Genomic DNA, 72,089 nt, shown 5'->3' with positions numbered 1-72,089 from the left:
GATCTGAAGTTTCTTAGGTTTGGTCCGGCTACTATCGAAGATTCATTGAAAATTTCTCCCGAATAGCCGTTCCTCTAACCATGTTAACTCGTAAGAATATCAAATATGAATGGGGGGACCAAACTACAAGAGGCGTTTGATATACTCAAAAAAAACTCACCAATGCACCTATACTGGCTTTTCCATAAGGTACCAAGGACTTTGTTTTCTTTAGTGATGCGTCTCATTCCGGTTTGGGATGCGTACTGATGCAACGAAAGAAAGTAATCGCTTACGCCTCTCGTCAACTCAAAGTACACGAAAAGAACTACACAACTCACGATATAGAGTTAGGCACCATAATCTTTGCCCTAAAGATATGGAGGCACTATCTCTATGGAGTCAAATTCGTCGTGTATACCGACTACAAAAGTTTAAAACACATCTTCAAGCAAAAAGAACTCAATATGAGACAACGAAGATGGATGGAAACGTTGAACCACTACGACTGTGAAATCATCTATCACGAAGGCAAAGCCAACGTTGTGGCCGAAGCCTTGAGTCGTAAGGAACATGAGAAACCAAAAAGAGTTCGAGCTCTACGACCAGAAATCAAAGTATTTCTAGTCTAGCAAATCAAATCAGCCCAAATTCAAGAGATCAATGAAAACAAGATCTCCAACGAAAAACGTAACGAAACCATTGACTCGTTAGTCAAAGGTGACGATGTTATACTTAGACTCGGAAATAGGTTCTGGGTACCAATCTTTGGAGACTTGCGTGAAAAAATCATGAGCGAAGCTCACATGTCCAAGTATATGATGCACCCTGATAGTGACAAAATGTATCAAAATCTTAAGCCGAACTACTGGTGGAATGGAATGAAGAAAGATATCGCTTTGCATGTTGCAAAATGTCTGACGTGTTTGAAAGTCAAGGCTGAACATCAAAAGCCCTCGGGATTGCTTCAGAAACCCGAACTCCCCGTTTGGAAGTGGGAAATGATAACCATGGACTTCATCATGAAACTCCCAAAAACCACTCGACAGCATAATGCAATTTGGGTTATAGTTGATATGTTAACAAAATCCGCACATTTCATACCTATCAATGGCACCTACTCCATGGATAGACTAGCGCGAATCTATGTAAACAACATCATTGCATTGCATGGAGTGCCGTTGTCTATTATCTCAGATCTAGATAATCGTTTTACGTCTCACTTCTGGGAAACTTTTCAACAAGCGTTAGGAACCAACTTGAACCTTAGCAATGTCTATCATCCTTAAACCATTGGGCAAAGCGAAAGGAAAATTCAAACGCTTGAAGATATGCTTCGCGCTTGTGTGATTGATTCCGACGGAAGTTGGGATGACCATATTCCCCTAATGGAATTCTCGTATAACAATAGTTATCACACAAGTATTCAAGCCGCACCGTTCGAAGCGTTATACAGCCGAAAATATAGGAAGCCGGTATGCTGGTCTGAAACTGGAGATAATCAATTATCTAGACCCGAGATAGTCCAAGAAACCACTGGCAAGGTGTTACAAATTCATGAACAACTTAAGACGGCGCGAGACCGACAAATGAATTACGCTGTTGTTCGTCGTAAGCCGTTAGAGTTCAATGTAGGTGATAGAGTCTTATTGAAAGTTTCGCCTTGGAAGGGTGCCATTCGCTTCGGCAAGCAAGGAAAATTAAGTCCTCGATTCGTCGGGCCTTTTGAAATACTTGAGCAAATTGGTATTGTCGCTTACCGTCTGCGACTACCTGAGGAAATGAAAGGGATACACGATGTATTCCACGTCTCTAATCTGCGAAAATGTCTAGCCGATGAATCTTTGTCAATGCCTCTAAAAGATGTCGAAATAAATGAAAATCTTAAGCTCATAGAACAACCCTTAAATATTGAAGATTCTAAAACAAAGAAACTTAAGAGACGAACCCTGAAATTATTCAAAGTTAAATGGGACTCCCGAAGAGGCCCAGAGTATACTTGGGAACTAGAATCCGAAATGAAGAAAAAGTATCACCACTTGTTCTAAGAACCGAATCTCACGGACGAGATTCATTCCAAGGTGGGGAGTATGTAACATCACGAAACTATCGGATCAAAATTACTAAGTATCCAAAGTCCTAGGACCCAAAATGAAATTTTCGTTTATCTAACCGATCGCGATACGCAATCCCCTTAGAGCCAACGTCATCGCGAATCGCAATGACGTGGTCTGACAACAAGACACGTGTCCCGCCACGTGTCCGTAAAACAAGTTAAACTAAAGGTTTTAAACTTGTAAATTAAAGAAAACATGTTTTGAACTAAAGGTTCATAAAAGAAATATAATCGAGGTAAAGATTAAACAAAAGAGACTAAAGGTCTTAAGCTAGATTAAAGATCTAGTATTAACAAAAGGTTATACTCGTACTATAGGTCCGAGATAGCAAAGACTAACCGATAAATGAAGTGAAGATGATCCTTTAAAGGTGAATACCCCCAACTTTTTTAACTTGTATTATCAAGTCAAATAAATGAATTACATAAGATTACGTAATTCTAAAACATTATAAATAAAAGTAATCACTAGCCCTCAGGCTGTCGTTTATGTTTGTTTGGATCCTTACATAGGTGGTTACACGGTGGGCACACCGCGCCACACCTGATTATATGCCTCCGCCGCGATGGGCCGGACCTAAGTTACGTCAGAGAGAGGGTAATCATGTGTATACTAATTGTAGCTAAGTAATCTCGAACGTTGCGGTGTTTGCTGAGCGGTTTCAAGTATAGCTTAAGTTTGTAATTGTGTTTTTTATGTTTTTTACTTGATTATTCTTAAGCCATGATGGGCCGAGACCTAAGTTAAATCTTGAGGGGTAATTAAGAAAATAAAATATTTTTGCATCAGCTTATTCACCAGCATGTGTTGCTGACGTATTTTTAAACTATTTTTCAGGTAATGAAGATTAGCCGCTTGAACAATCGAAGTTGACATCTAGGCGATCCGATGGCTTAGATCATTTTTATAATCATTAAAATATGTAAATGGTGGTTTGTTAAACAAGTAATCTCTTGTAACATTAAAACGGGTATTTTTATAATCCCTTCTTTTGATATGTAAATAATAATATTTTAATCCACACAATTATATTTCTGCATTAAACCTATAACTCTGATTTAATTACAAAAATGGTACCAACTGCTGGTCGCACGCCTAGGCCCAAGACACTGGGGTGTGACAAGCTTTAATCTCAAATGTGAGTTTCTCACACCCCACTTTTAACGCTTTTACATATTTTGGGGGTAGAATATATATCGTATTCAAACCCATTTGCTTATTATTTCTTATTACAAACTACAATTCGCTACATAGACTTGTGTGTTTACTTGTTACTTGCTCAAAGATTACATGCATTGATTACTTCAACTTAGTATGATCAGATGCCCCCTTTGCGCTCAAGACATTTGTTGTTATGAGTGGAAAAGGGTCTCATTATCCGAGTATGTTGGCGCACAATCCCAACTGAAAAGGACCTTATTTGCACTTTTCTGAGTACGTTGGTGCGCATTCACTATAAAGGACTTTACTTGCTCATTTACACTTGTTCATGGACTTGTATAATTTTTATGTAGTTATATCAAACTTGTGTGAACTCACCAACTATTCATTTAGTGACATTATTGTATATATATGTTACAGGTACATCTATTCGAAGTTGACACAAGAAGAAGACATTAGAACTTAGGGTATTTCAATAAATTGACAAGTTGTTAAATTTTCCTTGTATTTTCCGTGTTTTTTCGTTAAACACTTGTGTACTTGATGTTTAAATTAATTAATGATAATATTGTCACTTAATAGTGTCACGTGTGTTTTGAGTAAACTGTACGTCACACTCAGGCGTTTCCGCTTTAGTCGGTGTGTTACAGCGGAAGAGAGGTGAATGATTGAGGAAGATGAGATTCTATAGTAATGTAAAATATGGACGGACCTGAAAGAATTTAACTAAAATATCGTCTACTTAGTACAAATTTAACAAATACGTGTCTTGAAAGAAAAAGTTGAAAGGAATATTTTTCCATGTGTTTAAAAGTTGTAGGGGTCAGGTAGGAAACCTTAATAAACCTTCTGGCAAGACAACTTTTAAGAATAAGATTTAGTAAAGAAATATGGACGGGTCCCTCAATAATTTCAAAATTATAGACCCCTTAGTACAAATTTACCAAATATGTGTCGTGAAATACAAAGTTGAAAGACACATTTTTTCATGTGTTTAAAACTTGTAGGGGTCAGGTAGGAAGCCTTAATAAACCATCTGGCAAGACAACTTTTGAGAATAAGATTTAGTATAGAAATATGGACGGGTCCCTCAATCTTTTCAAAATTATGATCTCCTTGGTACAAATTCACCACAAATGTGTCTTGAAAGATTGAGTTTAAGGGCACAACTTCCTAAGTTTTTGGAATTTGAAAGGATCTTTAGGATACATCCGTCGGACAACACTGTTTTAATAGAAGAAGATTTAGTGAAAAATATGGACTGGTTCCCAACATTTTCAAATAACTCGACGGATTTTCAGAAAATATTACCCTTGTCAAATTTCTATTGGTTTAAAGATCTCGTCGTATCTCGTCGCCACAGTCCAAAATTAGTGGGCTATTTTGGGAATATTTAGTGATTTGGGCTATTTTCTCATTTCTCTCTCCTCAAAAAGGTTATTTTGGGAATTTTCCCTTTAATAAAACTCGCTTACCATCTTACAAACCAAGTGGACTTTATGTAATTCGCTGAAAAAAAAACAAATATAAACCTTCTCTCCACCCCAACCTCATTTCCGATTATAAGCCGTACAAAACTACATGACCAAAGGACTGCAAATATTATGACACGTATAATTTAACGCCATACACATGTAACTTATTATTAACATCCAATTATGATTATGTAAAAAAAGGTAATACTTGTCTACAATTCATTACTTTGTTTTAGTTTATATTAGATATGTTTTTTAATTATCTTGTTTTTTGTTGGTGTTATATTGTTGGTCTTCTTTCGGAGTGGACTTGGGTCAAGTGTATTGGGCCTGAAGCTCCTTTAGAGATATGGTTCATTCTAGAAGATAAAGGCTGGTCCAAGTGTGGCCCATTAGTTTATTTGATTAATATTACAAAAGAGTTTCATGTACGTCATTGACGATTGATCTCTTTTTCCCTCTGTTTCGTTGTCTCAAGATTAGGGTTTACAAGTTGTTTCGTTTCTGTTTGGTTAAGAGAGATTTGGTACTGATTATAATTTGAGTTATCACTTAATAAAAATCCTTAGGTTGTTTTTCTAACATGGTATCAAAGCTTATACGATTCTGATTCATCATTTTTCCGCGATTCGTTTCTCTCTAGTTTTTTGAGTTAGGGTTTTCAAATATAAAACCCTAGGTTTTCGTGTGATGTCGTTTAGGGATTTCTATGGCGTTCTGGTTAATCGATTGGATCAAGAAGGATTGATTGCTTGCTTTAGTTGTGTGTTGAATAGTGGCTTCGTAACCCTAAGTGAAGGTTACGAGTCATCTGTGGAGATATCGTTGTGAGATTGTTCCTTTCCTTTTTACATATTGTTATTGCTTATTTGTATTGCATTGGGCATCACTTGGCTGGGTTAGGGGGACCAGCGTTGTTGAGCTTGTTATAGGTATTTATCACATTAGGCATCCTAAGGTTCTCTGTGAGTCGTTTGTGTGTTTGGTATAGTTGGTGTTTGATCGTGTTTGTCTCTTGACTGATTTGTGTGTATGCTTCATTTAAGTTTGTGTTAATATACTGGTCGATAAAATGGGTGATTCTAAGCGTGAAACTTTGATTAGTAAGTTAGAACCTAGTAATCCTCTATATATTCATGCTAGTGACTCGTGCACCTTATCAATTATTAATGTGAAACTTAAAGGAACTGAGAACTATCGTGTTTGGGCTAATGCTATGAAACTTGCTTCACAAGTAAAAAAAAGTTGGGTTTATTTATGGTAAGTGTTTAAAACCTGTTGATGATGAGGTGCTTGCTAGTCAGTGGGATACTTGTAATTCTATTGTGCTTACATGGATTTTAAATTATTTTTGTGATGAACTTTTTGAGGTTCAAATTTATTTTGAGCTTGCATTTTTTGTTTGGGAAGAACTAAAAGAAACGAATGATAAAGTATATGGGTCTTTTGTATTTGGTCTTTATCAAAACAAAAAATTACAAAGTCAAAATGGTGAAACAGTTTCTAAATACTATCATAAGTTGTCTTCCATGTGGAAGCAATTTGATGCTATGGTTCAATTGCCTTATTGTTCTTGTCAAGCCTCAAAGGGGTTTAATATTTTAGCAATTTGATTAAACTGATGCAATTTTTAATGGGATTGGATGATGTTTACCAATCTGTTAGGACTAATTTGTTGACTAGGGATCCATTTCCTTATGTGAAAGTTCCATTTTCGATTATTTCAAGGGAAGAATCTCACAAAAGCGTCAATGGTTCCAAAAGTCAATCTCAAATTCTTGGTTTTTCTACTAAGGCTAGTCAAACTTTTGATAATAGAAAGTGTGGCTTTAAAGGACCTAACCCGAATTTTAAATGTACTCATTATGGCAAAATTGGTCATACTATTGAGAGGTATTTTGAAATTGTGGGTTTTCCACAAGGATCAAAACCCAAAACTAATAAGCTTTCAAATCAAGTATCAAAAGGTTTTTCTAATAGTTCTAATAATAAGAAATCTGGTACATCATCCAACTCTAATATGACTACTCTTACTTCTGATCAGATTTCAAGATTGTTAGAATTGTTTGATAAAAGTGACCAGGGTACTTCTTCCTCTAATGTTGGAGGTAATTATGTGTGTAATTTTTCAAAAAGTTTATTTTGTTTTACAAGTGGTTAGTCCGCTTCTTTTGTGTCTACCTGGGTTGTTGATTCTGGAGCTAACCAATATATGATTATGAATGATAAAAATGTTTTTAACCAAGTGTATGTAACTAAGTTTAATATTAAAATTAAACATCCACATTGTCCAAGTGCCTTGGAACTAAAATTGGTAGTGTCAAATTAAGTAACAATGTCATTCTGAAATATGTGTTGTTGTTCAAGAATACAATGTTAACTTTATATATGTTTATAAGCTTGCATGTGATAACAAGTTATCGGTTACATTTAACAAACATCATTGTACATCCAGGACTCACACACAAAGAGAATCCCGGTGACTGGTAATCAATTAGATGGTTTATACTTTTGTGGTGATGCTACCTTGCCTATTAAGGTGTGTTACAGTAGTAGTGAACAAACTAATATTTGGCCTTCTAGGTTAGACATCCAGCTTTCCAAGTACTAGATGCTTTAAAAGATGAGCTGAAAATAACTGTTAAAAATAACAACTCTCCTTGTGAAATTTGTCACTTGGCTAAACAACATCGTGAACCCTTTCCACTAAGTGATCATAAATCTTTTGTGCTTGGAGAGCTGGTTCACTTAGTTGTGTGAGGTCCTTATAGGGTCAATAGTAAAGAAAGATATAGATACCTCTTGACTACCATTGATGATTATATTAGGGTTGTTTGGGTCTATTTCTTGAGGAGTAAGAGTGAGGTGTTTTATAAATATAGAAAGTTTTTTTTAATATGATTAAGAATCAATATGGAAAAATCGTTAAGATGTTTAGAAGTGATAACGGTACCGGAATTATTAATGCTCAAACTCAAGAATTTTTTAGAAATAACTGAATTTTACATCAAACTTCATGTACTCACACTCCTCAACAGAATGATATGTTTGAAAGAAAACATAGGCATTTGATTAATGTTGCTAGGGCCTTGTTGTTTGAAACTGGAGTCCCTTTGTCTTTTTGGTCTGAATGTATTCTAACTACCACATACTTAATTAACATGACTCCCTCCTCTCTTTTAGAATGTAAGTCTCCATATGAGTGGTTATTTGGTTTTCAGCCCTCTCTTAATCACTTGAGGAATTTTAGGTGTCTTTGTTTTTGTACAATTTTAAACAGTACAAATAAATTTTAAAAAGATCCAATAAATATGTTTTTAGGGTTATTATTTTCAATAAAAAAGGGATATAAATTGTGGAACCTAGATACTAAACAAATATTTTTTCTAAAGATGTTAAGTTTTATGAAACCGTTTATCCATTTAAAGCAGTGTTTTTCAAAATGATTTTGGAAGTACTACTGTTGTTTCTGTTAACTCTTTGAATTTTTGTTTATTTTTTTATGATAACGCTCATTCTTTATCAAGTGAAAATACACCCGATGATGAGGGGGCATCTAGTGGTACTTTACTAGTGAACAACCACCTAGGGCTAATCATCAGATTGATGGCAGGGTTGATACCATTGCGGATCAGCAGCCTCTTAATCATGGCGATATCCCTAGTGAGGTAGTTTTCAGTGAAACACAAATGTAGAAAATATCACTCCTAAGGGTAATCAAAATAATACTCAAAACAATAACCAAACAAATGTGAGGAGGTCTTCTAGGGTGTCCAAGATATAACATTCGTTACTTTTCAAACCCGAAAATCCAACCTATTTTCAAATTTTTCGGTTTATGCTTATATAAATATAGTTAGTTCTTATGTATTTACGTTCAATAACCGACACATTTTGACGTTTCGATTATACGTAACTTTCGTTTATAATTTATATAATATTCATGAAAATTCAAGTAATTAATCAATCGTTTTCTATTCAATTCATTTAATTTATAAAACTCCGGAATTTAACGTTGTACTTAAACAATTTTCACGAACTATCAAGTATAATACGAAAAATAGCTAAGTTTGTAAACTTTACGCCGTTCTTATAACATTCAAAAGTTCAAGGTTTAAGTTGTAATTATAGTTTAAATATTGTTTTAAAGTTATTAGAAACATGAGGGGCCAAAACTGAAAAATGTATTTAAAATATAATATTAAACAAGCCCAACCCATCCCTCCCTTCCATGCCACGTTTTTCCGGCAAGCCCTCCGGCGGCAGCGGCGCACCTTCTCCGGCGACCATTTAAACCCTTAAAACATGAGTTTTAACCCATTTAAAACTCGTAAGACTCGTAAACTATAATGGCAAATTCATAATATTCATTCATATCTCATTATAACGTTAAATATTGCGTCAAATAATCCGGGTAATCCGCCGGATAATATTCAAATTTCAATAACTAATATTTATGTCCTACGCTCCGATTAAACCTACAAATAAGACCCTAGACCTCGACTAAACCTGCCACAATCATCAAACCAAGCTAATACACTCTCAATAATCTGTAATCCGTCCGTCTAAACTAGTTCCAGCCAACCCGCCGTTAACCATCATTCCCGCATAGTTACAGGTAATAATTATATGTTTTTTAATCAATTAAACTCTTCTAACAAAACCCCTAACTCAATTTTAACAAACAAAGGATCCTATTAACAGTTTTAAATATCTAGGGTTATGAGGAAGATGATGAACTTTAACCTTTTATATATAAATAATTGTTTTCATACAATAAACAAATATCATTCTAGTCCAGTGGTTAACTCGCAAGTTTCTGGCTGAAAGGACCCGGGTTCGAACCCGGGTCATGCCGTTTTCTTTTTTTAGTGTTTATTTAAAAACAATAATATTTTTTTTATTGTTGTATAAACCAATAAATATATTAAAAATCTTTATAACTTTAATAAAATTAATTTAAGTTAAATAATATTAGTTATAAATCATATTTATCACTTTTTTGATCTAAAAACACGACCTTCGTTTCCATTAAGTTTTCATTAGAAACCCGATTAGTATTATTATTTCGTCAAACTTTATAACACTCTAAGGTAATTATTTTCAAACTAAAATTCCGTAAAGATCCATAATTCATAAGCATTATAAATCTCAAACCCGTCAAATTAGTTTTAAACTCATTCAAATTTATATATATATATATATATATATATATATATATATATATATATATATATATAGGGTTTGGATCAAATTCAAATGAAATTAACGTGCTAAACATGAGAATCAAGTAGAGTAATTATATACTATTATAATTATTCTACTTGATTCTCACGTTTAGCACGTTTCATTTGTACGTTAACCTTCCCCTATATATATATATATATATATATATATATATATATATATATATATATATAGGGTGAGGTTAAAATAAGAAGTGGAGTTTGTCTAAGAAGTGTAAGAAGTAATCTTGTGCTTTAGATATGTTGATCTGACGGTGGATATGGAAAGTGTGTTTTTTGTTCGGTGTGTTTTATTTTAGTTGTGGTGTGTTTTTTGTTCGGTGTTTTTAATAGATATAGTGGTGAAACACATTTTCTACACTTCTTAGGATAAATCTACTTCTTATTTTAACCTTGCTCTATATATATATATACACTTTCGTTCGTAAACTTTAAATTTTGTTAACATATTCGTTGTTCAAAATAAAATATACCGTTAACATCAAAATCCTATAAACGTTATAATATTCAAACTCGATATTAACCTCGTACTTTATTATTAAAATATTAATTCTTTAAAATTCGTTATCATATAAAATAATATTATAATATCCAACTCCATAATAGAATGTACATTCAACACTTCAAAATCCCGACAACCCGAGTTATCTACTTTTTATATGTCGTTAGTTAATATTAGTTATGTGCTTTTAATTCTAGTTCGTGACGTTCAATTGCTTCGGTTTCATTTACGCACTTCTGGTTTAATTTCAAGTTTGTCTTCAACTTCAAGGTGAGTTTCTCACACCCGCTTTTTAACGTTTTTACACATTTTGGGGGTAGCATTTATATCCTCTGAACATTACAGTTTCGTTTAATTATTATTTACAAACTACGATTCGTTACATGGACTTGTGTGTTTATTTGCTTACTTGCTCAAAGATTACGTGCTCATGGTTTCCTCATTAAGTATGATCATACACCCCCATGCACTAAGGACCTCGTTGTTATGAGTGGAATAGGGACCCCCGATCCGAGTACGTTGGTTGTTACCAACGGAAATGACACTTACTTGCGCTATTATCCGAGTACATAGGTGCACTATCCCAACTGGAAAGGACTTTACTTGCTCATTTACACTTGTTCATGGAATTGTAGATTTTTATGTACTTATATCAAACTTGTGTTAACTCACCAACTATTCATTTAGTTGACATTATTTTATATATATGCTACATGTACATCTATTTGAAGTTGACACAAGAAGAAGACATTAGAACTTAGGGTATTTCAATAAATGGACAAGTTGTTAAATTGTTCTTGTATTTTCCGTGTATTTCTTGTTATAAACTTTTGTACTTGATGTTTAAATTAATTAATGATAATATTAGCACTTAATAGTGTCACATGTGTTTTGAAAAATCTGTACATCACACTCAGGCATTTCCGCTCTAGCCTGGGTGTTACACAAGTTGCCTAAGTCCCTAAACAACTCTGTTGTTGAGGGTAGTAAGTATGGGTTAGAAAGAGTGTTAAATTACTCCAAACTGTCCAAAGTAAATTTTTGTTTTATTTCTATTTTAAACAAAACTCTATAACCTAGAATTTTTTTGGAAACATCATCTAATCAAAATTGGATTGATGCTATGAATGAAGAAACGAATACTCTTAATAGGAATAATACTTGAGAAATTGTAGATATTCCTAATGGTAGAAAACCCATTGGTTGCAAATGGGTTTATAAGCTAAAGTATAGGTCTAACGGTGAAGTAGAAAGATATAAGGCTAGGTTCATTGCAAAAGGTTTCAACCAAAGGGAAGGAATAGACTTAGGTGAAACTTTTTCACCAGTAATAAAAATGATTATTGTAAGGACAGTAAATTCTTTTGCTGTTAAAAATAGTTGGTGTTGGGCCAAAGTTTTGTGGTTTGTACTTAATATTGTAACGTTGGGCTTTGGGTTTTGGGTGTGTGTATGAACCGAGAACACTTATGTGTTCTCGGTGGGCTTTTAGTTGTTTGGTCCGGCCTAGTTAATTGATATCCCTATATATATGCATGTTATGTATAGTGTTAAAGGTTGTTCATTCCTAGTATTGTGATCAAGTATTGTAAGTTCTTAAGCACCCGAAGTATTCAATAATATACGTGTGTTTTGAAGCAATCGTGTGTTATTTACTTGTTCTTGTTTGTGTTCTTGAATCACCGAGTGTTGGTATTCCGCACCAATATTCGTTTGGTTGATATCATATTGTAGTGATCCAGATTCGGGACTTAAAATTGGTATCTGAGCCTTAGACCTTTTCAGGCTCGTTATTGTGATATCAACGGATTCAAGATATCAAGGTTTGGTGGTATTGGTGATTTTTCCGGCGAGGCAGTGTTCGGAGAAGAAGATTGGACTATTTTTAGATAAAGATTGGATTTGACTTGGAAACCAAATCAAATCCCACTTTATTTGGAAATCTGTTACAATTCAGTTGAAGATTTTTTTTTTTTCGGCCTCAGTGGTCCTCAAAAATCAGTAGTACTCGGCTAATCATTGTTCTCGGTGACTTCTAGTTCTCGGCTTCTCGTAGTTCTCGGCTGATTCGTGTTCTCGGTCAAAGAACTGTCAACATTCTAGTTCTCGGCTAATTCGTGTTCTCGGTAAAAAGATTGGTCAACACTCTAGTTCTCGGTCAAAAGATTGGTCAACACTCTAGTTCTCGGTCATCAACTGGTCAACGTTTGTGTTTTCGGTCAACGCTCTCGGCCCAGTCTGCTGTGTTGGGCCTGTTTGTTTTGGATTTGGACCATTAAACTGGCCTGATTTTTAAGTGGACCTAATTCTTTATTTGGACTTAAATTAAAATGGCACAATTAACTAATGGCAACAGTTCCATCAACTCATCTCTTCATCAAGAACTGGATTCCATCATGGGCACTGCTACTCGTATACCCCGTCTACTGTCTCATGAGGGATTCAGTGAATGGAAATTCCGTTTCGAACACTATGCCAAGATGAAAGATTCAAAAATTTGGAAAAGCATTGTGAGGGGACCTCAAAGGATTACCTATCAAAGAGATGGTTCAACCGAGGTTCTTGTGAAACCAGTTGCTTTATATGATGTGATGACTTTGCAAAAGTTGAGAAAGATGAGAAAGCTCTTTCAACTCTAACTATGGCACTCTCACCCGAGATTTCCCTTCAATTTAGAGAACTTCAATCAGCTAAGGAGTTGTGGGCCGCACTGATAGAAGTTTATGAAGGAAATGAGAATATGAAGAGAAGTCGTCAAGACCTGCTGCGACAAAAGTTTAATATGTTCAATCATGTTTTGGGAGAGACATTGGAATCCCAACTACAAAGGTTTATATCTCTCATAACTGAAATGATAACTGCATGAATCTTTCTGCAAACCTCAGAAATTAACAACAAGTTGGTGAACTCTCTGCCAAAAAATTGGGACATGAATGTTGCAGTTATCAAAAAGACTAAAGACCTTAACAGAATGAGCATGACTGAAATGATTGCCACTATTAAAGCCTGTGATATGGATGATAAGCAACGGGCAATAAATCATGCTAGTTCTTATAGTGTTGCTGGATATAACGTTGCATCTAACAGTGCCCTCATGTCTCAAGATAGCTTCTCACTGTTCAAGCCCACTCAACAACCACCACAGGGAAACTTCCAGATGTTTTCATCCACCCTCGATCAATCATCATCATCAAATTCACCTAATCCAGCACCTGTCTTTTTCACCAAATCTAGCCAGTCTACAAATGATTCTGGTAAAACCACTCCAACTGAGAACTTCAGCCAAATTCCCACTAATGGCGGGATTTATGAATTGTTATCATGCCTTTTTGGCCAGAGACCTGGTTCAACCTGTTGTCACTGCTGAACTATATTAGATTCATCCCGACGATGTTGATGAAATGGACATCTCGTGGCAAATTGCCATGGCAGTCTTCCGTACAAAGAAGTTTACCAAAAGGACGGGTAGAAACAATTGGAACATGCCTAATAACAAAAAGGTGGGTTTTAATAAAGAGACTCTAAGGTGCTATAACTGTCACGAGCCTGGTCACTTTGCTCGTGAATGTACTAACCCAGCCAAAGATGGAAATACGGAAAGAGCATTAGTTCCTGTTGGAAGTGCACGGGGTGAAGCTGGAGGTAGCTCGGGTAATGGTGAAAAGGGTATGGTTGCTCAAACATTCTCTTGGGAAGGTCAGATGGCTGCGCTAAACATTGGAAATCAGACTGCAAATTTCGCAACAGTTGAAGACTCTGAAGATGAAAACACTGCTGAGGAGAAGGTCAAGGAACTCAAGTTTGCATACATGGCGTTCACTTCTCCGGATTCAACTGAGCTACGTTTTCAACCATGTTCCTTAAATTGTGCTGAGAAAATAGAAATGTATAAACTTCATAATGACTGTCTGAGTAGAGATATGGAGAGAATAAAATCAGAAAAATTTAAAGTTAAGAAAAATGAAAAGGAATTTCTAGACAAAATAGAATCTCTTAACAAGGACATTAAAAAGCTTAGATCTGATTTTAGTATAAAGAGTTGTCATCACCTTGATGCCAAACAAGAAATCGTTGAATTAACCGCTAACCAGGAAGCCTCCAAGTTAGAAATCTTGAATCTAACTAGCAAGTTTGAAAAGGCTAAACTTGATTTTAAAAAATTTGAGGGTTCCAGTAAAGTAGTTGGTTCAATGATTGAAAATCAATTGTGGTGGAAAGAAAATGAAGGTGAGGGTATAGGATATAGTCAGGTTCCCCCTCCATATAATCACAATTATGTTCCTACTCCTGTCACCAAAGAACAGGAAGAAAAGATAAAGGGTATGAAGTATGTTAAACAAGACAAAGGAGATGGAACCAGCTCTGCTGATGCTGGTTCGTCTACTTTAAATATGAACGATTCTAATGTATCTACTTCATGTGCAGAGAGAATAATTGTGAAGGAATGGGCTGATGAGGATGACGACCCGTGTTTTGATTTTGATAATAATGTTGTTTCTGATATTTTCCTGTTTTGAATTCTGTTATTCCGACTATTTGTGTGGGCTCTGTCTCAAAGAGCAAGGATTCTTGTGTGGTTGATTTGGTTGAGATTTTAAACTCTAATAATGTGGTTCCTAATAAAACCAAAATTTCAAAAAATTCAGAAAAATATGTTGCACCAAAGTTTGTTAAGGAGGGATGCTCTAATGACAAACAAGGTGATAAGTTCAAAAGGGGGAATATGAATTCTCGCAAATCTAAGCAGACTGGTCCACACAACCAGTCCAGACAAGGAGCTACCCAGAATGAGTTTTTCATAAAACGTCAGACATGTTTTAACTGTGGCACTCCTGGTCATATTGCAAGAAACTGTCCACATCGTCTGTATATTCCCTATTATGGATTTTATCACAGGAATATGCCATATGTGCCTCGTAATGCGTACAGACAAGGATTCAGGCATTATCCAACTAGTTCCTTTGACGATGATTGGAATCGAAACAAATCTGGCAGGTTTAGTCCTCATCAGACCAAACCTAACAGGTCCAAAAGAATAGTCAGAAAAGATGTCTCAAATTCAAACTCTAATATAAATACTAAGACTAAGTCCAAACAGGAGAAAAGGGCGGATTCGTCTCCTCCCACGTCCAAATCACCGGAGGTTACGACAACCATTCGTACATATAACTCCAAGTCACACAGACATAGATGCTTGCCTAAATCTCCGGCAAAAGATTCAACAAAATCTATTTTTGATGATCAAAAGGATATGTCATGGCAATATGTGACAACTATAGACGAATCAGGGTCACCCAGTGTGAATATGGACTGGGTACCAAAAACTAACTAATCCCACGTTTTGTGCAGGGACAGCTATGGAGGAATATCATCAGACCTTGGTATGTTGATAGTGGCTATTCCAGGCACATGACAGGAGACATTACCCAGCTACACGACATTCAAACATTTAATGGTGGGTATGTGTCTTTAGCGGGAGGAGAAAGGGAAAGATCACTCAGAAGGGTACTGTAAGTAACGGTGTTTTAAAGTTTGAAAATGTTAATTTTGTTCCAGAATTGAAGCATAGTCTTTTGAGCGTGTCACAAATTTGTGATAAAGATTTTTCAACTCATTTTACTAAAAAGGAGTGCTTAATTCTGAAACCTGGTATAATCATGCCAGAAGATTGGATTCTTGTTCGATCACAACGAAAAGATATTGCTTTTGTGATCGACATGAACAAAAATGTTCCTGAGGAAATAACATGCTTGTTTTCAAAAGTGTCGGAACATAATACGATGCTTTGGCATCGTCGGCTTGGTCATGCTAATACTAAAAACTTGAATCGTCTTGCTAAAAACAATTTAGTGCTTGTTTACCTATCAAGGATTTTGTGACCGTTGAAAAATGTGTGGCTTGTGCTTTGGGAAAACATCATCGAAAAACTCACAAGCCAAAATTGATTAATACCATCTCATCTGTTTTTCAACTACTTCATATGGATCTGTTCGGGCCAGTTCATGTTTTAAGTTTGTCTCGTAGCTCTTATTGTCTTGTTATTATTGATGACTACTCACGGTTTACCTGGGTATTTTTCTTGTCAAATAAGAGTGAAGCTGCAGATCTGATCAAGAAGTCTGTGGTGTTGATGGAGAATCAACTGAACCTGAAACTGAAAGGAATCCGTTGTGATAATGGAACAGAGTTCAAGAATGCGACCTTGAATCATTTCTGCTCAAAAAAGGGTGCTTCGTCAGTTAGCGCCCCACGAACTCCTCAACAAAATGGTGTGGCTGAAAGAAGAAACCGAACCCTTATCGAAGCTGCAAGAACAATGCTGTGTGACTCCAAATTGCCACTGTTCTTTTGGTCAGAAGCTGTTAACACGGCATGTTATGTTCAGAATCGGGTGAAAATCAACAAATTGAAGATAAAGACACCATATGAGATTGTTTACGGTCATCAACCCACGGTTGCACATTTCAGAGCGTTTGGTTGTCCGTGTACATTACTGAATTTCGAAACCACTCCAAAGTTTGGGGCTACAGCCGATGAGTGTTATTTTGTTGGGTATGCGGGAAATACAGCTTACAGGTTTTACAACAAGTCCACCAAATAGATTATAGAGTCTTATGAGGTTCGTTGGCTGGAAGAAAATGAGACTGATGCTCGTGTTGGTTCCGATTGGTTATTCGATTATAATGAATTTTTCAAACCATTCAAGGTATTTCCAGTCATCAACTCCGAACCTCTATGTAATCCCACAATGGATGTTGCGAAGGAAATTCCACAGACTGTGTCTCATATTTCTCCACTGATTGATGATGATACTACAGAATCGAATGTGGCTTCACCTGCCACTGACAATCACTCCAACAAAACTCCAGAACCAGAATGCTCGCCAAACACGAGTGAAAATGCAACCAATGTTGAGGGGGAGAGTTCCATTCGTCAGATCTTTGGGAGAACCTTGTTTCCCGATAACATTCCAAATGAATATGTCGTTGGCACCTCATACTCTCACAGCACGGCAACATCTGGATGGAAAAACCCTCTTGTTGACGATATCGAGAACTTGTCAAATCTGAAACACACCGGTGATGTCTCTGAACAGTTAATTCCATTAAGAATTCAGAAAGATCATCCGATCGAAAATGTCATAAGTCCAGTTGAAGCGGGTGTGTCCACCAGAAGCCAAACAGGACACATAAACAGTTGTATGTTTTCATGTTTCATCTCTCAAATTGAACCTAAAAATGTAGAAATGGCTCTTCAAGAACCAAGTTGGGTTGATGCGATGCATGAAGAGTTGAATCAGTTTGATAAGTTGAAGGTCTGGAGATTGGTTAAACTGCCAGAAGGAAAGAAAGCTCTTGACACTAGATGGGTTTTCAGAAATAAGCAAGATGACACAGGGGTTATTGTTCGTAATAAGGCTCGACTGGTAGTTCGAGGTTTTCGTCAGGTTGAGGGATTAGATTACACTGAAGTCTATGCCCCTGTAGCTAGACTTGAGACTATTAGAATTTTCCTGGCATATGCTTCATTCATGGGGTTCACTGTGTATCAGATGGATGTCAACACTGCGTTTCTGTATGGAGAAGTTAAAGAGGAGATTTATGTTGATCAGCCACCTGGTTTTGTTAATTCCAAGAAACCAGATCACGTCTACAGAATAGACAAGGATTTGTACGGGTTACACCAAGCTCCTCGAGCGTGGTATGCTACGTTGACCAAGCATATTCTTGATCATGGGTGCAAGCGTGGAACCATCGATCAAACTCTGTTCCGGAAAACTGTCGGAAAAGATTTGATCCTCGTTCAGATTTATGTTGATGACATCATCTTTGGATCCACCAGCACTGAGTTGTGTACAGAATTTGAGGGTGTAATGAAGAAGAGGTTTGAAATGAGTTCGTTGGGTGAGATTACTACAATTCTATGGTTACAGGTTCGTCAAAGCTCAGAAGGAATCTTACTACATCAAGGGAAGTACGTTGAGGATATGCTAGTAGGGTTTAAGTTTCAAGATTCAAATAGTGCCAATACTCCTATGGCGGAAAGACCACTATTGTCATCTGATCCTAATGGGAGTCCCGTAGATCAAACACTCTACAGATCGATAATCGGGTCTCTGATGTATCTGACAGCAAGTCGTCCTCACATCTTGTTTGCAGTCTGCTAGTGTGCTCGGTTCCAGGCTAATCCTAAACTCTCTCATTTAATTGTTGTTAAACGTATTTTTAGATATCTGAAGAGACAACCAAAGTTAGGTCTTTGGTACCCCAAACAATCAGAATTTGATCTTTATGCTTTTGCTGATAGCAATTATGGTGAAGATGACATTGACAGGAAACCCACGTCAGCTGGTTGCCAGTTCCTAAGAGACCGTCTCATTTCGTGGTAGTGCAAGAAACAACAGACGGTGTCTACTTCGACTGCCGAAGCAGAGTATGTTGCTGCATCTGCTTGTTGTTCTCAGGTTATCTGGATGCAAAACCAACTGCTGGATTATGGTTTGGAATTTCTTGATACTCCTATTTTCTGTGATAATGATGCAGCCATTGCCATTGTAAAAAATCCCGTTCAACACTCCAAAACCAAGCACATCGATATTAAAATTCATTTCATTCGTGATTATTTCGATCGAAAACTGATTCATCTTGAGCAAGTTCACACTGACAACAATGTGGCGGATTTATTTACCAAACCGGTCGGTACAGCAAAATTTAATGTGCTTGTGGGTTTTCTTAAAATGCTCCGTTTCGAGGATTGAGTTTTTTTTGGAATAAATTTGTATTTTTTAATTTGCACAAATTTAGGGGGAGAAAATATCAAAAAGTCAAAAATAGTGTGTGTGCGTGGTCTTTATTTTGAGAAAAATAAAAAATTCAAAAAAATAGTGTGTGTGTGTGTGTGTGTGCGTGTTGTCTTTATTTTGAGAAAAATAAAAAAATTCAAAAATAGTTTGTGTGCGTTGACTTTGTTTTTCAAAATTCATTTTCGCTTAAAATCATGTCGGTTGCTCAAGTTTGAAGGACATATATTCGTATGTGGTTGGTCCGGTGGTCTACTTGTAGTTTCACAGGATAGCCATTTACCCAACGACTGAAAGCACCCGGGGCGACTATGATTTTTTTTTTTTGTGTTTTGTGCTCTTTCACTTAAAATTATGTCGGTGACTCTGAGCTGGAAGGACATGAATACCTATGCATGTTTGGTCCGGTTAACCACTTGTGGTCATACAGGATAGCCATTTACCTAAAAGCTCAACAGTGACCGGGGTGACTGAATACTTAACACATTTGTTTTATGTGACTCCTTGGGAAATGATATTACTATTCAGTTAACAGCTTGTTAAAAGCATCAAAATATTTTAAAATGAAAATTGATCCAACCTTTGGAAATTGATAGATAAATTGTTTCTGTGTGCCTAACGGGTGAAGTTATTAAGCTTAAAAGACTCTAGAACAGCCATTGATATTGTATGGTAGCTTTCCATGATGCGTAAAAGTTGAAGTGATATAAACTAAAATTACTAAACTTAATGTGGAGAGTCATTTTGAAGACAGGTGCATGTCTCCAGGTACATTTCTCCGAATGATATGCAGAAAAGCAATTACCCAGTCATACACGAGCCCGTTAGTGCCTTGATCACCAAATATATTGTGTTTTTATGTTTAAAACAAATCAGCAAAAGAGTTATTCATGGGTTATTTACCTATTATTAAATTATTTTTAAGAGTCTTAAAGGGACAAACTAGAACTACAGAGATGGGGGCATACAAGTAAGTCCTGTCATGTCTCGAATGAAAGGCTTGTCAGTTTACTGGCACTAAGTCCAACATTCAACCTTAAAGCCTAACATTTTTGCGTTTATAAAAATCTTTTGATCAAGAACTAAGGGGTTGGAGTCAAATTGGGGTGATCTGGGGAAAGCCAAATACACTTTGAGAAGAGATAGTAGGCACCACAGGTCCATGAGTGATGTCCATCTAAGCTTTATGCCGAACTGAACCTTAATCATATCACTGATGCAATGAAAATCATGCTAAGTATGTTATACCTGCTGTCAACCTGTTTCTTTATGTCATAATAACGCTGAACATGAATCCTTGTGACAGCCTATTAAACAATATGATTCCATGTTCGGATCTTTTCATATGAGGGCGGCATTTTTATTAAAAACTGAAATTTGATCCCGATCTCAAAATTTCAAGTGAGTTACTGTGTATATCAAAATGGGTATTTATTTTGTATGTTTTTTTTCTTAGCTAAGTTTCTTTGTATTTTTTTTGTAAGTTTTTTTTAAGGTTTCCTCAAAATTACTCTCCTCGAAATGATCGTATAACTTGAGTTCGTTTTTGGAAAGTGGGCTTCAATTTTTGGGTGTTTGGCCTTGCTGGAAATGTCCCTTGGGCTCACTGGTTTGAGCCCACTTGGCATTCTCGGCCCAACTCCGGTTTAACCTAAGTGGCTTTTAATGTTTGTTTTGTTAAGCACTTTCTTTATTCTCACAAAAATTAAAAATCTTCTCTCTCTCTCTTTCTTAGCCGAAATCTAAAACCCATCTCTAAAACCCTTCTCTAATCATCTCTCAGTGTACATTTTATTGGACTAACAGGTACTGAACAATGTCATATGGGATCTTTGCTCCGACAAGAGGCTCACTCGATGTTTCCATGAACCGACTCCATGGATAATTTGATGAATCACAAGTGGATTCTTGATTATTTAGGAGTATTCGGTGGATTCCTTAGGGTTTAATTAGGTGTTTTTGGTTGATTACTATGGTAAATTGCAGGTTTAATGGAGGTGCTTGGAGAGATCTCGGTAGGAAGAAGATGCTTACACGTTTCCCTAGGCAGAAACCCAAGGGTTCTCTGTCCACAGCTGTCAAAAGCTTTCTGTTGACTTGTGTTGACTGAGAACACTTCATCTTGACAGAAAACTCTGGTTCTCGGTCAAGATTGACCGAGAACCCCCGTTCTCGGTTGCCTTTTGACCGAAATCTCATTTGTTGACCGAGAACTTAATCTGTTGACTGAAATCCCTCCATATGGACTTAACACTCACTGTTGGACCATCTAATGCGTTCTTGGGTTCTCATATAAACTTTCTTTGGGCCTGCTTAAACCCTGTGGCCTAAATTCTTTATTAATCATGGATCAAATGTTAATCACTATCATGTTAATATATATGATATCTAACTTGATACGTTTGGTGCAGATATGGCTGATCAAAACCCGTTAAAGTTTGTGGATACTCATAATATAGCTGGGCACTTGTATGATCCACCATTGGCTCACAAGGAATTCAAGTCGATGATAGTCGGACTCAATACCTGCAGGATCTCTCATGCTCTTCGGGAGAACCCTGTCATTTGCAAGAAGATGGTTACTGATTTCTGGAACAATGCAAAGATCAATTCACAAGGGGCATATGGAGTTATTTCAATCGACACCAAAATTCAGATGAAGCCGGTTGTTGTTACTGAAGCCATCATAAGAGAGGTGCTTTTGTTTGGGGATCAATCTGACTACCCAACAGAGTACTCTACTGCTGAGGTTACTGAAGTTCTTACAAAAATGGGTTATGAAGGCACCTACCTTCCTGCAATCAAGAAATTATTTCACCCGTATTAGAGATACTTACTGCACATGTTCTTTACATATATCTCGGGAAGAAAGGGAGGTTCGGATGAGATCAGTCACGTTTAGATGTCCGCTATTGCTGCTCTGATCATGGATTGGAATTACAATTACTCTAAATTTGTTTTCAATGAAATGATGAACAACCTGAAGGAAAAGAAGAAAGAGACGTTCCTGATGTATCCGAGGTTCCTACAGATGATATTTGACTCTCATTACACCGACCTGGTTAAATTTGTTGAGACCTTGGACATAAAGTCTATGGGACCCAACTCCTTTGGGTTGATGAAGCAATCAAGAAAGGGAGCCAAATTGGTTTATCGGGGATTACACACTTTGGTAAAACTCGAACGATTTGCTGAGACAGACGCTGAGCCTGTTTTGGCTCAGGTTGCTGATGAGCACGCGACACCAGTTCAACCGCGTGTTGCTACTTTCGAGATTTCCGATGATGAAGATGATGAGACTGAACACCTTGAGTCAGATATCCTTCCAAGTACTGAAAATTTAAGTGCTTTGGAAGCAGTAAAAGCTTTGTTACAGTCAACTGCTCTGAAACCTCCTCAAACTGTTACTGGGATTGATGAAGAAGACATAGCTGAAGATCCAACTGCAGACCTCGGTCCTTGTAAAAGAAGAAAGAAAGATCTGAGGCCTGGAGTGTTGATAAATGAGTCTGAAACAACCGCTACACCAACAACCAATGAAACAACCAACCCAGTTCAACATTCCATCCAACCTGAGACACCTGCTTCAGAAACATAAGCTGAACAAGATATACTTGCTGATGAGACATCATTCCATGATTTGCTGACTGGTGATTTTGGTGATGATCTTGACTTTGATACAGATATTCCACAACTCAACACTGGTGATCTTCCCTCCAGTTCATCTGGCCCAGACACTCAGGGTCAGTCAAGCGCCAGTACGTCAGACAAGGTAGCCCAGATTCTGGCTATGCAGGAAGCTTATCTTCAGAATAAAGGTAAAGGTGTGGTTCTTGAAGATGCTCCTGTTGATGTTCATGCATTACAACGTCGGGTTTTTGAACTCGAACAAGATTCGGTAGTCAAAGATGTTCGTATTCAGGAATTGGAGGCGAGTAATTCTGATAAAGACTCCAAGATCAAAGAATTACAGTCCAACATGGGAGAATTAACTGCACTATATCTTGACCTCCAGCAAAAGCTATTTCAGAAGTTTGGATATGAATTTAAAGGCAGTGATGATGTAGCTTCTAAAGTACCCAATGTAAGCCAAGGAAATAGTTCTACTGCTCGTCCCATTAACAACATTAATGATTCGGAATCGTTGCGACAGTACATGGATGCCCCTCCCATCTCCAAGGAGAAATCTGACAGAATCAAGAAGAACGTGCTTGAAAAGGGAAAGAAAAAGCTGCTGGTCATGAAAAACTCAAATCAGAATGTCGAATCGTCAGATCATCCATACAGGTTTGTTATTGAATTTCAAAAGGGTTTTAATAGTAAATATGGTGATCGATCGAGGAATTTCAGGATGGAAGCAAGAAATGAAACCACCCAAAAAGTAACACCACCTCCGGTGAATTAGGGCTGAAGAAAGATGATCGGAACGGCAAACCCACACCCACCACCCTCACAAATGTTTTCCCCTTTCTTTTTCTTAACCTTCTGAATAAATCTTATCTTACCATACAATAAAGCAATACAAGATATCCATATGGCGTTCAACTCCTATGTCCACATAGGCTTCCAAGTCATCCGGTTTACATCTATAGAATTGCCACAAAATTCACTAATTAATATTTTCTAGAATCATAACCTCACTAATTAATGTTTTTCATAATCATAACCAACTATTTCCTTTCAAATGATTTAAAAACCGATTTTGACAACAATTGATTGTTTATAACTAATTTTGGTGTTCCCTTTTTCGGTATAACTATCATTTAGCAATCCCATGATTTGTAAAACAGTTTCTCATTCCATTATTTATGGGTTAGGCTAAACGTACCCCTCCCCCTTGTGTACTTGTATACCTCCTCCCTCTAGACTTTCATTTCTTTTAACAATTTTATTTAACATATTACTACCCTATAATATTTTTAGTCATTTCAAGTCTTCCTTTAAAATATCAAATTAAATACTAAAGTTTTTATTATTTTTTTTATTTTCTCTCTTTGTGTTTATTGTTCTTTATAATAATAATAATAATAATAATAATAATATTTATTATCATTATAAAATGTATTTAAAGAATAATGATATAACGCCTTTATAAAAACGATAAAACGTTTTGTATATATTTAATATGTCTCACACCCGACAAAATTATCTTTTAAATACTTTTTGATAAGTTCGAAAACCTGAAATTAATGTCAAATGAGTAAAGAACAAACTTGTTGATCAAATCGTATATTGTTTAACATGTTTTATTAATAAAAAAATATGTTTCTTTTTTAAAGTAAGCTATCTCTAAAAGTATTAAAACACTTGTAGAAAAAAAAATGTTTTTATTCTTTTTAATTTTAAAAAACGGTTTTTATACATATACTATTTTTTTCTTATTTAAAAAAACAAAAAAAATGTTTTATAATATAAAAAAGGCAAACAAAAACTCTTTAAATAATTAAAAAAAACTTTTTTTTTAAATTAATAATGATAATAAAAGATGACAAAAAAGAATAAACATAAATGTTTATATTGTATTAATGTAAAACTTGGAGGAGGGGGTATGTTTAGTAAAATGGAAGGGAATGGGGTACGTTTAGCAGTACCCTTATTTATATATATTTTTTCTAGATCTTGTGGTTTTGCAGAGAATAAGGTAAAGAATTATTATAATATCTGCATATATATATATATATATATATATATATATATATATATAACGTTTGAAATATTTTTCATCCGTATGTAACACATGCCATTGTTCTAGCATTCCACTATTTTTATATTTTATAAAGGAGATTACAAGGTTACCTTATATAAACTTTTAACTATTAATTTAACTGAATTAGTCTTAGATTACAACCTGTTACAAAATTATTATATATATATATATATTAAATTGCAGAATACGATTGTGAGGAGAAGTAACTATTCAATTCTGTTGGGTAATCTTATGCATGAGGTACAACTTCTTACTGCAGCCATTCTCTTTTTACTGTGTTCGGTGTTATCCTCATCCATCCTATAGCCACGTAATCTGATCATCTCTGCTTTACCATTTACTTTCTCTTTCTTCTTCTGCCGCATCGCGTTCCTTGCACGTCGTTTATGATGATTTAGGGCTCTTTTTAATTTCAATAAGAAGATGACTCCATGGATTCCTGCTAAAAAATTTGTTAATAGGTTTGGATTGATCCTTTAAATTGCTATTGTCTTTCTTTGGTATCCGTATCCATATTATATGTATGTGATATGCCTAGGGTTTCAGGTGCTTGACTTTGAACACAATATACAAAATTCTCCCTCCTGTTGCCTCTCAAAGTAGGTTGCAGTAATCCTTCTTAATTATGTCAGCGTACTATCGGTATGATTCGTTTATACCTTTGTTAGCACAAACTGCAACTTATTAAATCACCTTATGTGCAGATTTATCTTCAATTCTGTTATTGGTAACAATTGTATATATCTTGAAATTGAATCTATCAAATAAGTAAAATGAAGCCTAAATTTGAACTATTCTGGATACATGTATATACTATAACATGGATGGTTGAGTGTATGAAGAGCGTTACTAAAACTAAATGTCGAACTTGCTGTCGAAGAGCGAAACATGCTTTTAGTTGGATGCAATATTACTTTACTATGTTCCTTTTGCCTAATTGTTATTGATTGAAAACCAGTTTTACTTTTGGCCCGTTAAGAGTCTGATATTGTTATTGAATAGATTTACATTTTCTCAACACACTTTGCTACATTCCTACTGCAGAATTAGTATGTTGTTATGAGACATGTTGCCTTTCCAGCCTACATTAAATATACAAACACATTATGAATTCAATTTACTGTCAAGTAACTTACATAGCCATAATTAACAGTTCAACTCGAGTGTCTTAACGTTTCAACTGTTGTTGTTTTCTCACAAGTTTATGCTTCCGCAGCAACGCTCGGGTCAAAAGACCAGTGAAAATTTAAATCCCAAACATGTGAGTTTTTAATTTTTAACTATTTTTTTATATTTAGATCACAAAGCCACAAAGGTGTGAATAGAGCCAAACCACATAGTGCTTTTGTGTTTTTCCTTGTCTTGGTACAATAATCAACAATGCTGACAATTTTTTCATAAAATATACATATTATAATTATAAACATACCATATAAAACTAAACCAAAGTAAGCCTCAAACAAACTCTACATGTAAAGACCATCATCCGTTTGCATATGTATATGGTAACCACAAACACAAATCCCATACTTAAGTCTATCACAAGAAACAGATGGTCCATTTAGTGCACCACAGGGCGCGGTGCACGTGGCCGAACCGGTGTCTTTGAAGGGCTCACCCTACATCAACATAACCCAAACTATAAATAGTTAATTACATATCTCAATAAATATATATAAATAGTTTTAAAATGGATCATATACCTTATTGGCAATGATCCCAATACAGCACCACTACAGTTCAGGGCTGCAATTGCACTCTCAGCCTACAAGTTCCAAAGCCATTAATCACAAACGATTACATCGCGTATATGCTAATAAAATTGCACAAAAAATACCATCACGAACTCCACAAACGCGATACGAGTCGAATGATGATAGTCTCCAAGCAACCTTAGGCGGTAGACCTATGAAATGAGACATTTGTTAATAAACAAAAACAATTGCTTTTGCAGATTAAATTAATCGATCACAAACCTCGCCACAAAGTGTTTCAAAGAAGAGTTTGACATCAGTTTGAGTAACCTATCACACATATGTAATATGTTATTGTACTAGGAGTTATCAAACACGTTAAAGTTTTAACTACCTTCTTATCAATGTTAGTACAATAGATAGTTCGTGCACACATTTCCCTCTCGTCTTCAGACTAAAACAAAATAAAAGTGATGTTTGCATCAGATAACGCACATATGCAAAGTTTATTTATTATAGGTGCATAAGTCAAACACGTGTCAAAAGAATCATACCCGAGGCAAAAAAGTAGGGTTTACGGGTGCAATTGCAGTTTTTGAAGGAAGTACCCTAACAGGGTAATAACCGAGCATGGTTCCTCCTAGACTCAACGCGTTCTTTGCACCTTCTGCATAAATATTTAATGGTTATTGAATGCGTTCAAAAAAATACATTTAAACTATTTTACTATAATTGAAACGGAAATTGGAATACCCTCATCTGTGAACTCTATAAACGCAAACCGAAGAACGGAATTAGGGTCACCACATACACGACAATCAACAACCTGTCCACAATTGATAAAAAGGGCCGCAAGTTGTTCTTCAGTTACCTAAAACAGACAAAATCTGTGTTTAGATAAGTGTTATACAAACAGACAAAAACTGACGTGAGATGAGTATTTACCTGATGATCAATATCAGACACGTAAACCGTCCTCTTTATAACATCTTCGCTTTGTGCCATGCTAGTTCGGCTATTCATCCTTCGTTTAGCGTGACCAAAGTTACTCTTCTTCTTGTCATAGTCATCAAAATCCCCAAAAAGAATCAGAAACAAAAATAGATACAAAGAATCCAATAATTATATTCGCTTAACATATGAAAAATGATAAACATTTATATCTAATTGTAGTAACATATGACAAACAATAAAGATTCATACCTAATTGTAGTAACATATTTAACAATCTAAGATAAGGATGGTTTGATGGTATACCCTTCTAGCAGAACCATGGTTGGAACTCGCATTCGCAAACAAGGGGTTGTTCGTTTGAAGCAGGAAATTGTTGACCGCAGCAAAACCAAAATGAGCAGTGGGGACCATAACCGGCCTCACATGATTTCCAGAGAGCGAGGGAGGCACGAATTCAGCGGCCATGGGGTTCAATTTCGAGAGCATTTCGGCCAAGTCCCTCATTTCCTTGTTAAAACCCTTGTGATCATGATGATCACCACCATTCATCACCATCTGATGCTGATCAATTGTTATAGATTTAGACCGATCATCGACGTCGTCGTTCTGTTCGGATTGATTATTCGATCCACCGGTCTCAACAACCGCCATGATGATTATTATTTGGAATTAATTGATCACTACTACACTCACACTGTACACGTCGGATAAGTTATAACTGGTTTTAGCAATCAACCAAAAACAAGATTACCTGATAACAACAACAGGTGATTCATTGAATCAAGCTCCAATAATCGATCTCGTTATAAAACAAATAGATAGAGATGAGAGGAAATCATCATCATCATCAACAACAACCTAAACAGGAGGAGGAAGGTTCTAGAGAGAGAGAGAAAGAAGAGAGAGATGTGTGTGTGTGTGTGTGTGTGTGTGTGTGTGTGTGTGTGTGTGTTTTGTTGGGATGGACTGATTTGGGCACACCACTTTTTGGAGTGAGGACCGTCCCACGGCACAACATCCAAAAACATATAATATGACGTACGTCTATGTATTACTATTAGTTTACCGGATTATTAATTATGTTACCAGATAAATTCAAATATCAATACTTTACTAATACTTTATTTTGCAAATATGATCATATTTTGTGATAACGGTTTTTTCTTTACGCTTCGTTATAATACCGGTATGTATAACTATATGCTGTAGTTATAGACAATGAAAGCCTTGAAATTAAAGTTGTATAATATAACCCAAAAGGATAAATGCGCCAAATCGTTCGTTGCGGAGACGGCTAGGTATTGCATATCGTAGCGTAAAGAAATAACCGTTATCACAAAAAGGATACGACGTAACTTAAAAATATCGATTAAAAAATATGCTAAATGTGTTGAATTTTTATTTCTTTATTTTAACAAAGAAAATTGGTTTTAAATAATCACAACTATAACATATTGGCAAATAGCAATCATAACTTCATACTTGGCTAGTGATAGTCCCAACTAAAGGTTTATTTGTTCCAACAATCCGTGAGTAACGAATTGTTAACTCCGTTAATTTGTTGTTTATTCTAGAGCTGAGGGTCTCTCTGGAAGCCACATCTTTATCCATATGGATAGAGGTACGGTGTGCCTACATCCCACCCTCCCAGACCCTATTTATAGCTTTGCTGTTGGTGGGATTTCACTGGGTATGATTAATTAATTGATTGATGTTAATTTGTTGCTTATGTGGTACGCCTAGCAGACCGTTGAAAAAAAATATACATTTAGTTGAGACTGTTATTTGCCAATAGGGTATAGTTGACATTATTTAAAGGAAAAATTCCCAAAATGACCTACTTTGAAAAGAGATTCCATATTGATCTCCCAAATTTTAGAATTCCAAAAATGCCCTACTAACTCATCTTTGACCATGTAAAGATGAGTTAGGCCTCAAAACACATGGTCAACGACGTGCTGCATCCAAACACATAGTTAGATATGTGTTAGATTTTTATATTATTTTTAATATTATATTATAGTTCTACTTATATTTGGTTTTTTATAACTTTTAATATATAAAGTTTTATATTTTTTCGAATATACTGATAAGACATGCTTATTTTTATCTACACGTTGACATAAATTTTATTTAAATGCGGGTGGGTCAAATTTTACTGAACATATCGATATGAGTTTGACACGGCTCGGGTTTAAGTAAATTTATGTCAATCCGTAGGTAAATTATGCATGTCTCATCGGTATATTCAAAATTATATAAACTTTTTATATTAAAATTAAAAAAAACAAATATAAGTATAATTAGTTATAGTAATATAATATTAAAAAAACAAACAAGAGGCTAACATATATTTAAGTATGTGTTTAGATGCCAATATGTCGTTGGCATGTGTTTTGAGTCCTAACTCGTCTTTGGCCATGTGTTAGAAAGTCTAACATGTCATCAAAGACGTGTTTGTAAAACACTTTGTCAAAGATGTGTTAAAGTTCCTAACATATGGTCAAAGGTGAGTTAGAGGGATTATAAAGTTTGAAAGACAAAAATGGAATCTCTTTCCAAAGTATGTCCATTTTGGGAATTTTACCTTATTTAAAACCGATTTTTTTAAAAGGAAACAGATGATTATTGTCACGTAATGTTGGCACATAGATGTTTACTGAAAACTACGTGTGCCACGTAAGCATTAGACTAACAGCTGGTTAACCCTGTTAGTTGCAGACCGTTGTTAAAAAAAAACACACCTTTAGGACCATCACTAGCAAAGAGTGAAATTTGGACTGTTATTTATCAATAAGACATAATTGAGATTATTTAAAGGGAAAATTCTCAAAATAGGCATTTTTAACCAAGCTTTTCCAGTTCTAGCCCAAGACCAAAACTAATTCCCAAAATAACCAGATTATTCCATCGGATCCAACGGTAACCATTCCTAATCCGACGGGATTTGTAGCCTATCCTGACGCGCCACATAGCATGCTATTCCGTCAGAACCGACGTTTTAAGGTTTTGGCCGATTGATTTGCCGGACGAACCGTCAGAGGAAAAGAAAGTCGGATCTGACGGTTCAGTTCATGCTTTCGTCGGATCCGACTAGTTAATTTGTCGACGAACCCTAAAATTTTTAATTCGGGGTTTTGATTTTGAGTTGTAAAGTGAAAATGAACACTATGGTTGTGTTCTCCTCGAAACTTAAACGATTTTCACTATTGATTTGCTTATTTTTGTGAAAAAAATAAGAAAGTCGGAAATGGAGGTTGGTTATGGAGGTTTAGGGTTTGAGAGGTGGAAGATGAAGAATTCAGTCAGACCCACTAAAATTCAGTCAAGTCCGACGGAAATTCTGCCCACTAAAATTCAGTCGGATATGAGGAAACTTTAAGAAATTCCGTCGGATCCTTTAAAACATTGACACGTGGCGCGATTTTAAATGTTCAAAAATTCTGTTGGACGACGTTGAAATTCAGTCAGATCCGATGAAAAAAATTGGCTATTTTGAGGATATTTTTTTGTGTACCTAGGCTATTTTTGAAATAAATTGGTCAAATATGGCTATTTTGAAACATTTTCCCTATTTAAAACCAATTTTCTTTTAGTCAAATAAACAGCTAGTCCTTTTTTAATAACAAAGCTAAATCATTTGTCCTGACCATTACATTTAGTATATATAACATGATAATTTATCAGTAACAAAAAGAAAAGAACAAAACATTTGTCGTGATTTTGAATTAAAAGACAAACTATATGAAAAGATTATGTTGATTTACATTAAATTAGATTATTGACCCGTGTATAACACATGTGCAAATATAGAAATTATCAAGTACAAAATATATAATTTCAAATGACAATATGTTTTTGAATATGTTTTTTGAGACGAAAACATGCTTTATAATTGCAATTCATATTCATACGGAAAGAAGTAGTGAGGTTACATAGTAGAATGTCAAAAAAAATAGCAATTTGAATTGTCTCATATCATATGTGGTTCCTTAAAACCAATTCATACATGTTTAATCAAATTCATGAGTAGCGGCCAACACCTATAAAGGTCACATCTTTCTTAACGGCTAAAGTTATAGTAAATGAACATCATAATTCTTGAAAACTAAATTTTTAATTACATATTAAATCCCCTAAATTCCTTCATTTGCATGTATGGTTTATGCATGTATGATTTCTTAGAAGGCATACTAATACGTTGGCTATTCAAGTACAACTAAAAATGCTATGAAAACATTGGTCGTCGTTATTCAAGTAAAACTAAAAATGCAATGAAAAGTGGGGCGGACCGAGTTTGTTACCATATTAATTGCATATTTATAAACATTTTCACATTGCAGCGGTATATTCCGTTTGTTCCATTTTGCATATTACCTTGAAGAGACGTTGTTACAAAGTAGTTATTTGTAGCATGACATTCATAGCTTGCACAAAGAAAACAAATACATGTAGTATGATATCATTAGTAAATTTCGAACCCGAAAACAAAATTTAATAGTTCATAGGTTAAAGTTAAAATACAAAGGGAGATAAAAATAAGAAGTGTGAGAAGGATTTGTGACCATACAAAAAACCTTTAAAAATAAATACCAAAAAAACCATAACTCAAAATATAAATATAAAACAAAAAAAATTAAAAAACTAAAATGTTTCCGCCATCATTCCATTAAAAAAAATTAAAAGAAATTAAAAAAATTAACAAAAAAGAAACAATGCTAAGATCAAATACACAATGCCGAAATGAACAAAAGACGCAATTATAACTATTAAAAAAATATATCGCAAAGTATAACACAATGTCGAACAAAATATAGCACAATGTTGAGTAATATAACACAATTTAAGAAAAAAAGACACAACATCAATGAAAAAAGACACAATCAATAACGAAAATAAACAAAAAACATAATAATAAACAAAAAGACACAATGACTTTTTTGAACCACGTGCGGTTTTCCCATTGTCGGTTAGGTTAAGTTTGTAAGTTGAGTTATTTTGTCCTTAGTATTGAATTACCCCTCTTCTCATAGGTTTGTAATAGCTCGAGCCTTAGTGAGATCTGTAACTTATACATAGACCAAGTGATGAGTTATTAGGGTATGTAGATTAACAACCATGAATTAAAAGCTATTTAGACGTTATTAGGGTTTTCTGGTAAAACTGACCGTAGGGACCCAGTTGCCTTGACCTCATCTATGTGTGCCCATCTTAAGAACCCTAATTTCAACCACGTGTTAGCACTCATGTCATTTTACAGCCGTTAAGTCATCTTACCTAGGTGATTCGTTTTCTTATTATCGTTAGTTCCGTTAAGTTATACCATTAGTTAAGTTAAATAAGCTAAGTTAGTTTAAATAATTAAGATAAATAAATATATTATTTAGATAGGACTTAGATTAGAGTTAACTATCTGAGCCGTTCTCACGTGTCTTTGTGTTCGACATCCGAACTTCCATTAGACTGTGTTGCTACGCGACCGGTACACTTGCCATTTGTGTGAAGCTTAGTTAGGTTTGTTTGGTTCTATTACAATTGCAACAATGAGGTAAAAAGCTATGTATTTTGCATCACATCAATCACTCTCAGACTGCAGCTCAAAATAGTTATAGGCTTCTTGCCACTTTGCTATGCTTTTACGCTTACTACTGGATCTTCAGCCAACAATTTACCTAATTCTCTTCGCAGAAAAATAAAACACTAACTCAAAATATCATATAATACAAGAAATACAATAGACTAATATTTAGCTTTTATTTAATACTAGTTTACTCACCGAAATGGTTAAGAATATACAACTAATCTTGGTCACTTAAAATGTTAATTGTTAACATATAATTAAAAATTCTTAATGAGAATGAAACATTCTAGATACCAATAACTTAAACTTTACAATTATTTTTCTATAAATGTAAGATTAATGAGTTTTAATACAAATTTGAATTTGATTAAAATAAGTTTGTTAATTATAGAAAGTGATAAAATCAATGAGAAATTAATGACATTAATGTTTTTCAATATAGTTAGACTTGTTTGTTTAAACTGTAACAAACTTTTAAAACAATTAATATTATTAATAGGTATATGAAAATTTTAACATAATTGTGACATTATATCAAATGTTAGGCTCACTTATTAAAATTAAACGTGCATTTATTAAATGACACGTTAACACTAAAGACAACATAACACGGAAGAAGAATAATAATAAAATAAATAAAATTAGAACTGTAGTTAACTAAAAGAAACCAATCTTTTTAAGTTTAAACCGAATTAATTGAAATAAAACTTATATAACTAAAAAAATAACAAATCTTAATTTTAAAATGAATAAATTGAAACGAAATTAACAACCAAATATATCTAATTAAAACGAAACCAAAAGCCGATAAAAAACAAAATAAAAAACCGAAAACACTTTTTGAGATGAAAAATACCTAAAAATACTCAACAAAAAACCGAAAAAACAAACCCAGACCGAAACGGAAAAAAAGGAAAAACCACTCCTGAACCAAAACCAAAAGCAAATGAAACCAAAAAAAGTAAAACCAAAAACCGAATTGAAACTGAAAAAAAAAACGAAAACTTAACCAAACCCAAAAACCAAAAAGAAACAGAAAAACTAAAACTAAACCGAAAGCAAAAACCAATACACCCAAAAATGAACCAACACAAAAAATTGTGAAAGCCGAAACAAAAGATTGATTAAAGTGAAAACGGACAAAAATAAAACTAATAAACAAAACAAAACTAAAAAAGTGAAGCGAACCCAAAATTAAATAAATTGAAACAAAACCATCAACAACAAAAATCAAACCAAAACGAAAATAAAAACAAATAAAAACGAAGAAGAAAAACGAAAAACTGGCCGAAAAAAAACCAAAAACTTTGGATTTCTAAATAAAGGTAGTTACTTTGTTTACTCATAGATCTATGACAGATAAAAATATTATTCCTTGTTGAGTGTTACAACAACTATCAATCATAAATCTAATGGAGAAATGACCTAACAAAATGTTAAAGTTTTTTTTTAATCAAACTTATAAAAGCTTTCAAGTAGACAAGTAACTTCAAAAGTCAGAACCAAACAGTTTCTATACGAAATGTTTCATTTTGAATGAAATTTGTTCATGAATCCAGAAAATGAATATCATGTATACAAAACCATGCTTTTTAGACTATAACCAACACTAACATTTAAATGAGTTATTTTGGGTAAAGAGCATTTCATCAAACACTTGGTGGGCATGATATTAAAATTAATCCGGAAAATCTATTAACATTTGATTTAGGTCTTCATAATTAAAAAGATAATCGAGACACAAGGATATACATATTAGAAGCATTGTGATCGAATATAATCATAAAATTCATAAAATCAATCGAGATATAAGAAATCTACGAAACAGAATTATTATTTTAGTATTGGTTGAATCAAAATGAAGATGAAAACGCCATAGAACTCCTGCATTCGACGGAATAGAAGATGATGAACGTGAAAGCCGTTTGCAGAGAACATTTACATTCATTAATAGGGCTTAGCACGGTTCGGTTCGTTTTGGTTATTAGGCAAAAAACCCAAGCCGAAACCAAAGTAATCGGTTATTTGAATATACAAACTGTTTGGTTTTCGGTTTTCTGGTTATTTTTTGGTTATTTTCGGTTTTATTTCAAGTTTGTGTAGACATTGCAAAAAAATAAAAAAAATAAAACATGAATATGCATATTTTAAGCTTTCATAAGAACGTACTAGAGTACCACATATATATTGAATTCAAAAAAAATATATAGACACGTGTTGCATGGAATTATACAAATACAAATGTGCTAAATAGAGTTCAAAATTCAATAGAGTTCTTACTTAAAAAATATTATAAGTTTAGTCTCAATCTTCATTCATCATTTTATTTATCTTTAAAGTTTAGTTCATTTCTCATCATCTTGATAATCCTTATCACCATCTATTGGTTCAATTTAATTCGGTTATTTTCGGTTTTTTTAAAATGGATAACCGAATCAAAAACCGAAAATTCGGTTTTTCAAAAAACAAAAAATTAACCGTCAGCTAATGCTTCGGTTCGATTTTTTTTGATTAATTCGGTTTTCTGCTAACCCCTGTTCATTAGGGCTTGTTTGGTTTACAACCGAATGAATAGTTTTTAATAATTTTTTAAAATAAATAACGAACTTAAACCATCAATCATTAATGTTATTAATTTTTAAAATTATTCTTAATATCGTTTCCTACAAAAACGTAACTTATTTATATTAAATTTAATCTGATATTAATAAATATATTTATGGAAAATAGAACTTTTGCTTATAAGATTTTTTTTGGTAAATTATTATTTTCTTTTTTAATTATTTTATTACAAAAAAAATTCTAAAAATGCTTGTTATTTTTAATAGTTAATCAAATCAATCAATAGAAAAATGTTATATTAGATTGCTTTAATAGTAGATATAAATGTGTTATAAACTTTTAAAGTTTAGGATTAATATAAAATCGTTTTGATGCGTTATTAGATGTAGCAGTTAACGAAGTGACGTGACGCAACTTGTTACGTGTTATATGAGTTGGTTGATGATGTGGAATTGCTATAAATGTTAACTTCGATATTAAAATACATAAACGTGTAAATACATGTGAAATATTTATAAGGTTAAAAAAAGACCACGTAGTGAATTGTTTATAATTAATTGAAAAAATCTACGTGGAGACATTATAGTTGATATAAGATATTAACATAACTGAATTATCAATACTATGTAGGGGCTTTCACAACTCACAATTAGGGTTGCGCAAATATGTTCGGTTTGGTTACAAGACTTAATCATAATCATAATTAAGCTTTAGTTATGAAAAAAATGCTTAACTATAACATAAACTGAATGGTTCTTTAACCGTTCGTTATGCGCTGATTTCGGTTAAGTTCAATCAATTGTCCAATGCATTTTTTTCCCTTTGTTACAATTGAAAATGACTTGGTTATAGCGTCTGAAACATAATTATGAAATTAAACTAAAATATGTCGGATCAAGCTTGGTTATGGTGTTTCAACTGATTTAATGTAAGTGATTGGTTATGGTTTCTCCCATACATGTACACGGAATCAGACCCGACCTGGACCCGACGAAACCGGTTCTTCCTTTATCCGATCAAAACCCGACCCGACTCGAAACCCGACAAATCCCAGTCAAATAACCGGTTTCGTCGGAACTAGTTCTGACTTTTGAAGTTACTTATCTACTTGAAACCGACAAATCCCAGTCAATATACCTAGAACCGGTTCCTATCTGACCCAATTTTGACTTTTATTAACTGTACCCGGAACTAGTTCCTAAAATACCTGGTTTGTGCACCTTTACGCTCTGTTCTCGAGTTCACTTAAAGAGAGAAAAGAAAGAAAGAAATTTTTTGTTTTCAGTTGATCTTATGTTATCTTTCATTTCTTTTCTTCCTAATTCTTTCCAAATTGAAAAGAAAACATTTTCTTCCAACTTTTTCTTTATTTTTCATTGTTTTCCTTCAATTCGTTTTTTTCCCTCCATTTAATGAAAATCAGAAACATAACCTTTTCTCAATTCCTTAATTTTCTTTCCTTTAGAAAAACCTCTAGAACATAATAATTATTTTCTTTCCTTTTATTTCATTTCTTTTTCATCCTTAAATAAACTCGGAAACATTTTGTTAATCTGAAATTAGGAAGGCACACAATTTGGAATAGAAATATGTAGGGGCTTTCACAACTCACAATGGGGGCTACCAAAAGTTTTTTTTAAATACGTGAAAGCTAGGCCCAAGTTTCTTTCAGCCCAATTAACACAATTAATTATTTTCTTACCATGCCTATCGTCCTAAATCTATAGGTAGAGTTCCAAATAGGCAGATACTGGTAAAATGGCTTCTAGACCATTGGTTATTTACCAAACCCATTTTGATCAAACGGTCAAACTGGTGAATGTCAATAGCCGGTTCTGAGTTTTTGTATCCTCACCGCGTATAATGCTTACACTGTTTTAAGCATAATATTATGTAATTGGAAAACTTAAGTCTATAGACTTAGAGACTGTTTGGTTCATTCATATATAAATTAGTCAGATCCGAATGAGTCTCTGTCCCATTTAGTCACAACAATAACTCTGAATGATTCAGACCTAATTTTAACTATTCAGATGTTTTTCTGTTTGGAACCAAACAGCCTGAAGTCTGAATGAATCATATGTTTACATCTGAATGGTTCCATTCAGATGTAAACAAACAGTCCATTCAGCAACAACAATAAGTCTGAATGATTCAGACCTAATTTTAACTATTAAGATGTTTTTCTGTTTGAAACCAAACAGCCTGAAGTCTGAATGAATCAGATGTTTACATCTGAATTCAGATGTAAACATCTGATTCATTCAGACTTCAGGCTGTTTGGTTTCAAACAGAAATTCAGATGTAAACATCTGATTCATTCAGACTTCAGGCTGTTTGGTTTCAAACAGAAAAACATCTTAATAGTTAAAATTAGGTCTGAATCATTCAGACTTATTGTTGTGACTGAATGGGACAGAGACTCATTTAGATCTGAATGAACCAAACAGCCTTTAGTTGATATGCATGTTTAGTCCTTGTTCTTTCATTTGTGTCTAGGTCTTGGTTTGTTCTTTGTTTCATTTTTGTCCCATTTTCGTTGGGTGTCGGTACAGTGCCGATACCATGATAAATTAAATTGTTTTTTTTTTGTTGTGTCAAAATGATAACCGCTACAAGATTGAGTAAAGTATCTTTTTTGTATTGTAAGCTACGTTCAGAGTGTCAATACCGCGTCGATACTATAATAACCCGAACATATACCAACCAAGTTCTATTGATATTTAGATAAACTTTTTTATTGTTTTGTCGAAGTGATAGTCCTTATGGTGTGTATGTATATCGGCCATTAAAATTTTTGGCTTGTTATCGAATAAATAATCATATGCACAACTTTCTTTAGCGTTGGTTTTTTTTTCTTTTCTTTTTTTTTTAGAATGGCCAACGGATAAAGTCTAATTATCCAAGGTAGCTTTTTAGCAAAAGGCGATTTCATACGCCGGCGATATAAGACAGCGTTGTGAATTCCAAGCCCACCGTCTCAAAATCCGATTTGTATCGGATTTAAACTTGAGAACTTACAATCTTCAGCTTAAATTTTCACCTTCTCTCCAATGCTAGTTGACCTAAAGTTCATTGGCCTTGGTTTGGTGTTTGAAGGGTATATGAGAAGTAAAGATGGGTAAACTTCTAACTAGTCATCACCAAAGCAAGGTTTAAGAACCAGTTTAGAATTGATATTGGATGTAACTGACCTTCTGATCTAATGATTTGCGAGTGATAGTTAAGGCTTGAGGTTTAATGGTCTCAAGTAAAAGCTGTCTTAACATAGGTTTTCCAATAGTGATGGATTTTTTAAATAAGTTTGACCTAAAATATCCAAATTAACATGAACAGTTGATTGTAAGTATAAACTGTTTTAAAAGAAAAAGAAAAATTATTTGATACCTAACTTAACCTATAAATGTTGCCTACTCTTGCTAGGTAGCTTCCTAGGAACCCTGTCGGTGTAATAACTTCTAGAACATCATTACGTTGTCAACAAAATATCGAACATGCATCCCCACGTGCCACCACCTCCTCTTGTAGAAAAGTCAAGAATTTGACCAACGACCAAAAACATAAAATCCACATCCTTTTATTCCCATTAAAATCACTTATGGACAACATGAGTGGAACAATGTCAAGATCCAACAATCTATGGCCGCAGTTCCACGAAAACAACCAACCATTGACGTTTCAAAACTGGTCCGATATGGATGACGCCAATATTATTAACACAGGGGTCACATCTCCCAAGCACAGCCACAACTCGAATCAACTCAACCGAGTAACACGACCCACAATCGCCCGTAGACGGCCCAGGGCATCCCGAAAACCCCCGACCATCTTACTCAACACCGATGCCACCAACTTTCGTGCCATGGTTCAGCGGTTCACGGGTGGTGGCAACAACGGTTATGACGTCACTTCGAATCGTCAGGTTTTGAACAATTATACCTTGGCTTCTTCTAGTCTCGGAGTGCCGGCTTCACGTCCTAACGGAAGCTATAACATGGGGTTCCAGCAACCGAACAGCCATGCGGTGGTGGAGGACGGTGCTGGTGGAAGTATTACTGCTCATCATGATAATGAAGATGATCAACATTTGGGTTATAGACAGATAGGGCCTTTTAATTGGTAGATGTGATTAGGAAAATAATTAAAAATCACGGGTTTAAGTTTACTTTAAAGCAGTAGTGTGTATGTCGTTAAAAAATAAAATGTTATAGGTTAACAGTTGTATATTTCTTTATGTTGGTGGTATGTTTTTACTTTAATATAAGGGTGTTTTATTAAATTTTCATGTGTTATTAGTATATACACTTACATTTTTATTATTTTCAATCAAAAACTTCAAACGTACTGAATGATATGGCACAAGTTTATAAGTTTATAAGGTGATGTATTTGTGTAGTACCCGATAATTTCTCTTAAGGTTCAGTTTCGGATTATGAAAAATGTATAGTTTGATCAAATGCTAAGCTTTATTCTTAATATAGATTTGAGTTTTGCAAAAAAACAAAGACTTCTGCATATTGCTACACCGTGAAAGGTGCGGGCTATTACTAGAAAATAGAACTTTAATGACGCGCCATACACGTCAGTAAATGGGTAGATGATACGACATTACGTGTCAAGAAAGACCATGTCATAAAGAAAAAATGATACAAATTTGTGTGTCAACATTTTATGACATCTTTGTTTTTTGACACGAGTGTAAAAGAGAAATTTTTTGACGGATTTATAATTTCCACATTAAATAATGACAATTAACGTCTCATAATAAAACTAAAATTCATATATAGCAAAATAATTCATTTCATATAATATTTCATAACATACTAACAAACATTCAAAATTAACAATATTTCAAAGTTAACATTTCATTAACATTGATACGAACATTCACTCGTAAATAAAGGATGCCACAAAAGTCAACCATTCTTCACGAATTCCATCAATATCAGCATCCATGTATTTATTATTTCCTCAATCCCTCTCCTAACCTAAGAAAAAAATTTAGATCACTTAAACATCAAGTTCAAATGATTTGTCAAAAAAAAGTGGTCAATCAGAGATTCCACTAAGCAACTTGATAACCTGATCTGGCATATACTATACGAAAACTGTACAAGATCAATAACATAAGCGAATTGAGTCTAATTACAACAGAAATACTAAGTTTTATCAATCTCATAACATAATAACTTCATATCCTAGGTTCCTAACTGGTTATGGAGACTTATTTATTCTAGGTTTAGGGAAAAAGTTCCTAACTGAATGTCACATTTTGATCAGCATTAATCATCAGCTTTGACTATAAAAAGTCAACCTTGACACTATAACTTAAACCTACTGTCATGAATTTATTAAACTGATACAATAATGAAAATATAAAAAGCTGCTATACTTACTGTGACAATCGTCAATTTCAGGTTAACTCCGTTAACTCAACTCCGTCAATTCAAACTTAAGATCACTGAATCTATAACGCACATCTCATTACATTTAAACTAGGGTTTAAATGACGCTTAACACTTACTACATGTGTAGTCTTTCGGGAATTGCACCGAAACGCAAACGAGTTGACGCAAATGATTGGTGAATAAACGAAAAACGTCAAAACAGTAATTATGTGATAATTATGTGTTAGACTTATGTGTTGTGTGATAACATCGTTATAAGCGTTAACTCAATGTACTTGAACTAGTTAGTTAAGCTAGAAAAGCAACAATTGAAAGTTGAGGGACTTGAGTGTAACATATTATTATTATTAATAATAATAAACCTAAACCCTAACTCATTCTTTCTCTCCTCCCTCTACCCCGATCGGAACCCCTCTCCCTTGGCTCCCTTGGCTGCCGCCATTCACACAGACACATACAACCAAGTTTTCAAGCTTTTGATTGAAGATTAAGGTGCTAGAAAGGTATAAACGACTATCCCTTGCATCCCTTATACTTAATTTCGATGTTTAATGGGTTAATTGAAAACCCTAGGGGCCGATTTATGTGTGTAATGTGTTCATATGATTGTTGTTAATTTGATGATGATTTGATAACTAGAATGGATATTGTTACATGTTAATTGCTTGTGTCTTTGATTTGAGTTCAAACAAAAACCCTAATCATGTATGTAATGTGTAATTGATGTGCATGGATAGTGATTATGGAGTCTAGAGTGTTATATGAATGAATGATGGTCCATAGATAGTTAATATGTTGAGTTTGGATGCAAACAGTTTCTGGACAGATTGTGTTATTGATGTTTAATTGACTGTAACGGGGTGTAAATGTAAAAATTGGTTGAGATTATTGATACTACAGTAAACTAGGTTGAGTCTAGTTTCTAAAGAATATAAATTTACAATTTTTGGACGTGTAAAAGTTAACTTTTATGATTTTACGAAAACGTTGTGCAAAGCTGAGTTGTTAGACCTGCTGTTAGGTTGTTTTGTAAATATTATATCTCATGAACTACGAGACCAATTGGGTTGGTTCCACTTCTGGAAGTTGACTTATTGAGTTAGGAACCTAACCCAAGTGGTCTTGCATTTATTGGATTTTTCGTTTAACGGGAATTTCAAATAACATTCTGTTGCGCATGAATTTGACTGTTATGAGTTTGCTGTAATGATTTGATTATTGTGAGAAACCTATGTGGAATAAAAATATAATAAAATATGTTCTGGAAACCTAAGACATATATGCTTTTGTGATGATTTTTGGTAAATTAATTGTGATGCTATGATCGGTGGGATAGACTAGTTTTTCAAGTAGAATTCTGTCGTTAAGAAACTAGTTGCTGAGTTTTGTGAAAGTTGCATGAAACAACGTGATTGCTAATTTATTATCGTGTTTTGACCAAATTGCCCTTGAGGGGAATGATTGCAAATTAATTGTCGTGTTTTGAACAAAATGCCCTTGCGGGGAATAATTGCTAATTGATTGTCATGATTTGACCAAATTGCCCTCATGGGGAATAATTGCTAGTTAATTGTTATGTGTTGACCAAATTGCCCTTACGGGGAGTAATTGCTAGTGATGTACATTATGAATACATGACACGTAAATAATTGCTTACACATGTAACGTATCACAAATACACTTGTTAAAGTCACACAGGATTCACAAACGAAACACGAAACATGTTGTGTGCATAGGTATTATGTGCCGGGTCTAGAGACTCGATAATATTCCGACACTTAGAAAAATCTCTTTGTTGTTTTAGAACGCTAGAGAGAGTTTTTTTCTGTGACGCGCATCTTGGTGAATTATTTTGGGAATACTTCGCAAACAGTGAGTTCACTTACCCCTTTTAAACTGTTTTCAAACGCTTTTCACTTGGGGAGATAACATACTCCGAAAACGCATTTAAGATTTTGTTAATATAGATTATATATCACTTGTAAAGACCAAGTGGCAAACGCAATAACTAAAGTCCTTCATTCACATCGAACCGTTTAATATTGGATAATAGCGAGTCATTGTTGAGTAGTACTACTGGGTTTGACAAACCCCACCCAACGCTAAACTCGACTGGAGGTCGAGTGGGTGTAATCTTGGCTAAACACATACCATGGTCGGGATAGACCTGGTGGCAAGGCAAATGATAAACAGTCAGCTTCGGTGTCGAACACTTAGTGATACTTGTTTTATAGGCTAGCTACCTATAGACATATAATTGACATAACACTATCTGGTAACGCAAAACGCTGTAACGCAAAACGCTGTAACGCAAAACGCTGAACGCAAACGCTAAACGCTTTATTTTATATAAACTTGTGAACTCACCAACCTTGTGTTGACACTTTTAGTATGTTATTCTCAGGTAGCCGAGGCGGACGCGCGGTTTAGGATCATGCATTGCTTGAAACACTTTTAATTATGCAAACTTATTTTAAACTGTTATCATTGGGTTTTAAGTCGTCCTGCGTGACGCAACATTGGTTTCTATGGTTTTTACGCTTCCGCATTTAATTACTCGTAAATGTTTTCATGGTTTTGAAACTTTATTTTATGGTTGATTATAACTAATGATTCCGATCCTGTTAGTTCACACCCTCTGACGGTAAAACTCCGTTAGTGGATTTTGAGGGTGTGACAGATTGGTATCAGAGCCATTGGTTATAGCGAACTAGAAGCTGCATGCATACTAGACTATAACCGCGACGACCCATTAGTTATAATGATACGCACTGCATAGATTTGTGTAGTCTTTGTTATCTTATCTCTTTACCCCTTTCACTCATACGCGCGCGCATACACGGCTTACCTGTAGGAATGTCGACGCCGCCATCATCATCATCATCCGATCCGATGACTCATGCTCACGGGAAGGAACCGCAGTTACCTACCGCATCGCCACCCTGTGTAGTCCCGGAACTCGAAGCTCCCGCACCGAAGAGGTACCGCTTATCCGGAGGCATGTACGAAAACGAAGTTAGCTGGGATTGGTACCCTAATATGATCTGACGTATGGTCTATCGCGAACAAGTTCCCCCGTTAACTCACCTGAACCACCCTGCTTACCCCAACACCCTACCACCCATAACCGAACCTGTAGAGCGAGTTCTCGCAGCTGTTGTTTCATGCTTGGAGCGTGACGTGGGTTTCATGCGCTATACGAGAGCTAACGTTTCCGGACTGTTAAAGGAAGGAACGGAAACTAAGGAGGAAATTGCCCGCATGACAGCGGCCATGAAGGAAATACAAGAGGCTAGTGATCAACAGATGAAGATTATGAGAAAGATGCAAGCCGAGATGATAGACTTGCAAGAGCAACTCCAAGTAGCAAGGACCCGAACCGAGATAGCTTTAGCGGGTTGCGATGTCTTACAAACGCAAATTGCTCAGAACGCAGCGGAAACTGAGGCAGAGCCTGAAGGGGAAACCGAGGAAAATCCCGAGGAGGAACCGGAGGAAGAACCGGCTGAGCCAGAGGCACACTCGGACGTGTCCTCAGGCGACGACATCTCGGGATGATAATACCTAGATGGCTGGAAGAAACGCTGGACACGGACGTGGTAACATCAACTTGACTGCAGCTGAACTCCAAACTCTGCTGAACGACCATGCGGCGGCCGCTTTAGCCGCACATGTTCAGAACCAAGCTGGAGGTCCAATTGGAACGTGTACCTTCAAGAATTACCTTGACTGCAAGCCCAGTACGTTTAAGGGCACTGAGGGAGCTATAGGCTTCCTGCGTTGGGCTGAGAAGGCCGAATCAGCGTTTGAGATGTGTAATTGTCCCCCTGCCAGTAGGGTCAAATTCGCTGCTGGAACACTTGAGGATTCTGCCCTCACTTGGTGGAATTCAAACGTGCAGATCCTTGGATTGGAACTGGCTAACGCGATGAACTGGGAGGAGTTCAAAAACATGATGCGAGAAGAGTACTGTCCGAGAGAAGAGATTGCAAAGTTAGAGTCAGAATTTTGGTCATTGAAGATGGTGGGCTCAGAAATCGAAGCCTACACTACCCGTTCTCACGAGTTAGCGGTGATGTGTCCGCGGATGGTAGATCCGCCGAGTAAGAGGATTGAAATGTATATTGATGGGTTAGCACCGCAGATTCAGGGCATGGTGACGTCTTCCAGACCAGCCACGATTCAACAAGCGATCCGTTTAGTTCTCAAACTGACGGATCAACTGTGACCCAAGGTGCGTTACCACCTAGGGGTTCAACCACTAAAGCCCGTGACAACCCGAGCACTGACAACAACAACAACAGCAACCCGAGCAGCGGAAAGGGAAAGTTTGACAACACCAGATCCTTATCCTCGAACCTCCCACAGCAACAACACTACCGTAAGCCCGAATTCACTCGGAGCTTCAACAATCAGAGTCACAACAGCAATAACAACGGTAGCGGGCAGGGTTCGAGCGGACATGCTGGGAAATATCCGAAGTGCAATAGGTGCAACTATCATCATGCTGGCCCGTGTGACCGTGTCAAGTGTCAGAGATGCGGGAAGATGGGTCACCAGGCAAAGGAATGTAGAGGAGACCTTGCGGCAAAGGGTGCTCCTAAACCACCTATGACGACGAAGGGATGTTTCGAATGTGGGCAGGAAGGTCATTTCAGGAAAGATTGTCCCAAGCTGAAACAGAACGACAACAATGGAGGTAATGGAAGTGGCAGTAGTGGTGGAAACAATGGTAAAGGAAGAGCTTTTGTTATTGGGTCGGGTCAAGCCCGCAATGATCCGTACGTGGTGACTGGTAAGTTCCCTGTGAACGATTGTTTTGCTTCTGTATTGTTTGACACTGGAGCTGATAGGAGTTTTGTGTCGAAAGCCTTTAGTCAACTCTTAGACTTAACTCCAACTCCGTTAGATGCCAAGTTTCCTGTTGAATTAGCTGACGGTAAGACTATAGTAACGACTCATGTACTTGTGGGATGTAAGTTAAAACTGTCAGGTCATGTCTTTGATATCGACCTTATTCCTTTTACGCTTAGTAGTTTCGATGTCGTGGTCGGCATGGACTGGTTGTCCGAGAACTGAGCGGAGATTATATGTCACGACAAGATGTCCACATTACTACCCCTTCCGGCGAGATCATTTCGATCCGAGGTGAGAGAAGCGGCATGACCACCAGTGTCATTACCCTCATGTAGGCGCAGAAGTACCTACGAAAGGGTCATCCGGCAGTTTTGGCGCAGATTGTTGAGAAACCCGCGGAGGAGAAGCGAATTGAAGATATACCGATTGTGCGAGATTTTCCGGAAGTTTTCCCGGAGGATTTGCCTGGACTCCCTCCTATACGACAAGTCGAATTCCAAATCGAGTTGACACCCGGTGCAGCACCCATAGCACGAGCCCCGTATCGGCTCGCACCGGCGGAGCTTCAGGAGTTGTCCACTCAGTTGCAGGATTTATTGGATAAAGGTTTTATCCGACCTAGCTCATCGCCATGGGGAGCCCCTGTCTTATTTGTCAGAAAGAAGGACGGGACTTTCCGCATGTGTATCGACTACCGGGTGTTGAACAAGGTGACGGTCAAGAACCGTTATCCTTTACCCCGAATTGATGATTTGTTTGACCAGCTTCAAGGATCGAGTTACTACTCGAAGATCGATCTGCGATCCGGTTACCACCAACTAAGAGTGCGCGAAGAAGATATTTCAAAGACGGCTTTCAAAACACGGTATGGTCACTACGAGTTTTCGGTTATGCCTTTTGGCCTAACCAACGCACCAGCCGTATTTATGGATCTCATGAATCGAGTATGCAAGGCGTACCTCGACAAGTTTGTGATTGTTTTCATTGATGATATTCTCGTTTACTCCAAGGACGAAGCTGACCATGAAGAACACTTAAGGGTAATTCTGGAATTATTGAAGAAGGAACAACTGTATGCTAAACTCTCGAAATGTGAGTTTTGGCTTCGCGAGGTTCACTTTTTAGGACATGTGATCAACGAGAATGGTATCCATGTCGATCCCGGTAAGGTAGAGGCCATCAAAAACTGGGAAGCGCCTAAGACTCCGACTGAGGTGCGGCAATTCCTAGGACTGGCCGGCTACTACCGACATTTCATCGAGGGATTTTCAAAGATTGCTCAACCCCTCACCGCTTTGACTCACAAAGGCACTAAGTACAATTGGGGTGACACGCAAGAATCCGCTTTTCAACTGTTAAAAAACAAACTCTGTAGCGCCCCTATTCTAGCCTTCCCCGAGGGAACTGAAAATTTCGAGGTACACTGTGACGCATCAATACAAGGTCTCGGTTGTGTGCTGATGCAACTCGAGAAGGTTATAGCTTATGCCTCTCGACAACTACGGGTTCACGAGAAGAACTACACGACCCACGATTTGGAACTCGGAGCTGTGGTGTTTGCCCTTAAGATATGGAGGCATTACTTGTACGGTACCAAGTTTACCATTTACACCGACCACAAGAGTCTCCAACATATCTACGATCAGAAGGAGTTGAACATGCGACAGCGTCGTTGGGTCGAGCTGCTTAAGGATTATGATTGTGCCATCAAGTACCACCCTGGCAAGGCCAATGTAGTGGCCGACGCCCTCAGTAGAAAAGAAACAGATAAACCCAGACGAGTGCGAGCATTGCAACTCACGATTCATGCAAACTTACCCGATCAGATTCGCGATGCCCAACTCGAATCTTTGAAAAATGATAATCTTCCATCGGAACTCATGCGGGGCATGAACAAGCAACTTGAAACCAAATCGGACAGGGTCCGATATTTTGAAAACCGGATTTGGGTTCCACGATACGGAGAGTTGAGAACTGTAACACCCCGTAACCGCAGCGGAAACGTAAACGGGATGCAACAGACACATCTGATATCAACAGCATTGCTTATAAAGAAAACACCACTACATTAATTTACATCATATTACATTGTTCCGAGTTTAGTTCCCGTCTAGGCGATAGCACATAAGTTTTACCAACATTACATAATCATATTTAATACAAAATGATCACTAAACTTCCACAAATAGCAAGCATCATCAAGCATGTAGCACTTACTCCAGTTTGGGAGTACCTAGAAAGCATGTAAAGAAAACGGGTCAACTACGAATAGTTGGTGAGTTTCACTAATTTAAACAACAGTGACAAATCATTATAATAATCATATATTAGCGATGTAATTATGCTGAGCCCACAAGTGAAACCTCTGACTATCACACACAACCCCCGTGGCATATCCCCCGCCCACGGGCCCGTGACATATCCCCCGTCCACGGAACTGCCCCAAACCGCTATGTCTAACATTACATAGCAAAATAAATATCAACAAAATAGACATGTGCAACTGGCTGGGAAACATCAGCAAATCCATGCCGGACCAGTTGGGTTTGTCAGACCAATAGTACTATCCACACTCTACCGGCTTTCAGTTAATCACTCGTGTTCCGGGGCCTTAGAATGTTAGCAACTCAGACAATTACCATCTTAGTACATTTCCGTACGATTCCCGTACAATAAAACATATATAAACCCACGCAATCCATGCGTTCAGTATGTATTTAAACATTTCCATAACAACATGCTTTCCGCCCCGGGAAATTATTTAAAAACAATTCAGAAAAAGGGGCTCGTGAAAATCACCTTATCGTAGGCAAATTAGTAATACAACACTCCAGCTACTAGTCCAAATATGTAATACGATCCCTAAGTTCGTTACTATACAATCACTATTAACATAACTTTAACCGTGTTAACCGGTACATCTGGGGACACAGTTAACCCAGTACTGTACCCGTTCTGGGGGCAATGTTAACCCAGAAACACTTTCACCGGACTCAGATTGTGATATCGTATAGAGTTCACTAGTCAGATCTACTATTAGTCATTTTTCCCGTTTTGCGTGCCTAGCACGGTTATCCATTTTTATGTTTCAAAAATGAGTTTGGTCACACATGACCCGAAAATAGTTGTTAATTGATAATTTAACTAAGTTGTGAAATTAGGGCTCGGTTTAGATGTCCCGATTGGCCGCGGGACTCGTTTCCGTCATTATCGTACCGGAAACTGTTAAATAGGCTAAAAACACTCAGATCATCTAACTTATTTTTGGATGATTCATTTTTACTTGTTTAACTTGATTATATGAAAATAGTTCATTTTTAGGGTTTTTATACACCAGTCAGCTCGCTTATGCGAACTTTACCGGTTTACGCGTTTTAAGCTTAAAAAGTTTGTTTTAGCACAAATAATTATCCTTTTAGTCTCGGATCTTGAAATTTTGCACAAATCACTTTTTGACATTGGGGAATTTTATAAAAATATTTCCAGAATTAATTTTTATATTTAACATTTATTTATCTATTTTTTAACACCATTTAAACACTAAATATGTCGTAAATACCAAACGATCTTAGAAAAATCCCAACATTTTCCTGGATGACCCCTGACATCTCCATAGTCCCCTGTAATTTTTCCAGAACCAAAATCTCTTTTTAAATGCCATTTTCACTAAAACCGAGCTAGAAAACCCTAGAACTCGTTTAACCGAAAAGCCTACTTAGACTTCTCCAAATGACCTAAAATTTTGTGTGTGACTTATACATGTTATAAAAAGCTTATCTGAAATTTTCCAGAATTTTTCATGATATTTAACTATTTTTCACCATTTTTGGCCAAAACCGAGCATTAAATTCACCAAATATTCATCCTTTATCCAAAAATTACCAAAAATTCACAGAACTCATATATTCATGTGTAGATCATCCCTGTAATATATCATGACCTAACTCTACACGAAACACAATCTGTCCAAATATACAAACATCACACAAAACCGAACTACCTTGAGTTTCTAGCTTCAAACCGCAAGAATCTCACTTTCTAGCCCTTGCTAGCAACTAGATACAACACCTACAAGCACAATAACACCACACCAAGCAAGTTACATCCACAATCAAGCCATTTCTTTCATGGTTTCGGTTATGATATAAAATCAACGATTTAACCGTAAAAATTCGTTTTTGGTTTGTTTAACTCTTTTCTTGGACCAAGATCCCTTGTATAGCCCGTATACATCACTTGATCATGGAAGAGTGTTTTCCATCTCGGGTTTTCACCATTTTTTCACTTGGAAACCTCATTTCCTTGCAAAAACACTCAAGAAACGAACTTAAACACGTACATAACAAGATTTTACCTCGGTTTTTCTTGTTAAAAAGCTTGGGTTTTAGTCCAAGAACTTGAGAGGATTGTTGGATTGATGGTTTGTGTTTGTAAAAAAAAAAAAAAAATGAAATGAAGTGTGGGATAAGGTGGTCCGATCGGACCAAGTTGGAGGGTGGGGTGGGTCCCACATCTTCATTTGTGGCCATATATTCAGATTCTCGTAATCTGGATAATGTTTTGGATAATCTGGTTCAGTTCGTTTTTCGGTTAAACGTCTTATTCGGCTTAAAACGAGGCTAAAACGGTCGTTTTTCGGCTTAAAAATGAAATTTATATAAAACTGATTTAAAAACTTAAACCATGACATTTATTAACTTAAAACATCATAGTATTAATAATTGTGCATCCTTTTTTGGCTTGATCGATCGTCTCTTGCTCGGTTTGGTATTAAAGGTTTCGTTTAACGTACCGACGTATCATAAAATCGAAATCCTTTTTCTGTGCTTTAATTCACTTATCCCGAAGCTTTAATACTTCCTAAACATCACTAAATATTATATATTTCGTCTATAATACAATTCCCGATCGTTCGGGCTTCAATAACCGTTAATCGGTTAATCGTATTTCCAATACGATTAATTGTATAATCGGGTATAATTCGTACTATGAATCTTACATACTCGTATAAACGCATCATAATTCACATATTCATTATTAAATAACACATAAATAGTATATACCGGTTAGGGTATACCTGATTTTGCCGGAATTGTTACAAGAACTCTAGTGATGGACGAAGCACACAAGTCCCGATATTCTATCCACCCTGGCTCAGATAAAATGTACCATGACTTAAAGGCACTTTACTGGTGGCTAAATATGAAAGCCGACATTGCCATCTACGTGAGTAAATGCTTGACTTGTGCCAGAGTCAAAATAGAATACTAGAAACCATCTGGTTTGCTGCAACAACCGGAACTTCCAATGTGGAAATGGTAACACATCTCAATGGATTTTATCACGGGTTTACCTAAGACACCGACGGGATGCGATACCATCTGGGTGATCGTTGACCGGTTGACTAAGTCTGCACACTTCTTAGCGATTAAGGAATCGGACAAAATGGAAAGATTGACTCGCGTTTACATGAAAGAAGTGGTGTCTAGGCACGGAGTGCCTGTCTCAATCATTTCCGATCGAGATTCTCGTTTCACTTCGCACTTTTGGAAGTCACTACAAAGCGCACTAGGTACCCGTCTTGATATGAGCACAGCATACCATCCTCAGACGGATGGGCAAAGTGAACGAACTATTCATACCCTGGAGGATATGTTGCGTGCATGCGTATTGGATTTCGAAAAAAGTTGGGAACCTCACTTACCTTTGGTAGAGTTTTCGTATAATAACAGATACCACGCAATTATTAAAGCAGCGCCGTTTGAAGCGCTGTACGGACGGAAGTGTCGATCACCACTCTGCTGGGCAGAGGTGGGTGACAGCCAAATCACTGGTCCAAAACTGGTACTCGAAACTTCGGAAAAGATTGTTCAAATCCGAAATCGCATGGCAGCAGCACGAGATCGCCAAAAGAGTTACGCCGACAAGCGCCGAAAACCTCTCGAATTTCAAGTGAATGATCGAGTGTTACTCAAAGTCTCACCTTGGAAAGATGTGGTTCGCTTTGGAAAGCGAAACAAACTCAACCCACGATATGTTGGTCCCTACCGAATAACTGAGCGCATTGGTCCGGTGGCGTACCGACTGGACCTACCAACGGAACTCAGTGGCGTACACAATGTATTCCACGTATCCAATTTGAAGAAATGCCTAACCGATGAGACTCAAGTAGTCCCTTTGGATGAACTGCAAGTTGATGAACAGTTACGTTTCATTGAGGAACCAGTCGAGGTTTTGGATTGGGAAACCAAAACGCTCAAGCACAGCAAAATTCCAATCGTTAAGGTTCGTTGGAACTCGAGACGTGGACCGGAGTTCACGTGGGAACGCGAGGATCAAATGATGAAAAAGTATCCTCACCTTTTTGAAGGGCTGACCAAACACAGAAAACCGCGAAACCCGGCCAATCGTCAGAAATCACCGGAGGTATGAATTAAATTTCGGGACGAAATTTCTTTCTACTAGGGGATGATATGACAAACTGAAAAATTTTTCTTACTTTTTCAGACACTCATCACGACTTGACTCAAATTTTCGGGACAAAAAATCTTTAACATGGGAATGATGTGACAATCGTCAATTTCAGGTTAACTCCGTTAACTCAACTCCGTCAATTCAAACTTAAGATCACTGAATCTATAACGCACACCTCATTACATTTAAACTAGGGTTTAAATGACGCTTAACACTTACTACATGTGTAGTCTTTCGGGAATTGCACCGAAACGCAAACGAGTTGACGCAAATGATTGGTGAATAAACGAAAAACGTCAAAACAGTAATTATGTGATAATTATGTGTTAGACTTATGTGTTGTGTGATAACATCGTTATAAACGTTAACTCAATGTACTTGAACTAGTTAGTTAAGCTAGAAAAGCAACAATTGAAAGTTGAGGGACTTGTGTGTAACATATTATTATTATTATTAATAATAATAAACCTAAACCCTAACTCATTCTTTCTCTCCTCCCTCTACCCCGATCGGAACCCCTCTCCCTTGGCTCCCTTGGCTGCCGCCATTCACACACACACATACAACCAAGTTTTCAAGCTTTTGATTGAAGATTAAGGTGCTAGGAAGGTATAAACGACTATCCCTTGCATCCCTTATACTTAATTTCGATGTTTAATGGGTTAATTGAAAACCCTAGGGGCCGATTTATGTGTGTAATGTGTTCATATGATTGTTGTTGATTTGATGATGATTTGATAACTAGAATGGATATTGTTACATGTTAATTGCTTGTGTCTTTTATTTGAGTTCAAACAAAAACCCTAATCATGTATGTAATGCGTAATTGATGTGCATGGATAGTGATTATGGAGTCTAGAGTGTTATATGAATGAATGATGGTCCATAGATAGTTAATATGTTGAGTTTGGATGCAAACAGTTTCTGGACAGATTGTGTTATTGATGTTTAATTGACTGTAACGGGGTGTAAATGTGAAAATTGGTTGAGATTATTGATACTACAGTAAACTAGGTTGAGTCTAGTTTCTAAAGAATATAAATTTACAATTTTTGGACGTGTAAAAGTTAACTTTTATGATTTTACAAAAACGTTGTGCAAAGCTGAGTTGTTAGACCTGCTGTTAGGTTGTTTTGTAAATATTATATCTCATGAACTACGAGACCAATTGGGTTGGTTCCACTTCTGGAAGTTGACTTATTGAGTTAGGAACCTAACCCAAGTGGTCTTGCATTTATTGGATTTTTCGTTTAACGGGAATTTCAAATAACATTCTGTTGCGCATGAATTTGACTGTTATGAGTTTGCTGTAATGATTTGATTATTGTGAGAAACCTATGTGGAATAAAAATATAATAAAATATGTTCTGGAAACCTAAGACATATATGCTTTTGTGATGATTTTTGGTAAATTAATTGTGATGCTATGATCGGTGGGATAGACTAGTTTTTCAAATAGAATTCTGTCGTTAAGAAACTAGTTGCTGAGTTTTGTGAAAGTTGCATGAAACAACGTGATTGCTAATTTATTATCGTGTTTTGACCAAATTGCCCTTGAGGGGAATGATTGCAAATTAATTGTCGTGTTTTGACCAAAATGCCCTTGCGGGGAATAATTGCTAATTGATTGTCATGATTTGACCAAATTGCCCTCATGGGGAATAATTTCTAGTTAATTGTTATGTGTTGACCAAATTGCCCTTACGGGGAGTAATTGCTAGTGATGTACATTATGAATACTTGACACGTAAATAATTGCTTACACATGTAGCGTATCACAAATACACTTGTTAAAGTCACACACGATTCACAAACGAAACACGAAACATGTTGTGTGCATAGGTATTATGTGCCGGGTCTAGAGACTCGATAATATTCCGACACTTAGAAAAATCTCTTTGTTGTTTTAGAACGCTAGAGAGAGTTTTTTTCTGTGACGCGCATCTTGGTGAATTATTTTGGGAATACTTCGCAAACAGTGAGTTCACTTACCCCTTTTAAACTGTTTTCAAACGCTTTTCACTTGGGGAGATAACATACTCCGAAAACGCATTTAAGATTTTGTTAATATAGATTATATATCACTTGTAAAGACCAAGTGGCAAACGCAATAACTAAAGTCCTTCATTCACATCGAACCGTTTAATATTGGATAATAGCGAGTCATTGTTGAGTAGTACTACTGGGTTTGACAAACCCCACCCAACGCTAAACTCGACTGGAGGTCGAGTGGGTGTAATCTTGGCTAAACACATACCATGGTCGGGATAGACCTGGTGGCAAGGCAAATGATAAACAGTCAGCTTCGGTGTCGAACACTTAGTGATACTTGTTTTATAGGCTAGCTACCTATAGATATATAATTGACATAACACTATCTGGTAACGTAAAACGCTGTAACGCAAAACGCTGTAACGCAAAACGCTGAACGCAAACGCTAAACGCTTTATTTTATATAAACTTGTGAACTCACCAACCTTGTGTTGACACTTTTAGTATGTTATTCTCAGGTAGCCGAGGCGGACGCGCGGTTTAGGATCATGCATTGCTTGAAACACTTTTAATTATGCAAACTTATTTTAAACTGTTATCATTGGGTTTTAAGTCGTCCCGCGTGACGCAACATTGGTTTCTATGGTTTTTACGCTTCCGCATTTAATTACTCGTAAATGTTTTCATGGTTTTGAAACTTTGTTTTATGGTTTGATTATAACTAATGATTCCGATCCTGTTAGTTCACACCCTCTGACGGTAAAACTCCATTAGTGGATTTTGAGGGTGTGACACTTACATTGTCATTGGCCAGTATTTCAATTCCTTCATCAACGATCTCTTTCATGAACTTTAACATAAAGTAGCCACATTCGGTGCTTCCCGGGTGACATGGACACTGCATAAATACATAACAAATATTCATCGTAACGTAGATTCATATAATGAGGTTAAACCTACTATTTTAATAAGGAATTAAATGCTCATCCTAGCGTTGACCCGGTTGAGTTTTACCCTCGATCCGTTTTGTGTATCGTACAAGTTCATTGCACTACAAAAATGTTAAGAAATATATCAAAAAATAAAACATAATGTTTTCATAATTTGTATAACATACCCATCGATAATTTGCTTCAACTGCGAATTAACAGTTCCTGGGCTTAGAGAATCAAGGTAATAGCAAGTCATTTTTTTCATGTGCAGTACACCTAACACCTAATGATTTCTAAAAAAAACCAAATTTAGTCAAACAAATAATAAAACTAATAAAACTTGAATTTCGATTTGGATGGTTTTGATAATTAGACCCGGGATTGTAGGGAATCAAGATGATGTCATTGTCCTTTCTGTTAAAAACCGATTTGCAATGCTTCGACTTGAATCATCAGTATTATTGAACTTTGATTTACGCTCACATGGAGAGGCTGTAGTCGGGCTCACAAAACAAATTCCTTGATTTCTTTTTGACCCATTGTTGATTTGCTCAAACAAGTGCCTGATAAGATACAAAAACTAAACTGATTTAATAAATTGCGTTATATGAAAAATTATTTAAATAAAATTTAAGCACTTACATTATGGTAACAGATGGTTAAAGAAAGGGAGGAACCAGAGTAACTATGGAAATAGCTTCATTGTTTCTCCTTCCAGAACACAGTAGAGGAACATCAGAATCAAGCCAGAGGTAAAAGAGATCATATAGTTAATAAGTATAAATAAGGTTTCCATTATTGGAATCATGTACAGTTTTCAATCTTTCTAAAGAAAATACTTTTCAGTCTTCAGTTTCCAAAATGTACTTATTTTCATAGACGGACATTAAACCAGTTTCTATGCAATTTTATAGTATATTATATTAAATTAGATTATAATTTATTGTAGCTCATTAAACACTCAGAAATTAAAAGGACTTGGCATGTAACAAAATAACAAAATCCATTGTTATACATAGGTTTTCTAGGGTACAAGTTTGTAGTAGAGGTCTCTAGATTCATACCTTGATACAAACCAACTCTGATACAATAGGATATTCGGTCACAAGTATGAGAACAATGTCCTTAGCATCATAATATTATATTGATGTATATAAAATTATACATCTTTTTAGCATCAAATAATCTCTAAAAACTGTAACTTCTATTATATAATATAGTTAAAATAACTACTTATCATGTTAGAATGTATTTTCAGGTGAATCCAAGCCTCAAACGAATAAACGAATGAAAAACCAAAGAAAACCCAAGAAAACAACACAACACACACTCATGCTTCAGAGAATATGGAGCTGTGCTTCAGGAAACACGGGGCTGTGCTTTAGAGAACATGAGGCTGTGCTTATGAGAACATGGGGCTGTGTTTCAGAAAACATGGGGCCGTGCTTCAGGGAACATGAGGCCGTGCTCACCTTTCAGAAAAGACAAAAATCTAAAAGAAAAGACAAAATAGTGGATAGCTGGATACGGGGCCGTGCTTCAGAGGACACGGGGTCGTGGTCACCTTTCAGAAACGACAAAAGAAGATATAACAGACACCCAAAAACACGGGGCCGTACCTCAGGAAGGATGCCCCCCCGTGCTGAGTTACCATGTTTGATCTGATAGAGCATTTAATGCGACTGGACACGTGGACACGGGGGGCGTGCCTCATGGAGCACCGGGCCGTTCCTGAGTGCCCAGACAACCTATACATAGTGGAGCATATTGCACTCATTTGGAGTGCTTGAAGAAAACTTCTATACGAGTTTATCTTATAAAAACACCCACTTTATACTCATATTGAAGGTCTTGTGGAGAGTTTGAAGGCTTGGAGGTTATCATCACCATCATCCATCATCATCATCCATCACCATTGAAGAAGGAAGATTCATCCACATTTGGTTAGATTGTTCTAGCTTGATCATGTGTTTGTTATCTTCATCTCGTTTAATGTTCATAACCATGCTCATTATGAGCTAAACTCCATTTACCATCTAATTTCTATGAAGAATCTTTGTTTTACTTGATGATTATGTTGAACATGTAATTTAGGCTGGTAAAGTACATGGTTCTTTTGCAATTATCCTTTGATGAAAAATGTTTTATCACTTTAACTCAATACATCAAGGTTGATGATTAACAATCATTCATGATTCACTCATGTTCTTGGAGACTAGAAATGGTAAAAAAAAATACATTGATACATTATTCTTGATAAAACATGTATCCTTATATTGTACTTAGAAATGGTGAGATATAAGCTATGATCTATTTCTCTAGTTTTGATAATTCTGAAATAACATTGTTAACACGATGGCTTAGGTTATCATGCTAGTTAAAGAAATCATATACTAATTGGAATGGGTACTTATAATCTAATTAAATCAACCAAGGGGAGGTTGTGTGACTAAACTATAACCACCCGAAGTTGTTGGAATTGGTATTTGAGAAATCGAAGTTAATCCTAATCTTTCTACTTTACCAAACTACTTGCCTACTTAAATTGACATTCTCGTGGTAGTATGAGATTAAGCAAGGTTGACTTGAAAATACGCATGCTACTTTCTTTTATGTCATATAATATGTTCACTTAAAAATGAGGGGCTATTCTATCATATATTATTAGGACAAGTTTATCACATGTTCACTTAATAATCATCAAGGAAGAATGAAGTGGATTCTTGATCTTAGATGATAACCTTCATATAATTGAATTACTCATTTAGAATTTCTCTTCTTGTCACCTATATTATATATATATATATATATATATATATATATATATATAAGTATTTATATTTTATAAAAAGTTTGAAAATCAACCCCAAAATGATTAAACTCTCCGATTAAAGTAAAACGGAGATTCATTATTAGAAACATTTGTGTTCACGGATCGATACTTGGTTATTACCAATACTATTCTACATATACGATAGGTACACTTGCCTATTTTATGTGTGTTTAGTCTTAGTAGAAATCACTTTTATAAATTTAAAACACGATGTTATGCAAAAGCTAAATCCCCAATCCAGAATATATTTTACAATCGGCACGCGCAACAAACATCAAGTTTTTGGCGCCGTTGCCGGGGACACGGTACATTTCTATGAACGATCCAAGTTTTAATTTAATCATTGTTTATAATTGTATAAAATTTTTAATTTTATTTTATTTCCTTTTTACTAACTATTAGATTAGAATTTTTTTAAGGCTAGCCAAACCTTTACTTTAGCTTAAATTAACTTATACTTTAGTTTATTTTTTTTTTAAAATAGTGTAGCTTAACTTTTAGCTTAACTTTAACTGACCTTTAGTTTTAAATAGTTTAAATTTGATTTAATCCCATGTATGTCCTCTACATTCGGACCTGAGCTTGTTTCTTTAATTTCTGAATCGGAACGACTTTTTCGTCGACGAATATGTAAACGGACTGCAGAAACCGCTGAAACAATCAAAGACGAGTCAGTATACGCCACGACATCAGAAGAAAATCAAACCGAAGAAATGATGGAAGCACAAAACAATGAACCAAACATGAGCCAGTATGCCAAGCTAACTCTCGAAGGCTATGGAAATGTAGTGGCTCCACTCGATATTACCGAACATTTCGAAATAAAATCAAGCACCATTCATATGGTAGAAAATTCAGTTCAATTTCATGGTCTCCTCGACGAAGACCCTCTTTCTCATATATCTCGATTCTTACGAATCTACGGAACCTTTAAAATTCAAAACTGTTTAGAAGATCAGATCAAACTCAAACCCTTTCCTTTCTCTCTAAGGGGTCAAGCCTTAGAATGGATAGAATCCCTTCTTTCTGGTTCCATCACCAATTGGGAACAGATGGTTGAACAGTTTCTCCTCAAATACATTCCGCCTGATAAAACTGCCAAATATCGAGCCAGCATTACCGGATTCCGGACCAATGATGATGAGTCATTACACGCAACATGGGAAAGATACAAAAGTCTTCTGAGAAGATTCCCACATCATGGGCTCAGCGTATGGTTACAAGTATAAACTTTCTTTGACGCACAATCCATTCAAAATAAACAGGCCATCGACCAAGTCGTCGGTAGAGACCCGGGATCCAAATCACCTAACGAAGCATTTGAAATCATGGAGAAGGCAACAAAGAAGAGTTTCGCTTATAACCCACCAAGATCTACACCAACACATAAACGAATGGCCCACGTCGATTCCAACACTCTTGTCACCGCACAGCTTGAAGCACTCTCTAAAAAATTCGAACAACTTCAAGCTGAACTATCAAGAACCAAAATCATATGTGACACCTGTGGAGGAACACATAAGACGAGTGAATGCAAACAAGTCATTATGGCCATGGAAGAATTTGACTTCATCGCCCGTCAAAACAACGCTTTCAGCAACAGCTACAATCCAGGTTGGAGAAACTACCCGAATTTCATTGGAAGGACAGATGTAACACTCAAACTCTACCCGGATTCGAAAAGAGGCCGATGAACCAATCATTCCAACCTAAACCTCAATTCCAAGAATAAAGTTCCAGTAGCCGTAAAAACCCGAGCTACTAAAAAATCGAAGAAATGTTGATCCAAATGATGACCAAGACAAATGAAGCAGAAAAGAAGGCCGACTCAAGAGCCGTTGATAATAGCAGAGTATTATTAAAACATGAAGCTGACCTGAAAAGTCAACTAGCATCATTGCAGAATCTAGAAACTCAGATCGGACAAATTACCCGACAATTGTCTGAAATACCATCTGTTGCTCTTCCAAGCAACACTATAACAAACCCAAATGCAGCAGCCAACGCTGTTACATTAAGAAGTGGCACAACCACTGTTGCCTTACCAACTTTAGTACCAGCTATGGAGAAGGAATCCCCTGATAAAACACAGGAAAGACTGATCCCAACAGGCACCGTACAACCTAAGGAACCAGTCAAAACTTATGTTCCACCTATTCCATACCCTGGACGACTGAAACAGGAGAGATGGGAAGCTCAGTACAGGAAGTTTTTATAACTCTTCAAACAACTCCACATCAACATCCCTTTCGTAGAAGCCATTTCTCAAATGCTGAAATATGCAAAGTTTCTTAAAGAAGTGCTGACCAACAAAAGGAATCTGGAGGAGCTCTCGCATGTCAGCTTGAGTGAAGAATTCTCAGCAGTCCTCCAAAACAAGTTACCGCTGAAAATGACAGATCCAGGGAGCTTTACTATCCCTTGTCTCATAGAAAATTTGTCTGTTAGCAATGTCCTGGCCGACCTAGGAGCTAGTATTAACTTAATGCCTTATGCGGTTTTTGAAAAACTAGGGATTGGATAACCAAAGCCCACCCGCATGAGCATTCAGTTAGCTGACCTATCGTTAAATACCCTTGGGGCATTGTTGAAAACATGCTTGTCAAAATTGACAAATTTATTTTCCTAGTAGATTTTGTAATTATAAGATAAAAATGTACCTATGATTTTAGGAAGACCCTTCTTAGCCACTGCAAAGGCTATTATTGATGTTTGCACTGACAAACTCACTCTCAGGGTCAATGACGAGGCTATCACTTTTGACATAGGAAAATCCATGCAACATCACGATGACACATTATACTGTGTTGACATGATCGATTCTATCGTGAGATGATATGTGTGGAAATCTTCCATCAATAACACACTAGAAACACAAATCTTACCTGACACTATCACCAAATCCATTTTAGAAAACGGAAATCTCAATACTAACAACAACTATCAAGAAATAGTATGTGAGATCACCGAATGTAATGAAAAATCAAAACCATCAATCGAGGAACCACCCACCTTAGAGTTAAAAGAACTACCAAACCATCTCGAATATGCCTTTCTGGAAAAAATCTCTCAACTCCCAGTAATTATTTATCTCACCTTTCTAAAGAAGAGAAAGATGAACTACTTAAGGTTCTTAAGAACCATAAGAAGGCTATCGCATGGATGATCATGAATATCAAGGGCATCAGTCCCTCCTTTTGTACTCAATAAATCCTCATGGAAGAAGAATACAAACCCGTGGTCCAACATCAAAGATGTCTCAATTCCAACATGAAAGATGCGGTTAAGAAAGAAGTAATCAAACTCCTTGATGGCGGATTAATCTACCCAATCTCAGATTTACCTTGGGTTAGTCCAGTTCAAGTAGTACCCAAGAAGGGAGGAATGACAGTTTTAATGAACGAGAAGGACGAGCTAATACCAATGAGGACTATCAAAGGCTGTCGAGTTTTCATTGACTACCAGAAGCTTAATGACGCTATAAGAAAAGATCATTTTTCACTTCCTTTTATCGTTCACATGCTTTAACGTTTATTTGAAAAAATGTTCTACTGTTTTTTTTGATGGATTCTCTTGATACTTTCAGATTCCAATTGCTCCTAAAGATCAGGAGAAAACCACCTTTACATGTCCGTATGGCACCTTTGCCTACCGAAGAATGCCATTTGGACTATGTAATGCTCCGGCCACCTTCCAACGTTGCATGGTGTCCATCTTTCATGAAATGATCGAACACTCTGTGGATGTTTTCTTGAACGACTTCTCAGTCTTTGGAGACTCCTTCGATCATTGTTTAAGAAACCTAGACAAAATGTTGACTAGGTGTGAAGAAGTGAATTTAGTACTCAACTGGGAAAAATGCCATTTTATGGTTAAAGAGGGCATTGTTCTCGGTCATAAGATATCCAGAGCAGGACAAGAAGTTGATAGGGCAAAAATCGAAACCATATCCAAACTTCCGCCACCAACTTCAGTCAGAGCCATTAGAAGTTTTCTAGGTCACGCAAAATTCTATCGCCGCTTCATAAAAGACTTTTCTAAAATTGCTAGACCTATGACCAAACATTTAGAGAAAGACACGCCATTATTCTTCTCTAAAGAATGTGTTGAATCATTCAACATATTTAAGGATAAGCTTGTTAACGCACCAATAATGATACACCTAATTGAACCCTTCCATTCGATATGATGTGTGATGCAAGTGACTTTGCAGTTGGAGCCGTACTCGGACAACGCAAAGAAAAGCATTTTCACCCAATTTACTATGCTAGTAAAACTCTTAACGATGCACAAGAAAATTACACAACAACAGAAAAAGAGTTATTAGCAGTAGTTTTTGCCTTTGAAAAATTCAGGTCCTACCTAGTTCTTTCCAAAACCATAGTTTACACCGACCATGCCGTCATACGATACCTCTTCAACAAGCAAGATGCAAAACCCAGACTTATCCGATAGATTGTACTACTCCAAGAATTCGACATAGAAGTCAAGGACAAGAAAGAAGCAGGGAATGTAGTCGCAGACCATCTTTCACGCTTAGAATGCCCAGCTTCAGAAAAACATCACAAGGAAAATATTGATGATAATTTTCCACATGAAGTTCTCATGCATATCCAAGCAGTTATGCAAGAGGAGGATGAAAGTCCTTGGTTTTCTGATTTTGAGAACTATTTAGCTTGCAAAATCCTAAGAAAAGGGCTAACTCATCAACAACGGAAGAAATTCTTCTCCGACCGTAATTTCTACTTCTGGGAAGATCCCTACTTGTTTAGGATAGGTGCCGATTAGGCTGTTCGTAGGTGTGTATCAGGAAAGGAAGCCTTAGATATTTTCAAACACTACCATGAAGGACCAACTGGTGGACACCACAGTACCGGCACCACGGTCAGAAATGTGTTTGACGTAGGTTTTTTCTGGCCCACCATATACAAATACACACATGCTTTGAACCAAGCATGCGATGCTTGTCAAAGAGCCGGGAACATCTCAGCCAAAAATGAGATGGCCCAAAAAGGCATTCAAATTTGTGAAGTCTGTGATGTATGGGGAATAGATTTCATGGGCCCATTTCCTAACTCACTCGGAAATAAATACATCCTAGTAGCAGTCGACTAGGTATCTAAATGGGTAGAAGCACAAGCTCTTCCGACTAATGATGCTCGAGTTGTAGTAAGATTCCTGAAAAAGTTATTTTCACGATTCGGTACTCCAAAAGCCCTAATCAGCGACATAGGTACTCACTTCTGGAATGCTCTCATGGACAAAGTCTTAGCACGCTATGGAGTTCACCACATACTAGTGGGCAAATAGAAGTTTCGAATCGGAGAATTAAAAGGATCATCGAAAGAACTATAGGAATGAATCGCAAAAATTGGACAGAAAAGTTAGATGACGCTTTGTGGGCCTTTAGAAAAGCCTACAAAACCCCCATAGGAACAAAAACTTTTAAACTTGTTTATGGGAAAGCATGTCATATACCCGTAGAACTGAAACACAAAGCTTACTGGGCTCTTAGAGCATTGAATTTCGATCTAACATCCCTTGGTAAAAATCGGAAAGATCAAATTCATGAGCAAAAAGAAATAAGGGCACTGGCTTATGAAAACTTCTGGTCTTACAAAGAAAAGACTAAACGTTTACACGACGCCCATTTAAAAGGAAACAAAATGTTTCAAGTTGGCGACCGTGTACTGTTATATAACACACATTTATAACTTTTCCCAGGAAATTGAAATCCCGTTGGACAGGACCATACATAGTTGAATCAGTTTTTTACTATGGGACAATCGAGATTTCAAATTCTGACGGCCATAAGTTGAAAGTTAATGGACATCGATTAAAACGATATATCGATGGACTGACCATTCGAAGATGTCTCGGAGGTAGTAATCCTCCACCAAAACCAATGAACAAACTTTAAGTAGGGTCTGGCCAAGACCATTCTTAAACCAGGCCTTGTATATATTTAGGAGGATAAAAATAAATAAAATCTATATATATTAGTGTCTCAAACACGGGGGCGTATCTCTAAAGGCACCGTCCTGTGCCACTAAGTGCGGGTTTGAATCTTCTCTGCAAAAATCTTATTCAGACTGGTTTGCAACAGAATTTTCAGACCAAAAGCACGGGGCCATGTTTTAGAAGCATGGGGCCGTGCCTGACAACTGCTTGGCTATAAATTGCACCTCTTTCCAATGCATTTCTTGCACCAAACCAAACATAAAAACTTTTTCCTGAGAAACAAAATGCCTGCTGAAATGAATGACGAAATTCCTGTCCCTCGTCAACCGAGGAACGAGACCCGACAGGTTTCAAAACTGAGCTACTCTTGAAACAACATGAGCTCGTAAGAGAACTCACTGAAATGAATCTCCTTGCGGAGATTCGCCTACTGCAACTCACCGAGTCAGTAGAGAACATGAAAATGGAACTACGGGACATTAATGAACATCTCCAGTTCCAAGTCCTTCGTTTCACATACTTCCCTCCACCCGGGCCATTCGATGGAAGAGATCCGTTCAGTGGGATTTAGAAGCAACTATCCTTTTTTCTTGTGTAATTAAGTGCAATAGGCACAAAGTTTAGGATTATCGGGCTTAACTCGATTAAAATTTATGTTCTAGGAGAACCAGGCTTATCCCAAACTTGTGTTTAGGACCTTTTAATCAATGAAAAGTAATTTTTGGATGTTCAAATTGTTCAATTAACATATTAAACATCATTCCGAAAATTCCTATTCTCGCGTTTTGCTGAAAAATCAAAGAAAAAATCTCAGTGAAAAAAACACGGGGCCTTGATTCCACATACACGGGGCCGTGGTCACCTTAGAATCTTCATGATGATACGCGCTGACTCTGTACAATTCTTTAGATTAGAAACATTTATTCCCCTAGCAGCACGGGACTGTGCTTCACCAAGCACGGGCCATGGTCGACTTTCCAGTCTCTATATATGCATGCAAAACTCACTATTCCATTCATACGAAACAAAAATTTACTGAAATGGAAAACATAACAGTGTAGTGGAGACCAGTAAGAAAACGCAAGAATGCTAATTCTTCCTCAAACCTTGAGGAAGAAATTTATGTGCTTAAAACAGTCAATTAAATATTAACTAAACTGAACAAGTAATAAAAAACTAGACTTAAGACTCAACTACACAAAACACCGGCAAGTGAACCGACCAATTGTACTAAAGCTAAGTAAGTCCGGAATATCGAACCCACATGACTCTATAAATTACGTTTATTAACTAATTAGACTCGACTTACGACACGACTATTTATTATTAATGTTTAAAGGGGGGTTTTAAAACTAATTTTAAACTAAGAAATTAAATAAACAAGTAAACTAGAAACAAGCAATTAAAAACAAGATCGAAACCAATCAGAGAAGGAATCTACCTAGGTAAGAATCCCATGTATCAACAATCATCAAGCAATGGACAAATAACATGATATGGAAACTGATTTCTAAACGTATTCATCTAACAAACCCTAAAAGACCCTCGATCGCATCAAGTAAAGTCCTAAAGAATAACTATTAGATTATTAAGCAATCAGTTACATTGATTCCCTCACAATCATCAATTAAGGTTAATTAATAGAATCTAAAGCAAGCAATCTCATGAAACACTAAACCCTAAATAAACTTGATAAGCTTAACATGACATCATGAACAAGGATCAACACAATAAGCAAGAATATTGTCACTAATCTATCCTAGCATGCGATTGACCAAGAAACATGAACAACTCCTTACCTTACAGCTATTGAAATTTAGCAGAACAATTAAAACCCTAACCAACTATCAATAATCTTCTATGATCCAATAGGCCTATTCAATCACAATAATCAAAACACCAAGTAATGATTAAACTTAAACCCTAAATCTAAAGAACACAATCAAAAGATTAAAGATCTACGTGAAACTATAATTAACGATCAATCAAGATAATAAACACTCATATGCATCATGAAAACAAATCAATTCTTTTACTATTAAATAACAAAACCATAATCAAATCATTATCCAAACCAAGAATCTAGTATCAAAACATGTTCATCAAACCTAGGTAGACATGGAGTCTAGCCTAGCATAGTCATAATCAAAGATAAATAACTAAAACCAAGTAAACAAAAGAGAATCATGATAGAAATTGAACAAAGATAATGAAGAATAACGAAAGAACCCTTCTTAATCGACCCTTGAACAATCGTGTGTAAGCTCTATGATCTCTAATGTGTTCAACCTCCAAAAACCTTCAAAACCTTGCTCTTTTCTCTCCAAAATCGGCTGGGAATAGTTGTTAATTCGTCTAGGTTTGCAAAGAGATTCTTATATAAATGAACTGGGCCTTTACTTGAAAAATTTCGCTCATCAGAATCCGTAGGCGCCGCGCGACGTGCATCAGAGGGGAAATTCGTTTTTTCGTTTATTTCTTGCCATAACTCATTAGATCTCTTTCTTGAACTCCAAGAATCGATTAGGAACCTTCTAGGCCTTCTTTCCCTTGACTCTCAAGCTACCATCTACATGAAAACAAATCAAAACACTAAGTGGAGTAATCATGTAATCATTAACGAGTAAAACGAACTTAAACTTCCTATGAAATGATAGAAAGAATTAAAGCTTAATATTCAAGACACCAAACGATTTAAAACACTATAAAAATATAATACTTGACTCAAAACCTTAAATAATAAAAGATAAACAAAATTCAAACTAAAACGAACTCAAAACATTAAATAAACATAACTTTACTAGGGATTCGAGATGTATAAATAGATGTATATCAAATATCCCCACACTTACTCTTTTTTCGTCCTTGAAAAAGTCTGATGCAGTTGGATCAGAATCGGAAAATTATAGTTTTAAAAACATATAGGTTAATTTTTAAAGCTTAGAAGAACGCAAAAACCGCAATCACCGATATTGTTGTCCACTTAAACCCATGCCTTAATCATTACCGGGATAAATAAGATCCGACAATTATTACTCAGTGGTTTACACAATTAAGACCCGCTTATTTTCAGCTTTTATCGGACCAGACCACCCCAACTTGACTTAAACCTCAAAATTAGCAGATTTAAAACTTTTGTTGCTCTATTTTTCATGAATAGTTAAGACGATCTAGGGTATTGTTTATCCACCTAAGCTTAAGCATCAAAGTCTACCAAGCAGGCATTAGATACGATTAAGGTTCAATTAATTAATAGCTAGTGTTCCCCACAACATGACATACCCCCGTTATCAAGCAATACCCCGAACCCGTCACCATAGGTGAGCATGCAAAATTTCATTTGTAGGGCTTACATGTAGCGTGTCCCTTGTGGTCCTTTTCTTAATGGTAATGATACGTGAGCAAGGGGACCCCACACGGCTAACAACGTGGATGATCAAGTCTGTAGTGTATTTGTACTTTTGTACTTTTGTGATCATGATTTATAGACTTATAAGGGTTTGCTCTTTTTGGCTTTATTTTAAATATCCACAACCCCACTTAGGAATTGTGAATACCCAAATGAATAGATTGCATATAGACCCATGGTCTCCGGACCCGAAGCATCCCATCAATACAGGATTTATGGTTATAAAACCATACGCCAATGAGGTGTAAAACACTAAACTAGCAGTTAAGATTTATATCACAGGCTACACAGCATACTCTAACATTAAACCTACCCAAGCATCATATGATAGCGTATTCAGATTTTAAAACTTATGATATTTCCACATTTTCATACCAAAATTGAGGCTTGAGTATGGCCTGACGTTTCATTACTTATCTTCCACGGACAAAACGCTTTATCCACAAAAGATTTACATTTTAACCATTTTATCAAATTGCCCTTTCATTTTCAAGGCTAAGCCTACCGACACATCCTAAGTTAAGTGCGTTTTCATTTATTTATCTCATATTATTAGTAGTTTGAAAAACCGATTTTCCGATAAATATCATCATCTCCCATTTTAAAGCAAAAAACTAAATTCAAGGGACATTTTTAAAACATTTTTCAATTTTTTTTCATTTTTTTTTATTTTTAAAGGTTAAATTTAAACTATGACTCAAATATCCTATCCCCACACTTAAATTTTGCATTGTCCTCAACGCAAGGATAAGGACGACTTGAAATAAAAGTAAAATTAAATATAAAGTCGGACTACAAAAACAAAAAATCTAAAAATAAAAGCAAAATAAACAGTTAATAAGCTAGATACTGGAAAAGACTTAGCTGGTGATATGCGAATGAAAAATGATGCTAAAGTCTTCTTCCATGAATGCCCTCCAACGACGAACGTGCTCAGCAAATGGTAACTCCTTCTCTCACACACGAAGTACGCGGCAAAACAAAATAAACATGTCTAAAAATGTATCTTATCAAAATGATAGATATTCAGCAATTAAAGTGTTTCACCAATAAATATATAAAATATAATAATCAGGAGCAAATAAATAAGCATGAAGTATACGGCTCCACTGTTCCATCCCCACACTTGTCTTTTTCATTAAATTCTTCCTTGGGAGATCGTCTCTCTAGCTCATACAATCTCTCTTTTACCTAGCAAAACACAAAACAAAAAAGAACTACAAAAAAAACTACTTTAGTGACTGAAAAAAAATAAAAATAAAATGAAAGAAATTATACAAACTCTACACTTGAGTTCTCACTCAAGAACCCATGTTTTTGCGAATCACGTGGCGGACCGAGTGGAGCTTCCTCGAATTTGGTAGAACTCCAATGCCCTCAAAGATATAGAATCATGATCCGACCATCCGTCAACCTTTGTCTTCTTCTTTTTAACACCACGAACCCTTTCACTCTTTCGCTTACCACCACCTCTTTCTCCAACACACTTCACCATTTCCCGAGAACTAAAAACCTCTCGTTCCTTCCCCACACTAAATCTCACCGAACGGGAATTGTCAAGATGTGGATCCATGCCTGAGATAAATGATTCTATCAAGTAAACTGGATGACATGGATCAATGAGACCGTCTTGACCACTCGGATGTCTCATGGACTTCTCCAAATATGTGGCACTTTCATTACCGGCTCTAAGAGTGATCTTACCTTCAAACACATCAATGACCGCCCTAGTGGTACGTAAAAATGGACGACCCAAAATGATAGGAACTCTCTCGTCGGCCTCCATATCTAAAACAACAAAATCTGCGGGGAAAACCATATTATCTACCTTAACGAGCAAATTCTCTACGAAACCTCTCAGATACTTAACGGAACGATCGGCAAAAGACAACGTCATATGAGTGGGGGTGAGCTCTCCTAGGTCCAACTTTTCATATAAAGAATAAGGCATGAGGTTTATACTAGCTCCTAGATCGGCCAATGCTTGACATGTCGTGTCACTTCCGAAAAGGCATGGAATGGTAAAGACACCGGGGTCGGGTAATTTCTCCGTTACTTTATTAAGAACTACTGCAGAAAACTCTCCATATAGGGGAACAGTCGAAAGCTCCTCCAACTTATCCTTTCTTCTAAGAAGGTCTTTCAAACATTTGGCGTACTTAGGCATATGCTGAAGAACTTCAACGAACGGGAGGTTGACATTCAATTGGCTAAATATATTGAGAAAATGCCCGTAATATTTCATATACCTTTGATTCTTTAGACGGGCAGGATATGGGATATAGGCAAGGTCAATGGTGTGTGGTGGTGGCCGGACTCCAACCGGCTTCTTCTCGGTGTTTTTCTTAATTTGCGACTCTATGATTGGTGTTTTATTTTGTGACTTACCCGGAGCCTCTACCTCTATCTCCTATGTCTGAGCCACCAGAAATGAAGTTGATTACTTGAGCATCTGGTGGGGGCGGAGTTGCTTTTTGAGGAACCTCTTTAAGATCCTGGATCCTGGACTTTTTTCTTCCCAATAATTCCTTAAAATGGCCCTTACTCACGAGGTATCCAATTTCCCTCCTTAAACCGATGTAATCGTCCGTCATGTGGCCAAAATCCTCATGGAAAGCACACCATTTGGATTTATCTCTGAAGGTGGTTGACTTCTCGTTCTTTCGGGGCCACCTTGCCCTCTCCCCTAGATCCTTCATGGCACAAATCAAACCATGGGTATCTACGTAGAAGCAATATTCTGAGATGTTGGGGTAATCCTCATCATCATCCTCTTCTTCAATAGCTCGAACATTTTGATTGTTGAATTTGGAGTATGGCTTCGAATTTTTGTTTCTGTACCAGGGATCCTTTATTCTTGTCAGGGGATTCTTGCTTCGTTTGAGCCCCTAACCATTCCTGGATCCTTTTGTCATCCTTCAGCCGTACGAATCTCAGTACTCTGTTCCGTACTTCATCCATAGTCCTGCAAGGAATCATCACAAGATCATCATAAAATAGGGAGCCCTTTTGAATTCCCATCTTGAATGCTTCAACAGTCGTAGTCTTGTCAAGATTAGGGATTTCGAGAAGTTCCCTGCCAAACCTTTTAACAAAATCCCTAAGGGATTCATCACTAGGTTGGATAACGCGGTATAAATCACTAGTTAACCTTTCAAATTTCCTACTACAGGAAAATTGACTGTTGAACAAGTTAACTAAGTGTGAGAAAGAAGTAACATAAAAGGGAGGAAGACTTAGAAGTCATTTCAAAGCAGATCCTGATAGCGTTGCTCCAAATCCTTTGCATAGACAAGCCTCCTTGAGCCTCTTAGGAATTGGGTTGATTTCCATCCTTTCTCTGTATTGAGTTACATGCTCTTCGGGATCAGTGGTCTCGTCATACACTTTCATGTTGGGGGTTTGGAAGCGTTTCGGGATTTCCGTGTCACAGATTGGTGGAGCGAATCTGGACAATTTGTGGCTTCCCTCCGGTATCTCAGGAATTGGACGGAACTACCCCCGGTACACTGGATATCATATCCTTAAGTTTCTGTAGTTCCTTAGCCATAGCTTGGTTGATACCTGCATCCTGCATGAAACCACGATTAGCATTTAAGGATATAGGATCATACGTGTTACCTCTTTGTTGTGTAAAGGCTGGCATTCCAGAAGATTGGCTGAGGTAAGAAGTGTCTGCTATAGGAGTTTGACCACCCAAAGCTATGGTCTGCATGGGGATTATATCTCCTTCATGGACCTCAGAAGACCGCTGATGTTGAACCCCTGAGAATCCTTGCTCCTGGAATAAGGATCCTTGACTATGGATGAAGGATCCTAATGGTTGGGAGTTGAAGGATCCTTGAAGATATGATCCGGAGGATCCTGGTTGAAGGATCAATGGTCCTTGCTGAAAGTTTGAGGATCCTTGAGCTGGCTGACCCATGGACCCCGGTTGAAGGATGGATGATCCTTGCTGATGTTGAGCCAAGGATATTGGAGTGTTAAAATCCAACATCCTGGGTATCAGAGGAGTTTGATCCTCTGTCGGCCTCTTAGTCCTCTTGAGGTCTTCTACAACCTGAAGGATCCTCTAATTAGTCTTGTTTTTTTGCTCCATGTATGCTTTAATCTGTGAAAACATATTAGAAACATCATTGTTAGTATTAACTACTGAAGTGGCAGCAATAGTTTACGAGATCTGGAAGACTGGTATTTGCGTCTTGTTTCCAGCAACAATAGCCCTTGTTGTCCCCGTGATCGGAGGAGGCATTGGTGGCAATGTTCTTGAGGAGAGAGGAACTGAAGATGGCATGGTTGATGAAGCAGAGGTTGATTGAGAGGCCATTGGAAGTGATATAGGTAGTGAAAAGTTGAATATTGATAGGGTATTTTCTGCATTATAGCACCAATTGCCCCATGGTGGGCGCCAAATTGTTTTGGATAAAAATCGGCTAAGGATAATA

At 36.4% G+C, this 72,089-nt stretch overlaps 1 protein-coding gene and 1 long non-coding RNA gene across 3 annotated transcripts; both read right to left on the bottom strand.

The window, feature by feature from the left end:
* Positions 1-26,318: 26,318 nt before the first annotated feature.
* On the bottom strand, positions 26,319-28,554 carry LOC143600683 (polyadenylate-binding protein-interacting protein 11-like). Of its 2 annotated transcripts, none has more exons than XM_077078304.1 (9): positions 27,939-28,554; positions 27,627-27,737; positions 27,435-27,552; positions 27,236-27,348; positions 27,076-27,135; positions 26,964-27,011; positions 26,825-26,893; positions 26,691-26,752; positions 26,319-26,606 (listed from the first exon to the last, which is right to left on the bottom strand). In XM_077078304.1, exons 1-9 carry the CDS (start codon positions 28,284-28,286, stop codon positions 26,549-26,551), a joined length of 987 nt encoding a protein of 328 aa, XP_076934419.1. In that variant the 5' UTR covers positions 28,287-28,554; the 3' UTR covers positions 26,319-26,548. The 2 variants fall into 2 exon arrangements, with proteins under 2 accessions (XP_076934419.1, XP_076934420.1); XM_077078305.1 differs by having other exon boundaries at positions 26,321-26,606; positions 27,627-27,734; positions 27,939-28,220.
* Positions 28,555-55,543: 26,989 nt separating this feature from the next.
* LOC143600684 (uncharacterized) lies at positions 55,544-55,998 on the bottom strand. Its single transcript, XR_013147521.1, has 3 exons — positions 55,817-55,998; positions 55,627-55,734; positions 55,544-55,560 (listed from the first exon to the last, which is right to left on the bottom strand). It is a non-coding gene; the product is annotated as an uncharacterized LOC143600684 (long non-coding RNA).
* Between the last annotated feature and the right edge of the window lie 16,091 nt (positions 55,999-72,089).

The sequence above is a fragment of the Bidens hawaiensis genome, unplaced genomic scaffold (genome assembly GCF_021521415.1).
Source record: "Bidens hawaiensis isolate Kalapana, Puna unplaced genomic scaffold, B.hawaiensis_p1.1 tig00054779_1, whole genome shotgun sequence".
NCBI lineage: Eukaryota > Viridiplantae > Streptophyta > Magnoliopsida > Asterales > Asteraceae > Bidens > Bidens hawaiensis.
The sequence above is the reverse complement of the archived record's forward strand: the minus strand, read 5'-3'. Positions and strand labels throughout refer to the sequence as shown.

Excerpts from the sequence above, each read along its gene's own strand:
- LOC143600683 (XM_077078304.1), bottom strand. The coding sequence starts at position 28,286 with ATGGCGGTTGTTGAGACCGGTGGATCGAATAATCAATCCGAACAGAAC. Across the intron at positions 27,012-27,075 it reads GTACTAACATTGATAAGAAG|GTTACTCAAACTGATGTCAA; the intron begins GTAGTTAAAACT and ends TATGTGTGATAG. Across the intron at positions 26,753-26,824 it reads CGTTTGTGGAGTTCGTGATG|GCTGAGAGTGCAATTGCAGC; the intron begins GTATTTTTTGTG and ends TGGAACTTGTAG.